The sequence below is a fragment of the Sinocyclocheilus grahami genome, unplaced genomic scaffold (assembly GCF_001515645.1).
Source record: "Sinocyclocheilus grahami isolate Dianchi unplaced genomic scaffold, SAMN03320097.WGS_v1.1 scaffold1742.1, whole genome shotgun sequence".
In the NCBI taxonomy this organism is placed as follows: Eukaryota; Metazoa; Chordata; class Actinopteri; order Cypriniformes; family Cyprinidae; genus Sinocyclocheilus; species Sinocyclocheilus grahami.
The window spans coordinates 94,369-166,457 of NW_015506921.1; the positions used below are offsets into that span (position 1 = coordinate 94,369).

General features: G+C 36.3%; 2 protein-coding genes across 2 annotated transcripts in view; both read left to right on the plus strand.

Moving 5' to 3' along the window:
• The first annotated feature begins 2,287 nt into the window (after nt 1-2,287).
• On the plus strand, nt 2,288-36,374 carry LOC107572379 (gamma-aminobutyric acid receptor subunit alpha-1-like). The gene is made up of 10 exons (XM_016258816.1): nt 2,288-2,459; nt 3,639-3,739; nt 6,336-6,442; nt 8,573-8,640; nt 11,518-11,738; nt 13,937-14,019; nt 14,396-14,539; nt 16,580-16,732; nt 28,225-28,467; nt 36,280-36,374. The coding sequence occupies exons 2-10, from the start codon at nt 3,660-3,662 to the stop codon at nt 36,372-36,374; spliced, it is 1,194 nt and encodes a 397-aa protein (XP_016114302.1). The 5' UTR covers nt 2,288-2,459; nt 3,639-3,659.
• A 14,157-nt stretch (nt 36,375-50,531) lies between these two features.
• LOC107572380 (gamma-aminobutyric acid receptor subunit gamma-2-like) overlaps nt 50,532-72,089 on the plus strand; it is a 26,799-nt gene continuing 5,241 nt past the window's right edge. The window contains exons 1-6 of the mRNA XM_016258817.1: nt 50,532-50,909; nt 61,785-61,927; nt 64,039-64,106; nt 65,657-65,877; nt 66,933-67,015; nt 69,214-69,351. Coding sequence (XP_016114303.1) covers nt 50,794-50,909; nt 61,785-61,927; nt 64,039-64,106; nt 65,657-65,877; nt 66,933-67,015; nt 69,214-69,351 — 769 coding nt within the window. The 5' untranslated portion in view covers nt 50,532-50,793. The remainder of the gene's footprint in view (nt 50,910-61,784; nt 61,928-64,038; nt 64,107-65,656; nt 65,878-66,932; nt 67,016-69,213; nt 69,352-72,089) is intronic.

The following is a 72,089-nucleotide window of genomic DNA, read 5'->3' on the forward strand; positions in this document are numbered from 1 at the left end:
AATTACTAAATGTAAATGTAACACAGTCAGTCAAAGATCTGTTACAATGATTTCAAGAATGGTGAGCTCACAGAATGAGAACATCTCAACATATCCAAACAAAGGTTATTCTGAGCAATATTAAGTACAGATAGTTGTGAAAAGTAAAAGCATTGGAAAACAAAACCGTTTTGAAGCGAGGCTATAACTACATTTTACAAACATGTCATGAGTTCGCCTGCCCATCCAGTACTGATGGTTAATGGTAAGCGACATTGGCTTGCTGTCCTCAATGGAGGCTCAAACCCGATACTCTGCTTGAGCTCTGAGTTCAACCCATTGTGGTACTACATAGAGGGAGAATAACAGAAAGAGAGGAGGAGATGGGGAGGTGGAGGGATGCCGGAAGAATTGTCGCTGGGACGGTGCAATGACTGCTGCTTTATAAAAGCTCGTAATGATTGGCAGGACTGAATGATCAGCCTCCTTCCGAACCTCATTACAGGAAATGGCATGTTATGCGTTTGTAAAAATCTTATGACCACCACTTTGCAATGCATCATTCTTTGTATTTTGTTAAAGAAATTATTACTGTCGAAAATTACTAAAATGCAGTGTAATAAACAGAGAATGAGTATTTGTCAGAAACTTTTATGTATTGTGCATATTGTGCATTCAGTGTATACATTTAATTCAGAATAGCAGGACAATCATTTCCATGTATTTTACTTGAATTGTGTCTGTGGGACATTTTTATATTATACATTTTAAAGGATTAACCTTGCAGTGAAAATGATATGCATGCAGCTATGATCAGTTTTATTTATTTATTTGAAACAGCATGTTGTGTTATATCTAATATAATGTTTAATCATGCAAAGGTTTCCTCATATGTTCGCTGCTCATAACCCTCCAGTGCACGTGTTTGCTGTAAGAAAGCTCAGCTCGTGAGCTTTTTAAAAAGCTGTCTGCAGTCTCGTGGCTGTCCGTGGTGCCGAAGCGAAACGGGCAAAGTCAAACGAAACATGCATTAGAATTAATGTCACTCTATAAATGCGAATCGTTTATTAGTTGCTGATTAGATGAAGGGTACGTTTCGCAAATAAAAACTTTCCTGATGCACATGACGCCGTCTGCACGGTCACGTGCGAAACGTGCAGTGATACGCGAGATCCGACTCCTTTGCTCAGGTAGTTCCATGATGGGAGCACGGTGAATTTAAGAAACGAAGACATTGTAGACGCACGTGCCCTTTAAAACTTTAGAGCTGAAAGTATTTGCGTTGCAGCTGTTGCTCGCATTGCATCAGGTTAAAGTGGAGCTATACTAATGACAGCGAGCGCAAGAGGCATACAAGGCTGCTCATCATGATTTCTTGTTAGATCCTGTCTCGCGCATGCATGAACATGCACACGGACACATAAACGTCAAGACGCTGTGGAGTTTGTATGAAAGCTGTGTTATGTTTCAGATCGTCTCAGCATCGCTCTCCTTCAACACCCAGCAGGCTGAGATCGATGCTCGCGACGTGGCCTCTAATAAGCTGCGCTATTTTCCTCGTTAATATCACGTTTAAAACACCCACCGGCATTTAGTTTGTGTCTTCACTACGCAAATGATCAGAAAAACTCCTCTGCAGATGCGCTGTAAGGACTGCGGATCTTCCTTAAGCGTTTGATTTAAAAATATATAGCTGTGCGATATTCCAGGCGGTGGGCGAGTCGGTGAGACCAGGGTTTGTAGAGAGTAGAGACTGCTTCAAGGTGATTTTGGGAAAGATTCGAGCCATCGGGATTTTTTTGGTGAGAGATGCATGCATTCCACTTTATTTGCGGTGTATATGCATGTGCATGCACTGCGGATTGGCGTGCATATTGTTGAATGCGTGCCTGGCATGCCTTTAACGTGGCAGCGCTCAACAACGTTGCTGTAATAATTAATAGCATGTTAACTGTGATGGAGACTATGCGAGGTGTATTATTGTTCCAACGCAATGCAAGAGACCACGACAGAGGCGAGATCCGGGTAAAAAAAAATGGAAGAGGATTTGATTTCCCAACCACTGAAAGAGATTAAGTCGACAGCAGCGCAAGTGCAATTGTGCTGCACATAAAAACGGGACGGGTTGGTCTTTCGATGTGAGATTGGTAGCTACCACCTTCCATTCTGAATCACAATCGCCACGTACTCAAGTGATCTCATTCCAGGGACATAGCGCCATTGTTCTGCTGTAGTGAAGCTTTATTCTTGTGGATTTGGGGTTGGTAGATGACTAATTTGCTGTAAACTGGGAAGAGTTTCGATGAGGAGTGTGCGAGAGCTGCGCGCGCTCGGCAGCAGCAGCAGCATCATCATCATCAGCAGCAGCAGCAGCCTCGAGCTCAAATTCAGCACAGCTCACATCTCAGAGCATCATCTCCTCGCATCCAGACAGAATAGACGTGTGCAAAAGTTTGACGATAAGGTGCAATCGATTTAACGTAAGTCTTGATGCTTGTGTCTTGGATATTGTCAAACCGGGGGCTGAGGGATCGCAACTGCATAAAGGTAGTCCCATATTCCTGGAAATCTAAAATGGATTATGGGGTACTTTTATCTCTGCATGATGTTTGTGGTGTGCATGATTGCTGTGAACTTGGCGATGGTCTGAAATGATGCGCACTGTTTGCTTAATTACTCCAATTGAATTACTACACGTTTAGGAGCAACCCCGAGGCGCACGCCCAACACTAATTCAGAGATACCTTAAAACGTGCTTTTGATGATGCACTCTCGCGACAGACCTCAAAAAGTGTGAACGTTAGGGATTGTGTAAGCCTCGGCGAGTGATCACGGTTTTTACATAGAGCTGTTAATCATTCTGTATGATGTTGATGCAGGATTAACTCGCCGATTGTGTGTGGCATGATTTGCGTTAATGCGTATACCAACCGGCGGAATGAAAGCACACGATACCTGTGTCTGTGTATTTCTACATATAAAGACCTCTGTTATGTATATGAGCACAGATTCATATTCTAAAATGGGAAAGTGCAATTAAACATTGAGCATTTGCATAGTGGGTCGTGTGGCATACGTAATGACTGTCGTATTGTGTCATGCAAAACTGTGATATTTGTTTACTCTTAATTCTGATCATGCATATAATTGCATTAGTATTAATCTACACTATATGTAAGCTATAAAGGGGTCAGGACCACATTAATGCACAGTATTCATGATTGCTCCTCTAGAGTAGATATGCTCAAGCTTTGAATTATATTTCAAAGGTTAAAAGGGGGAAATATGAACATTTTGTTCAGCACTTCTTAAACTGCCATAGGGTACTGTGCTTTCTTAGGATTTGTATTGTTGTATCACATCACTCTATTGCGACTCAACAAACCACATAATAAATATAAAATTAAAGGTATCCCACAGACAGACATTGATTGGTAACTGGGAGTAGTTGCATGTGAGCTGACACTAGCAGACCCTGTCTGTCTAAAAACATATTTCTAATTATATTACGGAGGTATATTAATGCATATACTCCCTATAATCGCGGTATGGGTTTTGGCAACCACATACCTCACTTCTTCCTGCAATTGCTCCACTTTAGTTAGAACAGAGATGGAAACCCTGGGTTTCTTTGAATGATTGTATTTTCTCTTCTTTAGTGGGGATTCATCCATTGGAGAATGATGTGGGGTGGAAGAGGAGCAGCTTGGCTTTGGATTTGGGCCTGTTTACTGGTGACCAGCGTTCTGGCTGGAAAAAGGTATGTTTACGCACCTGAGGTTGGTGCATGTTTCACTCACATCTTGGAATGATTAACACATTCTCTACTTTTGATAAAGAGCACTCTCTATGCTGTAGTTACAGTAATGTTCAGTTAATATGTAAGTGCTTTGATCTAAATGTAGCTCTTTGATCTAGACCTACAATGTTAACTTAGACCAAGATCAGAACCTCAGACTTCAAAGAGGATGTCATGCTAATGAAGCTTTCATTAAGGTTTTCACTCTGCTGCAACTTTCTTTCACTGTTATACTGCATGCTTCATGGAGTGTTATTCATCTATAGGTGAAGTTTGCTGACATACATTTTGAAGAAGGAGATAAAAAAAACTGTGCATGTCTATCATCCATGAGCAACATCACTGAATTAGTTTCTTTAGACAAAAACATACAGTAAGATATTTCTAAAACTACGGCCAAGTGTTATTTTAAATGTAAGGACAAATGGAAAGATTTCTAACCAAACATAAGTATTTATTTGGGAGGATTTGGCTTGAAAGAGGTCTCAGGTTTTCATTTTAATTTAATGTTTAAAGTGTAATATTAACTAATGAGTTCATATTTTCATGAATGCAGCTTGGATTTATATGTACTGTTAGCAGAGAATTATGCTGCTGATTTACTTCTAACTGATTAGTTACAATACTTATAATATATAAAGATGTTCAGGGAAAAAAAACATGTTTAATAATGCATATTATTAAATTATTTTGCAAAAATCATGCTTGTAAAATAAAGAATGTAAAGTGATTACAAATGCCATGCAACATTTTGCTTGCTTTAGATATATTTTATAGGTTTAGACAGGTGACTGTCACAGCGATGTTGACATACCCATAAATATTTTATAACAATACTTTAAAAATGCCATAAGCATACAGGGTCTCATTTGTAAGCTGTGCTGTGAGAGCATGCATCCACACTGTTCTGTTCAGATGACCTGTAGATGGGGTTGCTGTACAATGTTTAATGGGGATCTGTATGCTGCTCATATAAGCACGTGGATTTTGCAATGTGTTATTCATGTCTGTATGGTTCCTCTTTCAACCTACTATCACCAAATCTGCCAAAATATATATTTGAGTTAATTATTACTAAATAAAAATGCCCTGAGCTCTGATGTTTTTGTGCATTTTTCTCTGAGGTAACAGTGGAGATGTAATTTTGGGTCAGGCTGGCATGCATGCGTAATATATGAGACTACATTTTCCTCTCATGACCCCTTTTCCGTGTCGCTCATGGGGTCTGAGTGCATGTGCGTGTATGTCTGTGCGCGCAGATGGGGGAGGGTGGAAGTCTTCTCGTTTTATTTTTATTCTCGTTGACTGTTGTTGAATCCAGTGAGGTCCAAAGGTGTGTGCCTATGTTTTGCATTTATATAATAGAACAAAAATAAAAACTAATCAGAATTTGATGGCAAAAAAAAAAACATTTGAGAGCATACGGCTCGAGTCTGCAAGTTTGTACAAACCAGTATGATTTGAAAATGTTTGTTTTAATTAAAGCAAGGTAATCTGATCTTCGTAGAAAGGAGATAAAAGGGTCAGTATCGAAATTTGCTTATATTTGATTAGTGACCTAGAAATAGTACAGCGTCTTTACGTCATAAGTTTTCTTTGAAAACACAGTGAAAACCAGCAAAGTGGTCTCAGACTTCCATTGCATGTTCTGCTGGGAGACATTAAGACTGATTGAAATGACCGCATGAAATGAGCACAAAAAGCATGCACTGTTCTTCTCAGCGACGGCGAGCATATATCATCTGACAATTGTGCTTAAATTTTATTTAACTGCTTTGAATCAATAGTTGTCCATGTTGCTTTACTGGAAGATTTATAATATGCAATAATACATGCCAGATATGAAATACACGGGATACAAGGCTAACTTGCATTTCAGTGCGCGTGATGTCTCTCTCTTTCGGGGTCTGTCACGTCTCTCCCTCTCGCTTTTCTCTATTTGAAAACACCTCCATCCGTGGTCCATGCTAACTAATCGCGATGACCTCATCCTCTCCTTCAAATCTGATTCCATGCCAAACACCAAACAGTGTTTATTGAGTCTGCAGACGCACTTGAACAAAAAAGCAAGCAATTATGAATGAACGGTCAGCCGGTGATTGTTTTTAGAGGAGCACAAATTGGCCACCGTCCTCACAGGCTCTTATTCATAAAGTACCATTTTACACTATATGATTAAACTGCGTTTTGCTCCTAATCATTCGTCTGAAATATTTATGAGCAACAGAATTCATTCTCTTTGCAGCCATGGGTGCGTCTTTTAGGATTTGGCTTCGTGTTGCTAGAACTCATGCTTCTCATTTGCATCTAAAAGATTATTTTAGCTAATTAATAATGCATTGTTCCTGTGTATATCCCCCTTTGCTCCTAAGACGGAAGGAGATTTGTTGTTTATCTGCAGGCTATTGCATTGCACATTCGCTTTAAACAGGCTGGATGTTTCAGAGTTACCCCGAGGAGGGTGTTGCATTGATTTTTCACATCAGAGTGTGTTATAGCCACCCTTTGCTGTTGATTCTGGGTTTTGAATAAAACGTCTGCCGTTTTGCGTTGTCAGCTCCAGTCAAAGCGCAGATGAGCAGAAAGACAACACCACAGTTTTCACCAGGATTCTGGACAGCCTCCTCGATGGCTACGACAACCGTCTCAGGCCTGGACTCGGAGGTAGGTGCAGAAGTTTCTCTGAGGATTTCTCGCCTCATGCATTCGTGTCCCAGTTTTCGGCCCTGTGGGAGATTTCTAAACTTGCATCTTCAAACGGATGTAACAGCACTTTTTCACGTCGGGAAAATAAATCAGTAACCAATCATGTTCCAATCGAAGTAGGTTTCTAAATCACTTATTTAGCAGTTTTATGTAATATTGCAACATGGATTTCTGTGGTTATAATGATAAAAAGAAATAAAAATGTTTCTTAGATGTAAAGGTAATGTTCTGCAGAGGAAACAGTTTCCATTCACCTTTTATTTATAAATAAGTTGTTTTATAAGTTGTTTGTATTGCAACACCTCAGAATTACACTAGCACCATTACATTTACTTGCCAAATGCATTTTTCCCTCACAGTTAAATCATCATTGTAAGAGACTTTAAAGGTGGCAGATATTTCCTTTATATGATGATTTTCTAATAGTTTTGCTATTTTCACAAGTAAATGTACATTTCAAAACTCTCAGTACTAATCTTGCATCATCAGCAATGCCCTTTTCAAGCATTTCAACATATTTTCAGTTATGTTAGTATGATAGACAAAATCACAAAGTATCTTTCTCACTACACATAATAAGTGTTTTATTGATGTAAACTGATGTCTTACTGCTATATTACTGTTATGTTGCTATATAACTTTTCATTTGCATCTCTTCTCGTTCAATTTAATACATTTGGGTCGTTTAATCCAACAGATTTTTGGTACAGTATATCAATATATTTCTTTAGATATGGATTCTGTAAAACTGGTTTGCAGTTTTTGAAACAGAAAACCAAAATATAAGGAGTTTTTGTTACAGTATAAGTGATTTATGGCAGATGATAACCACAATGTTTAATGTGTGTGTGTGTGTGTGTGTGTGAGTGAGAGAGAGAGAGTGTGTGTGTGTGTGTGTGTGTGAGTGAGAGAGAGAGAGAGAGTGTGTGTGTGTGTGTGTGTGTGTGTGTGTGAGAGAGAGTGTGTGTGTGTGTGTGTGTGTGTGTGTGTGTGTGTGTGTGTTATACTATTGCAAACATACCATACAAACATACTATTACCATATGGATTTTGTGTCAGTTACATAACATAAGTAATGCAAGTGTATTTCCTAATGTTACAATGTAACATCTTTAATTTACAAACAGGGTGAGTTGAATGAGCTTGTTGCAAAGGTACTAAATGGAAAGAAGATCATACTGTTGTGTTTCGGTGATTAAACCAAATGTTCTCATTACATATAATAATCTAGTGTTTTTCAACAATGATTATGTGGACTGATAAAATGCATAACTGTAATGAAAAGCTGTGTTACAAGTGTGATCAGTTTTGAAAATGTACACCTTACATAATAGAACTAAAATAGTATTATTTGCTAAACATGTTACAGTAATTTAGTGTTATGAAACAATCATGAAAGTAGAAAGAAATTGTAATGAAAGCAAGAGATCAGATGTTGAAAGAACTTTTGAAAATGCAGTCATTGAAAGACATTAAATGCAAAAGCATGCCTCGTCAAAAATGTGATGAAGGCGATGGTGGAGAGCAGTTTTGTTCTGAACAAGCCCGCCAGGCAAAAGCACATCAAGTGAACATTGTTTTCCACATAAATGCAGATCATTTAACACCTGACATAAATTAGCTTTCAATGGAACTGAATGATTCATTGAGTTGGCAAGGAACTCCTCACACATGTGTCATATAATTTTTAATTTTCAGTGCGTCTGTTTGACCTTACACGCATTACCTTAGCGCCCACAAAGTGACAGCATGTCATAAATAGCAAGTAAAGCTGACTAACAACTTCTGTCAACATCAGTAATCGTTCCATGGCACATAGACATGCTGTTTTTCAAGGAGGCAAGAAAGTAAGGTGCATTTCTTCATAAAAGACTCCAACGTATTTATAGGTTATTGTAAGGTTTGCTTGATGTGATTAGAAATGTTTATGCTTTGTGAAAAGAAGAACTCATGTAAGTGGAGTGTGGAGAGTTTGCTGAACCTCGATTCGATCAAAGTCAGGCAGGTTGAACCTCTGGATTAAAGCGTTGTTAAAACTAATGGCCAACACTGATTGACACTCAAACTCCTAATTTCTTGCTTCAACAGAGCGTGTAACCGAAGTCAAGACTGACATTTTCGTGACGAGTATTGGGCCAGTCTCGGACCATGACATGGTAAAACTTTTTTACTTTCTATAAATGTCACAGGTTTTCTGTGTAGCCAGTGTTCAGAAGAGTCATGTACATGCTTAAATGTTTTTACCACACTGAAAAGCTTGAAATGTGATGATTTAATCTGTAAATGTGGAGCACAAAACCAGTCATAAGGGTCCATTTTTAAGCTTTCCATTGATGTATGGTTTGTTATGATAGGACAATATTTGGCTGAGATACAACTATTTGAAAATCTGGAATCTGAGGGTGCAAAAAAATCTAAATATTGAGAAAATCATCTTTAAAGTTGTCCAAATGAAGTTCTTAGCAATGCATATTACTAATCAAACATTAAGTTTAGATATATTTACGGTAGGAAATTTACAAAATATCTTCATGGAACATGATCTTTACTTAATATCCTAATGATTTTTGGCATAAAAGAGAAATGTATAATTGTGACCCATACAATGTATTGTTGGCTATTGCTACAAATATCCCCCAGCGACTCAACACTGCTTTTGTGCTGCAGGGACACAAATAAGCTGTAAATGTGAAAACCAGATCCGGTATTCAATAATAGTGGAAGTAAACTTGGAAATGACGAATTGATTATAACACCATAACCCATATTTCTTATTACTTCTTTACATAATAAAAAAAAAAAAAATTGGTTGGGACACTTCAATCACATGTAAAAAATAAATAAATAAAATAGATTAATGTCTTGGAATACATAAAATATCAAACCAAGTGATATTTATTTATTTATTTATTTATTTAGATTTAAGCACTAGACGCTTGTCAAGCAGAACATTTCACAAAATATTTTAAATCATAAATGAGAAAACCATAATATGACACTTGTTTGCTCAAGCATTAGTGAAACATGTTCATAGTTCACGTGATGAACTGCCCGATGCCTGTGTGAATTGAAGGGAAGGTGCATCTACTAAAAATTTACTTTGACATTGTAAAAATGGCAGAAAAAAGTAAAGTCAGTTCTGAGTAGAGCTCTAGAATTATCTGTTTGCAGATGCCACTTAGTGTTGTCATCTAGTGAAATGACATTCAGATATTGTATTGTAATATTATATACTGAATATATATTATATTGTAAAGATATACTGAATGACACTCAGTATATCTTTAGTGATCTATCGGAGCTACTGTATAGACTTGATTAGGAAATTTTATATTTTTTTCATAACATAATGGCATATCCTGCAGAATATCAGATACTGATCGAATCAGATTTCTCCTGCCAAACATAAGTTCCTTTATGAAGCAACTCTACATGTTATCCATGCATGCCTGTAAATCAAGTCTGCTAATTTCATAAAAAGAGTAAAATGCTGCAGATATGTTGGATTTTTTTTCTGCTTTACATTTCATTCACCCAGTTATGTGACTCTACCTAGAACATCCGGCTGTATCTGTGTCATGATGGATGATCTTGCGAAAATGAAAAAAAGCTCGCAGCTATGACGATCAGTAGTTGTTAGAATGATTCATGCCGCTAATTATGGCCACCAATGCTTCAGAAAGCTCATGGCTCCTCTTGATGACTGCGCTTTTACTGAAATTACTTCACAAAAGCCACTCTATAACTACAAGTCTCAATTAGAATCCTCAAAGCATTTGAGGATAAATGAAAAAGGGCTGGTTTTGTCATATTTGGAGCTTGACAGCACCTGGTCACTATGAACTGTAATTGTATGACAAGAGTGTAACTTTATATATAAATCAATAATTTTGACCCATACAATGTATTTTTGGCTATTGTTACAAATATACCCCAGCGACTTAACACTGCTTTTGTGCTCCAGGCTCACATATATGTATATATACAACTTGTCATACATATATATATATATATATATACTGTATTTTTTTTCTTTTCTTTATTTAAAATGACAACACACATTAATCAACATTTCTGTAAATGTGCCAGTGTTAGCCAGCTGGCTAATTTCAACCCGATCTCATGAAAGTGCGTCTAAATAGATCACCAAATAAAAACGAAAACTTGTGGTATTGAAATGCAAAAATGGACTTTGGCGTCTATATGCTACACGATGGGTTGGTTTAGGGTTGTGGGGTAGATGCGTATCATATGTACGCGAAAACTGCGTATCATATGCACGCCAACAAATTTCGTATCATATGCACAAGAAAGTTGTGTATTATATGCACGCTAAACACATGCGTATAATATGCACGCCAAAGTCCATTTTTGCGTATCAATACCACGAGTTTTCGTTTTTATTTGGCGTACCATTTATACGCATTTTCATGAGACCGAGCTCCTAATTTTCAACCACAGTCCTTTGGCAAGTTGTTTAAAAAAAACTTTAAATAACAAAAGAAATAACAACAAGAAACAGCAAAACATCAGCACAATAACTCAATAACAACAAAGAGCATTTCCACAATTAGCCATGGAAGCACACAAAGCGACAACACACAACCCTAAATTGCCAAAATGCAAGCATGCTGGAAAAACAATTAACATACATAAAGCACATCAGATGCAATTTTGAGTTAATGAAATAATAACACACACATAAATTGTATGACAACACTATAAAAGAGCATTCCAGACAATTAATGAAATGCTAATTAAATAATCCAAACATACCCAAGCCATGCATTTGGCCGTCTGACAACGAGCAAAGGACATGGAACATGTTACGTGTATCTAACACATTTTTAGTGAAACAAACTAAATTTGAAAATGCAAAGCTATCTTAATCTTGCTCCATGTTAATGTTCCTTCCCCTCAAGTTCACACAGACATCAGGAATCACGGGTAGTTCATCACATGAACTATGAACATGTTTCACTAACTATTTCTGCATGGGATGAGAAAACGATGTGTTATCGGTGGTCTTGCAGGAGTACACCATCGATGTGTTCTTCAGGCAGAGCTGGAAGGACGAGAGGCTGAAGTTCAAAGGTCCCATGGCTGTGCTCCGTCTCAACAATCTCATGGCCAGCAAAATCTGGACCCCCGACACATTTTTCCACAACGGAAAGAAGTCAGTCGCCCATAACATGACCATGCCTAACAAACTTCTGCGGATCACAGAGGAAGGAACTCTGCTTTACACCATGAGGTGAAGCTGCTGCTTATTTTCCTCTGCTTGGAAAGAACAGATGGTGCATCTGATCACCTTTTCATGTCATTTCCTTTTAATGATGGTGTTTGATCTAAAGTGATCTGGGTCTCCATCTCTCTCCGTACAGAAATATATTCAAATATATATTTATAAGAGTATTAGTGTGAGTCTATAAATGTATGTTTTGCATATTGTGTCATAAATACCATGACTAATGCACAGGTCAGGACAGCACATGTTATAAAGCGTCCTTTATTCTGCTTAATTCGTAGATTAGGGTGAAGATGGAAGTTCATATTTGAGTCAACAAAATGAAAAATGGGAGGAACGTACCGTAGGGGATGACATTTACTGATTTATCACACTGTCAAGCTGGAGTGAGATTGTGTATGTGTGCGACTCTGTACTGTAAATGTGTGGAGAACTGAGCTGTAGTAATTCCTGTCTGAAATAGGCCCTACCTAATAAGCGATATAAGCGGTTGCATAGGGCCCCTGTGGCCCAGGGGTTCAGACAGTAATACATGGTAATAATAATAGCTTTGCTTGTGTCAGTCTTGTGCGTTAATGTTTAAAAATGAAGAGTAAGTGATGAATTTTGTTTGCTGTATCGTGTCTTATTGCTTAGCGCTTTGAAGATGCTGTGTCAATGAAACAACGGTGCACTGTTATCGTGGGCACTTCAAAATAGGTTAATATTTCTGGATACCTTATTATCTGAATTGTTTGGATTTTTAGAACGCATAATAGCTTAATTTTCATTTACAACACTGCATGAAAATTCGGTCTGAACAAAATCAGCAGGGGTGAATAAAAATGCAGGTTCACTCTCGGACAGTAGGTGGCGCTTATGGAACAGCAGAAATACTGCGGAAATACTTTCTGACACCTGCTTGTGATGGAGAAGAAAGGAGGTCACAACAGTATTTAAATGTTTTCAAACAGATGTTAAGTATTGTATTCGCTTTGGTGTTTATCAAACGACACCAAATACTTAAATCCTTTTAAAACATTTCAAATGCACTTATACATTTTTGCATTTTAATCTGGACTAAAATATGCCAGCTCAGAAAAGAGATTATTTTCTATTAATAATAATAATAATATATTCACTATTGTAATTTTATAACTCATTGGCAGGTGTTTTTGCTTTATTAAAGCATGAATCTGACTAAATTTTGATACATTTCTCTGAAAGCAATGGTTCAACTTTTACATTTTTTTAAGTTTGTTTAATAAGTAAATATATTTTCATATTTATAACTTGAAAACACTTTTGAAAAACTGCTTAGGGCCCCAAAATGCTAGGGGTGGCCCTAACCAAAATATTTGATCACTGTATACTATATATATCAGTGGCGAGTGGTGACTTCTTTAACTGAGTGTACTGGTTAATTTATGCATTAATTTATCAGAGAGGACAGGCGGCATGTGTTGACGTCTTGAATAGCCATTAAGTGGCAGTCACTTTAATTAGTAATAAATAGTAATATGATGCCATACTTGTATAAAGATTTTTTTGAGTGAACTTTCGAAATTTTTGCTTGAGGAAACATGACAATATACAGCTACAGATCCTCACATTTTTGTGCTTGGGCGAGCAATTTGTGGACTGATTTTCTGATTACACGTGAAATCACCAACATGCCAACAAACCAATGAGAATGCAGATCAATAATGACGATTCATAGCAAGAGAGCGCAGACGCCAAAGCTGACGTGGATCCGCTCACCCGGGAACTGGCACAGATATGCAGAAAATTACCTTTGTTTGGCAAATAAATAATTTACAGAGAGTTACATTAACATTTTATTATGCAATCCTTATGTTACACCTCAAATGACAAGGGAATGTTGATATTTAGCCGGTCTCTAGGCTTCAGTATGCAGAGCATTCGCAACTTACTGTATATGGACTGCACACCCGTCATTTTAATGCCTATATCTGGATAATCTAGTGAATTAAATACAATAATAAACACAAATGGTAAAATGTATGGTTACATCTTTAAATTCAGAATGGGTGAGCAGCGACTGCACTTCAGTTGAATTCCATTTTAATGCATTGCTTTACACCGCTTAATAACAATTCTATACAAATAATGCATACTTATATGCATCATCATACTGTCCAAATGTATTTCTATAACTGTCAAGATTATAATGTTGTATCGTGCTGTCTCTCTCTCTGTCTCAGGCTTACAGTCAGAGCTGAATGTCCCATGCACTTGGAGGACTTCCCAATGGACGCCCATGCTTGCCCTCTCAAATTCGGCAGCTGTAAGTACTGCTTCCGTGGAAAGTTCAGATGCTACTCAGAGTCTCAGATGGGGACTTTCTCTTCATCATCTCTGACAAAACACGTCATTCACCGAGTCCACACAACTAGCCGAATGGATTTAGCTACCAACTAATCCTTGAAAAGAAAGAACAGATGCGTCTGCGCTGGAGGAAGAATGAGAGGGGGGGGGGAGACACATGAATAAAAAACAAGCTTGTGACTCAAAGCAACGAGACTCTAAATATTTCAGCGTCTGCTGCGTCTCCGCTGCGCTTGAGAATCCACTGCAGTATATGACCCCAGCAAGCTCTGACAGCTGACAAGTGACTTTTTGACTTCAGACAGTTGATTTTGTGTTTTGTTTGTTTGCATCAGATGCCTACACGAGGGCTGAAGTGGTGTATGTTTGGACGCGAGGGGCGGCGCAGTCTGTGGTCGTGGCTGACGATGGCTCCCGTCTCAACCAGTATGACTTGATGGGACAGACGGTCGACTCGGGTGTGGTGCAGTCCAGCACTGGTGTGTGTTTTGACCCTGTGATGTTTAGAAACGAAGCCTATAAGTTATGTTTTAGCAAGTTTAGCCAAAGTAGCTTGCTCCGGATTTTATAATTTCCCTTGTGGATATGCAAATGATTATTCTGCTCCCTCTTTTATTGGCCAATTGATACAGCTAACAAAAGGGTCCAAAGTGGGTTCATTGGACTACCTCCTTTTTCAATAATATGTGACCCTGGAGCACAAAACCAGTCATAAGGATACATTTTTCAAAATTGAGATTTATACATCATCTGAAAGCTGAAAATCTGGAATCTGAGGGTGCAAAAAAATCTAAATATTGAGAAAATCATCTTTAAAGTTGTTCAAATGAAGTTCTTAGCAGTGCATAGTACTAATCAAAAATTAAGTTTTAATATATTTACAGTAGGAAATTTACTAAATATCTTCATGGAACATGATCTTTACTTAATATCCTAATGATTTTTGGCATAAAAGAGAAATGTATAATTGTGACCCATACAATGTATTGTTGGCTATTGCTACAGATATCCCCCAGCGACTTAACACTGCTTTTGTGCTGCAGGGTCACATATGATTTGGTGGATTTAGTTGTCAGACGATGAATACCTTGTTACAATATTTTGACCGACTGACGGTTTGCTCTTCACTGGGGCAGGAAATGCATTGTGTTAGTGTACCATTCTCTCAGATTTGTTAGTATGTTAATATAATTTGTGATGAAAGATTTTATTATTAAAGAAAAAATGCCAGTTTGCCGAAAGCTAATTTAGACTACAACACGAATTCTACTTTGCGTCTCAGTAAGCACAATACAGAAATGTGAAAAAGAGCATCATCTGGAAAGAGCATGTTCTATTTAAAGCACCATATTTGCATATAAACCATCTGATAAACGTCTCAGGTTACTTATGTAACCATGGTTCCCTGAGTAGGGAACGAGACACTGCGTCCTCTAGGGGTCGCTATGGGGAACGCCTCGTCGTGACCCGTGTCTGAAGCATACATTGAAAAAACACCAACTCGTTGGCCGGCGACAGCCATGACGTCACTACCGGTGCGACTACAGTATAAATCGGCGCCGGGAGCTACACATCATTCACTTCTTCGTCTGAAGCTTGCGTCCGCAGCATGGCAAGAAACCTAGAGGACGCAGTGTCTCGTTCCCTACTCAGGGAACCATGGTTACATAAGTAACCCGAGACGTTCCCTTTCATGGGAACTTCGAACTGCATCCTCTAGGGGTTGCTATGGGGCGTTCCCCCATAGCGACCCCTAGAGGACGCAGTTCGAAGTTCCCATGAAAGGGAACGTCTCAGGTTACTTATGTAACCATGGTTCCCTGAGTAGGGAACGAGACACTGCGTCCTCTAGGTTTCTTGCCATGCTGCGGACGCAAGCTTCAGACCAACTCTAAAATCATGAACATCTCCTGAATAGTTCTAATATCAACTAGGAATGATTTTATAGTGTTTTGCACATGAGCAAATGCCCTAAATATCACATCTTCCAGATGAAAACACATACGCTGCAACATATGAGCTCTATATGGTTATTTGTTCCCATGTGGGAAAATCAGGTGCAAAATAGCAGCATCAGACATAAAGTGCATAAACACCATTATGTTTTCTGTACACGTGGATATGGACAATCCATGAGAAAACAAAAAATATGCAGTGCAGTGATTAAGGAATAATGATTTGGCATAATAATAAACGCATACTGCATAAGCATTATTATATGCATTAGGGTAAAGAAATAGTGAATGAAATAACTACATGATATCCATTCAGATTCATTATAATTAATCTTGCATATCAGTATTTGCTGAGAAAAGTCCCTAAATGGAGATATTGTTGTAGAAGACACAAAGTAGCTTGAGAAGTCAAGTCTGTCTGTCTGAAGTAGACTTTCTCATTCTGTGCTGCTGTTGTCGTACGTGCGGGTTAGGTTGCATGATTAATTGAATGAATTTTCATAATACTCATTAATTAATGTATATATGGCTTCCTTCAAAGATCTCTTTCTCTTTCACTTCCAGGAGAGTATGTTGTGATGAAAACACAATTCCACCTCAAGAGGAAGATCGGTTACTTTGTCATCCAGACATATTTGCCGTGTATCATGACCGTGATCCTGTCCCAGGTGTCTTTCTGGCTAAACAGGGAATCTGTCCCAGCCAGAACTGTGTTTGGTGAGTGTCCTAATTGATCTTTAAGTTAAGCGATCAATGCGCTGTTAGCATCACTCTGCAGCAGTCTCCAACATCTTCAAATCGAGCGAGCTGTTGTATTGTCTAGGTATCTGCTTTCCAAAGCAGCATCCTAACTGAAATACGATCTCATAAATGGTTGATTTGGAATAATATACCTAGGCAGCGACTGCTTGCACCACACAAACAGGGTTGATCATGAGACACACAATAGACTCAACCCACGACTGATGCCAGAGACTTTGATGTTAGCATGTTGCAAAGCATAAAAATATATGTAAATATGCATAAAAATGCCCTGCGTTTCTCTAAGCTCATCCATTATTATTGCCTACTCAGCAAAGTATGCCTGTGATGCTGCCTTAGAATTTGGTCAAAACATAGTATATCTGTAATTATGCAAAGCATGGTAACACTTTCGTTTAAGGACCAATTCTTACTATTAACTAGCTGCTTGTATTAGTAGCATATTGGCTGTTTATTAGTACTTATAAAGCACATAATAATGCATGACCATATTCTAGATCCCTTAATCCACACCATACCTAAACTTAACAACTAGTTCACCCTCTAAACTCACCATATTAACTAGTAAAGTTAATAGTGAGAATTGGTCCCTAAACTAAAGTGTGACCCAAAGGACAAACTGGAATCTCAAGCATAATTATTAAGGGTGTGAAGCAAAGTCAGTATTTGTATTTGGATCTGTATCTGTAGCAATTATTTAATAATCCATACATTTGTTATTTTTTTATTATAGAATATCTGCAAACGTAATTTGTGTGTGGGATAGACTTTTCTCCACCACTTTTTGAAAGCCATTGAGAAAAATAGCTTGAACCCATTTGCAATACACAGACAAAGCACCAATCTCTCATTCCTCGTAATTTAATGCATGCATGTTACACAAAACACGTTTGCTCCAGACTCGTTCAGTGGTCGAGTGATCTGCCAGTTTAAACAGATTCGATGGCAGCTGCTGTACTGTACAAGTGCGTGAATTAACACTGAGAATGTCCTAATATGTACACATCAGTGAATGAGGCTTCACTTACATATCTATGTGCTTCTAGCCAACATTTCAGCTCAACCCTTGTAGGAAATTAGTGTGAAATGTATCTGGTTGCCATGACAAATTCACACACTTCAGAAACCGCAGTGGGGCTTTTTGCTAATTTTCAGTTCACACTGATTGACTTTACACATTCTCTATTCACTATTTCTAAAATATCGTGCTGTCACTTGGCTCACCTGCTTTCCAGCAAGCTCAAGGAGGGACTTCATATACTGCATATTTTTTTTATATTATTCATTAAAATTCGTTATTTGTTTAGAAGTCATTATCCATGCCTTTCAGATTAAGGTATTCAGCTTCGAGCACATCCCGAAAATCCTTTGAAAGCTATCTAGGTCATGGTTTAGGGTTCTTTCTCAAATTTGACATACATCTACATTTTTCTGTTTCTTATTTGGTCTTAAAAAGTTGTCTATTTTCAGTTACAGCTTAGTTAAATCCTTAAGTTTTCTTCAATACTTTATTAAAAGGCTGCATGCATTGATTGTTAGTGCTTTTAGGAGAAGCATGCAAACTGCAAAATCATAAATCCTTCATTTGACAGTGAGCACAACAGTATTCAAAGTTTTAAACTGTGCCAGGAGGATTCTGCGTGTCTGTGTGATGTATTATGTAACACATATCAGAGAGGGAAGATTTTGTTTTTCTGTCAGCTTGTCGGGCTACCCTTGAATTAAGTCTCCTGACTGGGCACTTTGGATTCCCAGGCGTTTGCGTCTCAGACAAACATTAAAAGTTGCATCTGAGAGCTGTCTGTGCCTTAGTTCTTGCTGGGTAGCTCGACTGCAGCCTTGCAAAACTATATTCATATTCTCAATTCTGTGAACTTGTATTCTACAAATGCATTTTGACTGAAACATGACTAAGGGGCCAAGGATGTGACACAAGTGGTGTTTTTTATTGTTATATATATTGTCTTGATCTGTTAAAAAGAAAGAAAGAAAGAAAGAATGCCTTGTTGGCAACGGCTATTTAAAGTAACTTTTCCCACAAAATGCCATATTTAAGTGCTTAATAAAAATACCCTGCAATTGTTCTTTTGGTATACTAAACTGGTATATTTAAAGTCTGCTAAACTGGAACAAATAATTTTGTGCTTAATCCACTTTAATTTTGCGGAAGTAGTGCCGAGATCCAACTAAAGATATACTTAAGTATATTTGATTGTGCTAAAGTGGAACTATTGCAAGTATACTTCAGGTACACTTTAAGTATCTTGCATTTAAAGACTGATATTATACAAAGATCATGCAGTCCTTATTAATAGTGATTTTAAAACACATTTTAGGCATACTATTAAGAAATGTGCATTGTGCAATAAAGAAATACTCCAAATAAAGTTAAATTATAATTTTATATCAGTAAGTCTTAAGTGATATGCCAAATGTTAATGGATTTAAAGTATAATTAGTATGAAATAAATGTATTTTAAATAAATTATGGATTTTTTTTTTTACTAGGGGAGGCATTTATTTAAAATAATAATAATAATCCAAAAAGTTGAAAATTGCCTAACATGTATTTAATAGTGGGAACAAAGTATTTAACCTGTATTTAATATGCCTATAATTGAAATAGGCTGTAGTGTCCTCTTTTTGATCGGTTTAGTGATCGTTATTAAATATCAATATCAAGAAACAACATCTTGATTCATGACACTGAACTACATTAACTACATCTTGTATGAGCAACCTTGACAAGTGTTAGGACACAAAGCACTTAAGACCTGAATAAACACAGGGAGCATAAAACGTAAGGATGTACGATATTATTGGAACGTTATCGGAATTGGCTGATAAAGGTTTAAAGGTGACATCGGATGCCCATTTCACACAAATTGTTCTTTAGGGTATTTCTGAAATGTCTGTAACATTTTTTGGTTAAAAGTCCTCAGCGGTTGTGAAAAAATCACCCTTTTTACCTTGCCAAAACCAGCTCTGTTTTGGTGCATGTCTCTTTAAATGCTAATGAGCTACTGCTCACCCCACCCATTCATTTTACTACAGTGTTTAACAGAGCAAAGATAGCATAGCTTGTCTGTATGATTGTTAGTATATGTGCTTGTGTTAGTATGGTTATCTTGCTAACACTAATGTGGAAAGTTTTCTTGTTTTGCGGTGCGTGCTAGCGTTGGAGTAGCTAATTTACTGTCAAACAGCAAATGGAGAAAATATTACTGATAGCTTTCCCCCAGCTAAACATACTAACGCATACACTAACATTCATACAGACAAACTGTGCTATCTTTGCCCTGTGGCTCAACTGTTTATATATATATATATATATATATATATACAGTATATATGTATAAAGGTTCACCCTCTTTTCTATATGCTAGGTTTCACGTCTTACATCAATTTAGAGTGCTGATAACAGCAAAATCGTCTTTCAGACCTAAGCTATCAAACGAATGCAGTTCCATAACTTGATATATAACAAGGCATAATGCCGATAGTGTGGTTTATGTTGGTGTGAAGAAGTCAGTAATGTCACAAGACTATGATGTTAAAGGAAAATGATGACCAGTATTATGGGTCCCTAGGAGGAACTACCTGTATATCACAGCAGCAGCAGCACAAGGCTGAACATATTGTGCTGAAGATATTCCTCCAGAGACCTGGGGGTTTTTGAAGCACATTAAACCAGAGAGAAGGTTCATATTGCTGCTGGAAAGGTCTCAAGACTAGGATAACATTGTTGAGACATAGAACTAAGCTTAATATTATCAGACAAAGAGAAATGGCTAAATAACTCAAGACAGCCGGAACTGAAATTACACCAAACAAAACTGCTGAAGAGGCCCTTTTAAGAAGTAGTCTTCAACCAAATTTCACCGTGCTTTTCTGAGAGTAATATGGAAATTAGGCCTTGCCTAGAATGAGAAAGTGTTGAATAATACATAAGAAACTCATCAATGTAATTGAAATCCCATTTAAAACTAGAATGTGTTCCTATCCTCTCAAAGTTATTTTTTTTTCATTAGCATCACCAAACAGAAATGCAAAAATATTTATTTCAAACATCTCGATAATAAATCTCGAACACTCCTCTGTCTCCTATTGGTTAGTTAGACTGATAGTCTCATCACAGACTCACACCATTGGTTGAGCTTTGTTGCGTCCATTTGGTTGATATGCTCAAAGAAACAGAGAAATGTTTTGATAGCACCATATGGTCGATAACAAAAAAATAAATAAAAAATGCACACACACACATATATTAGAGGTGTAACGGTATTCAAACCCAACCGAAAAACCGCGATACATCACCCAAGGTATTCTCATGGAGAACGGCGATACTCTCGTGGATTACCCCACCCCTGCTGAGACACTTAAAAAGCGTATGCCCATAATGGTTTTGAAGTGCTTGAATCACTTTAAAAAGGAAGGTACTATTAAGTGCAACATGTGCAGAACAAATCTGTCATATAGGCTATAGGGCTGTCAAAATGGCTGAAAAACTAAATTCGAATTTTGTACTTAAATATTATCAAAATTCGAATTATATTCGTATTTAAAACGCATAATTTCAGTTAGGGTGAAGAATAGCTTTTGGCTTCTCTCCTGAGGACACAAGAGGGCGCATCATTCAAAGCTTAAGATAACATGACTATCTGCAAAAAAAAAGTGCATAATGTTTAAAATAATGTTTATAAACCAATTATTATTAAGTTGCTTAAACGACTATAAACAAAAACCGCATCATGTATGTATGCATAGTTTAATACAAAGGGCTGAAAGCCAATCACACAGTATATTTATCATTTAAAAACATGAGATGCAGTGGGATGATGTGGAGAAAACAGCCATAAAGTCTCGAGATATGTTTTTTTTCAAAGTTAAAATTGCATTATTTTTACATGGCTTTCTAAACATGCGGCTCTTTTGTGCGAGACGCGAGTGCAACGCTGATAGATGTCCCTCTAGAAAATGCGTGAAATATGCGTTCTGTGTGAACGGCTTGGTTTCAGTTTTGATGTAAACAAGATTTTCTCTGCGTTGTTCTCTTTTTCCGCTATATTTGTAATGAACATTGCAGCAGCGCCGCATCTAGTGGCTCCAACTGGATAGACTAACAAACACATTAATGCAACAACACTTACATCGTCATCGCATCTCGTGCGCCGCTGATAAGCTGCCTCCTTAACGCACACCTAAAATTCGTTTTTGCATTCGAATGTGGATTTTTATTTTAAATTCGACGAATATTCGAAATTTTAAAAAAAATTTGACAGCCCTAATAGGCTACATAAAATTATAATGAGAACACGACTGTAAAAGAATATGCCATGTTTCAGCGCATTTGATTGGAAAGAATCCCTGTTGAAAAAAACAGTATATGCTGGTTAGGTATGTTTTGAAGCATGGCTACTGGTTTAAAATGGTCCTTAGCTGGTCATGAGCTGGTTTAAGCTGGTCATATGATGGTCCTAAGCTGGTCCTGAGCAGAAGCTAGTTGCTTAGGACCCGCTCAGCAGCCATACATACCTAACCAGCATATGCTGTTTTTTTCAACAGGGATGCGTGCACAGAGTTACTGTATATCTTCATGTCTTCATGACTAAAGTTTGCTTGTGCAGCCACTCACAGCTTTTTGTGGAACTGTAAGATGCCATATTTTGTTTATATATTTGTGACCCGTGCTGGCAAAATGAGTGTGAATGCGTACGGTCTAATATTGAGCTACAGACAAAAGAAGTGAACATTTCGGTTTTGGTCGAACTCTTTTCACAAAAATTAGTTCATTAAGCCTTCTTCTAGTGATCCAAATGCTTCAAATAGTAATTAAGCATCTAAAAGGATCTTTATTTGTACTTTTCTGAGAAGAGTACCTTTTTCTCTGTTCTCTTCTGGACGACTGCTGCTGCTTCTCACCACAAGTTGTAGGATATATCGTTGCAAAGCGCAGCATTCCAGCTTTATGAATAATCATAGCGAATTCTGTATGACATGAGTCTGAACCAGTAAAATATGATTTTCAAACCCATGCTGATGCTAAACATGCGGCTCTTTTGTGCGAGACGCGAGTGCAACGCTGATAGATGTCCCTCTAGAAAATGCGTGAAATATGCGTTCTGTGTGAACGGCTTGGTTTCAGTTTTGATGTAAACAAGATTTTCTCTGCGTTGTTCTCTTTTTCCGCTATATTTGTAATGAACATTGCAGCAGCGCCGCATCTAGTGGCTCCAACTGGATAGACTAACAAACACATTAATGCAACAACACTTACATCGTCATCGCATCTCGTGCGCCGCTGATAAGCTGCCTCCTTAACGCACACCTAAAATTCGTTTTTGCATTCGAATGTGGATTTTTATTTTAAATTCGACGAATATTCGAAATTTAAAAAAAAATTTGACAGCCCTAATAGGCTACATAAAATTATAATGAGAACACGACTGTAAAAGAATATGCCATGTTTCAGCGCATTTGATTGGAAAGAATCCCTGTTGAAAAAAACAGTATATGCTGGTTAGGTATGTTTTGAAGCATGGCTACTGGTTTAAAATGGTCCTTAGCTGGTCATGAGCTGGTTTAAGCTGGTCATATGATGGTCCTAAGCTGGTCCTGAGCAGAAGCTAGTTGCTTAGGACCCGCTTAGGACCAGCTTAAACCAGCAGCCATGCTTCAAAACATACCTAACCAGCATATGCTGTTTTTTTCAACAGGGATGCGTGCACAGAGTTACTGTATATCTTCATGACTAGCACAGTCAAGTTTGCTTGTGCAGCCACTCACAGCTTTTTGTGGAACTGTAAGATGCCATATTTTGTTTATATATTTGTGACCCGTGCTGGCAAAATGAGTGTGAATGCGTACGGTCTAATATTGAGCTACAGACAAAAGAAGTGAACATTTCGGTTTTGGTCGAACTCTTTTCACAAAAATTAGTTCATTAAGCCTTCTTCTAGTGATCCAAATGCTTCAAATAGTAATTAAGCATCTAAAAGGATCTTTATTTGTACTTTTCTGAGAAGAGTACCTTTTTCTCTGTTCTCTTCTGGACGACTGCTGCTGCTTCTCACCACAAGTTGTAGGATATATCGTTGCAAAGCGCAGCATTCCAGCTTTATGAATAATCATAGCGAATTCTGTATGACATGAGTCTGAACCAGTAAAATATGATTTTCAAACCCATGCTGATGAAAACAAAACGATCGCGCTGACTGACATATGTGACCCTGGAGCACAAAACCAGTCATAAGGGCATTTTTTTAAAATTGAGATTTATACATCATCTGAAAGCTGAATAAATAAGCTTTCCATTGATGTATGGTTTGTTAGGATCGGATAATATTTGAAAATCTGGAATCAGAGGGTGCAAAAAAATCTAAATATTGAGAAAATCATCTTTAAAGTTGTTCAAATGAAGTTCTTAGCAATGCATATTACTAATCAAACATTACGTTTTGATATATTTACGGTAGGACATGTACTAAATATCTTCATGGAACATGATCTTTACTTAATATCCTAATGATTTTTGGTATAAAAGAGAAATGTATAATTGTGACCCATACAATGTATTGTTGGCTATTGCTACAAATATCCCCCAGCGACTTAACACTGCTTTTGTGCTGCAGGGTCACAGTATAGTATTCTTTATACTGTTTCATACTGTGCTTCTTCTAAGCAAACAAACACATTTAAGAAAGTCCTGATAACATGCAAATCATTTCAGACAAGACATAGTGTGGATCCAAAAAAAAAGAGAAATTAATAATTTTATCAAAATGTTATTGTTTTATTACATGCTTGCCAAAAAGAAAATGAGCTCTTCTTTTTTTCTCTATCGTAGTCTCCACAGGCTTTCTTTCCCTAACAACATTACCGAACACCTTTGAGAGTTAATATCATTATTCATTATTCCTTAATTTGTCTCCTGTCCTGCTGTGTGCGTCCAGGAAAATCTTGTTAAAAGATATGGATCATCTTAACAAATGTTCAATATTTAGACAAGATGAGTGGAAAATTTTAATAACCATGCTAACTAACCTAAAACTAAAGAGCTTTACCGTTGGGTGTATCTCTACAGGACGAGAAACAACTGTGACTATCAGCCTATCATTTCACATAGACACTTCAAGCAAAAGCTGCCCTAAATATTTTGCTATTTTAAAGATACCTTATTGATGTGTCTGTCACGTGAAAGCAAACAGCAGTTTGGTGTTTCTCGGGTATTACTTAGCTTAAGAACAAATAACAAACATTTTTAATGATGCTGTGAGAATCAGTGTTTGCCAAGAGGCTCAGTCTGGCTTCAGGAGAAAGGCTCAGGCACGTCTTGAGCAGAAGAGACAGGAGTAATAAAATATGCGCTACAGTTTCAATTTAATTACATTCAACAGGACACATAATTCATACTAACGAATGTTTGCCAGCTGTCACTGTTCACACTGAAAATGTGTTCTAAAATGTATAGAGTACTGAGTACATTGTCTACTGCAGATCTTGCTGTCGGAACTTTAATCCCTGTTAATAGAGTAATTATATTTAAGAAAAGAACTGGAGGAAAAGATGCAACGTTGCAGGTGATTCTGCTTTAGAACCTTCAGAAAACTTTAACTCTGACTTTGCTGACTCTATCGACATCAAACGGGTGTAGCTCAGGCATTTTTCATCCGATTCCAACAACATATCATTCTGAAGGTGTTTTAATGGAGAAAGATGTGATCATTGTGACTCATTTTGCCAGTACAGGTCACATATACTGTAGTTGTTTACAGTGTTGGGGGTAACGCATTACAAGTAATGCGAGTTACGTAATCAGATTACTGTATTGACCCGAATATAAGACGACCCTGATTATAAGACGACCCCTCTTTTCCCAGATGTACCTTTTGGAAAAAGGCTTTTTAAAAACCAAATCTTGTTTTTTCTCAGTAAAACACATTTTGTCTTCAATTATTTTCATATTGCATATTTTTCCTATTTTAATTTTTGTTTTGAAAGTATAGTAAAAACTGGTCAGATGTACCAACAATCACATTTAAAAAATATACACTTTTTGATATACCATTTAAGAAAAAAAAAAAATCCGAATTCTGAATTAGGACATTTAGGCTATCCGTCTAATAGTAGCCCACCACAATCTTATTAACAGTTGCCTCTCACCACAAGTTGTAGGATATATCGTTGCAAAGCGCAGCATTCCAGCTTTATGAATAATCATAGCGAATTCTGTATGACATGAGTCTGAACCAGTAAAATATGATTTTCAAACCCATGCTGATGAAAACAAAACGATCGCGCTGACTGACATATGTGACCCTGGAGCACAAAACCAGTCATAAGGGCATTTTTTTAAAATTGATCATTGTGAAGATTTATACATCATCTGAAAGCTGAATAAATAAGCTTTCCATTGATGTATGGTTTGTTAGGATCGGATAATATTTGAAAATCTGGAATCAGAGGGTGCAAAAAAATCTAAATATTGAGAAAATCATCTTTAAAGTTGTTCAAATGAAGTTCTTAGCAATGCATATTACTAATCAAACATTACGTTTTGATATATTTACGGTAGGACATGTACTAAATATCTTCATGGAACATGATCTTTACTTAATATCCTAATGATTTTTGGTATAAAAGAGAAATGTATAATTGTGACCCATACAATGTATTGTTGGCTATTGCTACAAATATCCCCCAGCGACTCAACACTGCTTTTGTGCTGCAGGGTCACAGTATAGTATTCTTTATACTGTTTCATACTGTGCTTCTTCTAAGCAAACAAACACATTTAAGAAAGTCCTGATAACATGCAAATCATTTCAGACAAGACATAGTGTGGATCCAAAAAAAAAGAGAAATTAATAATTTTATCAAAATGTTATTGTTTTATTACATGCTTGCCAAAAAGAAAATGAGCTCTTCTTTTTTTCTCTATCGTAGTCTCCACAGGCTTTCTTTCCCTAACAACATTACCGAATTCATTTTTGTTGCAATATCATTATTCATTATTCCTTAATTTGTCTCCTGTCCTGTTGTGTGCGTCCAGGAAAATCTTGTTAAAAGATATGGATCATCTTAACAAATGTTCAATATTTAGACAAGATGAGTGGAAAATTTTAATAACCATGCTAACTAACCTAAAACTAAAGAGCTTTACCGTTGGGTGTATCTCTACAGGACGAGAAACAACTGTGACTATCAGCCTATCATTTCACATAGACACTTCAAGCAAAAGCTGCCCTAAATATTTTGCTATTTTAAAGATACCTTATTGATGTGTCTGTCACGTGAAAGCAAACAGCAGTTTGGTGTTTCTCGGGTATTACTTAGCTTAAGAACAAATAACAAACATTTTTAATGATGCTGTGAGAATCAGTGTTTGCCAAGAGGCTCAGTCTGGCTTCAGGAGAAAGGCTCAGGCACGTCTTGAGCAGAAGAGACAGGAGTAATAAAATATGCGCTACAGTTTCAATTTAATTACATTCAACAGGACACATAATTCATACTAACGAATGTTTGCCAGCTGTCACTGTTCACACTGAAAATGTGTTCTAAAATGTATAGAGTACTGAGTACATTGTCTACTGCAGATCTTGCTGTCGGAACTTTAATCCCTGTTAATAGAGTAATTATATTTAAGAAAAGAACTGGAGGAAAAGATGCAACGTTGCAGGTGATTCTGCTTTAGAACCTTCAGAAAACTTTAACTCTGACTTTGCTGACTCTATCGACATCAAACGGGTGTAGCTCAGGCATTTTTCATCCGATTCCAACAACATATCATTCTGAAGGTGTTTTAATGGAGAAAGATGTGATCATTGTGACTCATTTTGCCAGTACAGGTCACATATACTGTAGTTGTTTACAGTGTTGGGGGTAACGCATTACAAGTAATGCGAGTTACGTAATCAGATTACTGTATTGACCCGAATATAAGACGACCCTGATTATAAGACGACCCCTCTTTTCCCAGATGTACCTTTTGGAAAAAGGCTTTTTAAAAACCAAATCTTGGCTTATATTCAGGTCAATACGGTACTTTTTCAAGTAACTAGTAAAGTAACGCATTACTTCTTAATTTACAAGAGAATATCTGAGTTACTTTTTCAAATAAGTAACGTAACATTCTACTGTACGGACGTAAATGTACTTTCCCTTCAGCCTGAGGCTTATTCATTTCACTTTTGGTGTGAAAAGGCTTTTATATTTGCCAGAAATAGAACTTTTTTATTTTAAAAGCAAACAAGCAAGCCCTGTCCAGATTTAAAAAGTAATGCAAAAGTAACATTAATGCATTACTTTCCATAAAAAGTAACTAAGTAACGTAATTAGTTACTTTTTTATGGAGTAACGCAATATTGTAATGCATTACTTTTAAAAGTAACTTTCTCCAGCACTGATTGTTTAATGCAGGTGCTTTCCATATGCTTTGACCATTGCAGGAGTGACCACTGTCCTTACCATGACCACCCTGAGTATCAGCGCGAGAAACTCTCTGCCCAAGGTGGCCTATGCTACAGCCATGGACTGGTTCATCGCCGTCTGCTACGCCTTTGTCTTCTCGGCTCTCATTGAGTTTGCCACCGTTAACTACTTCACCAAGAGGGGTTACGCCTGGGATGGGAAAAGTGTGGTGCCAGAAAAGGTAAAGCCACTTCAGCTTTCAATTAAAAGGAAAACTAAATGTTTTATGTCATTAAAGTATTGGTTCATAAAAACGAAAACTGTCATCATTTTCTTACTCTCATGTTATGATATTTTGAAGCTACTGTTTTCCATTCACTGAAAGTCTTTTATTATTATTATTTATAGTATTAATATAGTATATCATAATAATGAGAAAAATCTCAAAACTTAATGTTATAAAATTGAGAGAAAATTATTATTCATTATATATTTTTATGATCTAACATCTCATTGTGTTGACTTTGAAATGATAATGACTTACTATATAGTAATAATGAGTTTATCATAATAAGGATTTAGTATCTTGTAAAAACGATTTTTTTTCATAATAATTAATTTTCTTCTAATATTTACTTAATGTAAGCAACAGACTGGGTGACATTCGGTTACACTAGCAGTTGTTTTCATTAAAATATAATTTATAATCTATATTCTACATTCATTCTAATTTATTTATTTATTTGTTATTTCTGATCAACTGTATGGTATACTAAGGTAACCTCGAAATGTTAGGCTTGTAAAATCACTTCAGATTTGCTGTCTCAAGCCAACATCAACGTTTGTCTTAAACATTTTTTTTATCTAGTTATGAGCTGTGTTGGGCAAGTTACTCTAAAACAGTAATTAATTACTAGTTACTAATTACATCTCCAACAGTGTAATTCGATAACTGTACTCTCTTTATAAAGTATTGCATTACTTACTACTAATTACTTTCTAAATCCCATATCAGCCTCGATCAGCTGAGCATTACAAGGATAGACATGAAACTGCTCTTTTAATTCTTTCAAATTAATATTATAAACCTGCGTAAATTACTCTTCAACTCACCAAGTATTTAAAGGGAGAAGGTTACATTAAAAATATACATTTTAACATTAGATGATACATTTTGATGTTAAATCCACTATTGCTTTATATAAGAATTGTTCTAAAGTCTATACAGTATTTAATGAAGTTACAGCAGAAGTACCTAATTAAATTACAGTAAAATTAAGAGTAATCCCTTACTTTTTACTCAGGTTTTTATCAGGTTTAACAGCAGTGGCCTCAAACATACAGCATTTGTTTCTTATGCATCTCACGACTAATTGCAACGTAACATGTTTAAACTAGTGCTGTCAAGCGATTAATCGCATCCAAAATAAAAGTTTTTGTATGTGTGTGCACTGTGTATATTTATTACGTATATGTGAATACACACACATGCATGTATATATTTTTTTTTTTAAATTATGTTTATATATTAAATGTATTTATATCTAATATAAATTATCTGAATATAAATATATACATGTAAATATTTTCAAAATAGATACTGTATACATGCATAATAAATATACACAGTACACACACATATATTATGTAAACAAAAACTTTTATTTTGGATGCGATTAATCGCGATTAATCGTTTGAAACCACATTATAAATCATTCTTTATTTAAAATCCTATAAATCCAAAGAAGAAACGGCAAATACTGACAAAAATGTCATCTGTTCTTTACATAAAATCACTGTACGACTTCAAAATACTTGGAATATTGTGTACAATAATAGAGCGCTGCAGCCGTGGCGTCAAAACCTGAAAAGTCATTTGCCGTGGATTCCCTTGAGATTTTCCTATGGGTTTTTATAATGGGGTTTTGCAATTTATGAGCAAAATAACGTCTGTGGTAAACATCGGTCGACGATACTTGGACGGTTTGCTCTACACGGTAAATTACACACCCATACTGAAAACACAAATCGTGAAGCAGTTCGTTTTTGGAAACATATGTTTCTAATAAGTCACTAGATAAGGGTGTGAGTGTGTGCAGTTTATGTTGCAGAACAGAACGTCCAAGTATCGTCAAGTTATGTTTACCGCAGACCTTACTTTGCTCATAAACTGAAAAAAAAACATTATAAAACCCCATGGGAGAATCTTGAGGGAAATAAATATGTGACCCTGGACCACAAATCCAGTCAAAAGGATATTGAGATGTATGCATCATCTGAACGCTGAATTAATAAGCTTTCCATTGGTGTATGCTTTGTTAGGATAGAATATTTGGCTGAGATACAACTATTTGAAAATCTGGAATCTGAGGGTGCAAAAAAATCTAAATATTGAGAAAATCATCTTTAAAGTTGTTCAAATGAAGTTCTTAGCAATGCATATTACTAATCAAACATTAAGTTTTGATATATTTACGGTAGGAAGTTTACAAAATATCTTCATGGAACATGATCTTTACTTAATATCCTAATGATTTTTGGCATAAAAGAGAAATGTATAATTGTGACCCATACAATGTATTGTTGGCTATTGCTACAAATATCCCCCAGCGACTCAACACTGCTTTTGTGCTGCAGGGACACATAATACAGGGCGCCCTGCAGCCACACTAATTCCATCTCCTCTTTTTGTTTTTCTTTCTTATGTTTCTAAACAATAACAACAAAAAAGTGAAACAAAAAATTTGTCTCAAATTTGTTTCAATGATAGTCAAGCTCCCACTTTCAAGTTTGTGTCGACATGTGTAACATACTGTATCTTCCTATATGATAACGAGAGCGACTGTATGATGTACAAACCAATGCACTGGAAGGGAACTCATACTTACTATATATACAAACAGACCTGAGAAAATGCTATTCTGCAAATGCACATAGAATTATAGTTTAATACTCCCTTCCTTATGGAATAGTTAACCCAAAAACAAAGAAGAAAAATGATTCTGTCATTAAATACTCTCCCTCGTGTTGTTCCAATCCTGTATGCTCTTGAAGAACACAAAAGGAGACACTTTGCTCTTCTCGTTACGATAGCAGTTTAGCGGCCATAAAAACCAACAACGAGCACCATAAACGTAAAAGTAAAAAGTCCTGTTCCTCACATGAAACTACCACATAGTAATATAGTTGATGTATGCAGTATTTTTATGGCGCTTTTTAATTTTTTTGTCCTTTTTGGACATATGTGCTGACTATGTTGTTGTATGTGTAAACATTTTGTGTTCCAGAAAAAAAGAAAACACACACAAACAGCCGACAGGTTTAAAACAACATGAGGGTGAAGTAAAAAAAAACAGGGTGAACTATTCTTTTAAGATTCTTTTAACATAAAATATGTTTTTGCATTACATTAGCAATGCACATGGAATACGTTTGCATGGGTGACGCTTTCTATACCCCGTTAACAGCTTGATTTAACCAGTCATGTGTTCCTCTGTCTTCTCTCTTCAGCCTGTGTTCTGGAGCTTCTGTTATTTGACCTTAGGGTTCCATTAACAGCAATAAAACATGTCTCAGTGGGGGAAAAAACAATCATTTACTCATGGATATAAAAAGTGTAGAGAAAAGATTCATGTGTATATCATAAAGCATACTATTTATTTTCTTCTCATGTAAATATTATAAAATCTTGGAGATGTCAATATCAATTTTGAGCTTTGCTAAATGTAACTACAAGGTACAAACTCAGTGCTTGACAGAGAGCGAGCGAGTGCATTGTATTTCGATTTGCGCAGATTATTGAGGATATTCGGGTATATGAATATTTATTTATTTATCTTTTATCATTTTTTTTCTAGATCTACTAGACATTAGTTTCGATGTACCTTTTGATGATTAAGTGTGTGCCGGATACGTATAAATGAAAACTATTATAAAGAGGGACTAAACTAGATAGACTGTCTTGGTGTCGGAATGCAATTTTATATTTAGCATTAAATTACTCTTCAGTCTTTATTTTGGTAGATGCTTTTTGAGAGAAATTGTGGCGGGCGCTCACGGGATCTAGATATGATGGCACTAGAGTTATCACTTCTGTGCTGCATCACTTTAAAGTGAACGAGTCAGAACGGATCAAGAGTAGTGCCTTGTATATATTTGCAAGTTTAGAGTGTACTTTCTTAGAAGGTGCTCTCCTTGTTTCTTTGAATTAGATGGGCAACCTTTCAAAAACATCACTGAAGTATCAGATACACTGCCTTTTGTCTCACAGCCCATGGTGAACATATATTCCATTACAGACGTGTTTGTCACTGCTCGTTAATGAAAACTAAAAGAAGACATGTCTAGCTATTAGCCATGTATGTGAATACACTGTTCTACATATAAATATGTCTTGTAGTGCTATTACAATGCCAACATTTTTTATGTTTGTGGCATGTCAGTTGCTCCTCAAGCACCTATTGAAAAGAAACCAAACTTATAAAGAGTATCCTCTCTATTTTTGGACTGAGAGAAAAAAGAAAACAAAAGTTCTCTTAAATGAGGAACTTTTACATATGATCATACTTTACTTTGATGTAGCAATATAGATTAGTAAGGGCTTTTTTGTGATCGAAGTGATAAAAGGCACAGCATTATGATCAATTTGAGTTGCTATTGTTGGTATGTTTATAAACGCCTGAAATATAAGAAGCTCTTATAAGTTGGCGGCGCTCCTATGTTTTGTCAGTTTGGTTACTTTCCGTGTTTAAAAAGCACTTTTTTATTTCTTTTTCAAAATAATGAATACACAAAATTTTGAAACGGGCGTTTTTGGGGTATGCCAATGGATCAGGATATTTCCATCAGATTATCTAAACTACATGATGCATATAAATGTCATGTTACCCCTCTTTAATTTAGAGCTTTTAGACAGTATCTAGGAGTTTGCTGAGTTTGTGCCAGATTACTCTGGGATATGTGTGAAAACAGTATGCAAATGCACAGTCATGGATTCCTTTAGAGCCAGACTTTTGTCAATGCGATAAAATTATGAGTTCAATGTATGTATGTATGTATATATATATATATATACACACACACACACACACACACAGATTTTCCATGATGATACTTGTTCTAAAGATGCAACATTTTATTTGTACCAACCTCTTGTTATGCATTTTGCACATTATAGGCATATTTGATATTTATGTAGTCAGCTTTGTGCTATGCAAAGATAACTTTGAACCATATTAATTAGCTTCACACCCCTCCTTCACTGTCGTTTCCAATATATATTGTAAAAAGTCTGTTACGAACTGTGCACCCTATTTAGCTGTGGGACTGTTTGTCATTCTGAAAGCATGTAAAGATCTGGAATAATCCATTTTAAAGACAGGGTAATGGCAATGGCAATAAAAAAACAAGGATTGAAAAGAATATTTCAGTTAGTGTATTGTATTATTTACACAACAAACAATAGATATATTTAGATTTGTTTCGTTGCATCTAATAATATATTTTTGATGACCTGTGTTATGGATTAAGAACTTGTAATTTTATTTGTTTTATGGGAGATTATAGCATTTCATATGCATACCAGATTGTGAAAGTGGTTTAATTTTTGATTTTGCAATGTACTGAAGAAATCCAACACGCACTGTAATTAAAAAACTACATTTGTGCTTGACAAAATTTGAAGTAACAACTATGTTACATGTGCATAAATGGTCAGCAATGTGCACAAGTCCAGAGGCAAAGTCTGATTTATTCTGTACTGTACACTGGGACATCGTCTTTGTAAAGGTTTGCTTTCTTAAATGTTATGGCCCTGTAGAATTTGATTATCTTCATTAGTCATACAATAAAAGAAAAATGAAATCTATCACGTTTGGTCATTTTTGTTGCTTTAATTTGCTTGATGCATATTTTTGCCTTGTTTTCCAACCCTGATTCCCTGAGTAGGGAACGAGATGCTGCGTTCTGCCACAGCCCTTCATTAGACATTCCCTTTCATGAGTTCACGCTTGGATGCAAACATTGTCAGCATGATTTGCAGCATGGTCGGTGCATTGTGAAACTTGTGCAAGAAGTGAAATGTCCTCTGTGCTTCCGTGTCACTTCTCTGTGCTTACTTTGTCACGTTCACTTTGTTTAGTTTTTGAAGCGTCAGCTTTGGAAGTCCTGTACACTTGCATTATAGGGACTCACAGAAGTGGATTATGTTTATGTTTACCTCATAATTAAAGGGGTCATGATATGCATTTTCAGATCTTATGAAGTTAGTAGTTTTTTGTAACAAAAAAATTCTAATATTTGTAAAATAATTGTCCTTCCTTATATTTTCAATCTGTCAAAAACACTTCATTTAAGAAGGAATTAACTACTTCATCGCACTGTATCAATGCTCTTCTTTACAGCCATAAATAACAATAAAGGTGATTTGATTTGAGCATGTGTGACTTGATATGATATGAAACGTTTTGAACCTGAGTCAGAATAAAATGATAATAAAACTAACAACATAATAAAACTAACACAACTGCAACGATTGCCTCCAAAGATAAAATACTCAGCACTGCTGTATCTTTCAATACAAGATATTTCGAAAAAAAATGGCATCATGTTGAGAATAGTTAAAGGAATCTGTTGTGAAATGAGACAAACAAATATGTGACCCTGGACCACAAAACCAGTCTTAAGTTCTTAAGCAATAGCCAAAAACACATCAAAATTATAGATTTTTCTTTTATGCCAAAAATCATTAGGATATTAAGTAAAGATCATGTTCCATGAAATAATTTGTCAATTTCCTACCATAAATATATCAAAACTTCATTTTTGATTAGTAATATGTATTGCTAAGAACTTCATTTGAACAACTTTAAAGATGATTTTCTCAATATTTAGATTTTTTTGCACCCTCAGATTCCAGATTTTCAAATAGTTGTATCTCAGCCAAATATTGTCCTACGATATATTGTCCTTCAGATGATGTATAAATCTCAATTTCGAAAAATTAAGACTGGTTTTGTGGTCCAGGGTCACATATTTAAAAAAAAATCTTGTTTAATCGCTCAGGCACGTCATGAAAAAAACTTCAGCCATGCATTTCTAATAGTTGATGGATATGCAGAGTTTTTGGATGTGCACTTCGTCTGCATTCAGGGACGGAACAACGTCTGACGGTCTTACCAGCCAGCTTGATTTACATACACATAAGGAGCATGCCTACTTAAATCTATATATATATATATATATGATATTTAAACTAAATTCAAAGTCAAAATTCTCATTCTTTCTTATAGAGTTGATTGATTGTGTTTATCCCTAAATGTTACTTAATGCATTAACTATCACACATATACTAACGTATTTAAGGCTGTCGTTATTCATGCACGAGTTCAAATGACTTCAGAAGAATAGCTTTTATTGATTCATGATTAGTTCCTGCCTTCCCTAATCATTAGTTCATGTTATTTTAAGTATCAGTGCATGATTATTCATGTACAGTCATTGTAAAGCCTTACCAGATGTTTTCACTGGAAAGCAAGATTAAAAGAAAGATTAAAAGAAAGTTCGCCTAGTATAGAGTTGTCAATCCCAAACTGTCTAAAGGTCCGATATTTAAACTAAATTCAAAGTCAAAATTCTCATTCTTTCTTATAGAGTTGATTGATTGTGTTTATCCCTAAACGTTACTTAATGCATATCACACATATACTAACGTATTTAAGGCTGTCGTTATTCATGCACGAGTTCAAATGACTTCAGAAGAATAGCTTTTATTGATTCATGATTAGTTCCTGCCTTCCCTAATCATTAGTTCATGTTATTTTAAGTATCAGTGCATGATTATTCATGTACAGTCATTGTAAAGCCTTACCAGATGTTTTCACTGGAAAGCAAGATTAAAAGAAAGATTAAAAGAAAGTTCGCCTAGTATAGAGTTGTCAATCCCAAACTGTCTAAAGGTCCTTTATTCTCAGTACTTACAGTTCTCTCTCTGTTATCTTCAGGGCACAGGCGATTGTAGTGTACTCTGTGAATAAGTTAATTTCAGCAAACCTTTTTTTTATGGTGATGAAGTGTTAATTGGTTGAGACCCATAGACGAGGCCTGTGGATGTGCTGTGCTCACTCTCCAAGCCCTCACCTCAGGTGAAGCACAGCTTGTGCTTTCTCCAGAGCAGCTGAGGCATGCTTGAAGACGGTTACATAACCACGGTGCTCCTTTAGTCAAGCACTCCTGTGCCCACCTCATCTTCTCCAACCCTCCCAGACGTCCTTGCTCATGATGCGAGAGGAATCAGAGGAGAGCTGGGAGTCTGAGGGACCGTTATTACTCAGACTCCACTATTACACAAATTACAAACAGTGTAATAAAGTTAGTTAATGATAAGAACCTAATGAGAAGAAAATGCTGGTATTTAGGGTGCTTATCAGAGCAGGTAATGTTCTCTTTAAATGCTGGTCTGAGGTCAGGTTTGTGGTTTCTCATAAAATGATTACGGCTTAATAGCTTGATAGTGTTATACATTTTTTTATAATTTCAATTCCCCCCAGAGGTCTGCTTATAATTTCCCAAAGTGGGCCTGTCCCTGAATCAAACGGGCCATTTTAAGAAATGTACAGATTTTAAATCTGTATTTAAGCTCAGAACGATCTCAAAGTAAACGAGCAGCTAAAGTCTGATTTTGTGGTGACTGTGCTTTAAAATTATTTTTTTATAATCTCAATTCAAGTGATGAAGGATTTTGAAAGTCTGAGAGTAATCAGTCCCAGAGTTGTTTGAAAATGATTAACAGTTGAAAACATCAGTTAGATATAATAAAAAAAAAGTAATCAAATGTAATCAGTTACATTACATCAATAAAGTAACTGAAATAGTCACACTACTTATTACATCTTAAATATGGTAACTTGTAATCTGTAACCTATTACATTTCCAAATTAACCTTCCCAACACTGTTAATAGTGCACTGAATCACTGTATGCTCCTCTTTCCTCACTTGTGTTAAACGGGTATTACAGTTCTAATATGTATAGATATTGATTTTAAATCTGTATTTAAACTCTCAGAACGATCTCAAAGTAAAACGAGCTGCTAAAGTCTGATTTTGTGGTGACTGTGCTTTAAAATTAAAACATTTTCCAGTAAGGTTAATAGAATGTTTATCCAAAGTTATCTGTTATTTAATAACCTTCCTAAAATGCAAATGTAATAATTTTTCTGAAATGTTTTAGTTGGACATTCATCTGATATTATTATTATTATTATTATTATTATTATTATTATTATTAACCTATTACATTTCCAAATTAACCTTCCCAACACTGGTGTCTTCTAGTGTTTCCAAATCAAATGTTCCAATTTTAAAATGTTTTTAAAACATTTTCCAGTAAGGTTAATAGAATGTTTATCCAAAGTTATCTGTTATTTAATAACCTTCCTAAAATGCAAATGTAATATTTTTTCTGAAATGTTTTAGTTGGACATTCATCTAATATCATTATTATTAATATTATGCTATACTACTTGTTTAGTGAACATTCAAAAGTAACATTCCCATAACGTCTGCAAAATGAGAAAATGGAATGTTCATATAACCAAGAAAAAAATTTTTTTTTTAAAACAATAAAAAATACTTATACAGGCAACCGTCAGAAACAACATTTTGAGAACTAGTAATAGTAACATTAGCAAAACGTTCTTCAAACACATTTTTGTTAATACGTTGCAAGTTACTAAATTCCCCCTTACTTCACACTGCACTTCGCACGATTAGACATTCAATAAAAATGTGAAAAACACAATTATTTGTGTTTTATTTATCTGTAGTTGTGAGTTAAATAAAGACCAGGACGCATTTTATGACTAATCAGTACAGAAATCCAGATATTTTCAAAGTATTCACAAATGTATCATTCCCACTGTATGTTATTTACAAGTATGCTATATACGTGGCATAATTAGTGTATAAAATATCCTGTGTACGGTTTTATGCATATTTGTATATTAAATTGTACACATCTATGTATAGCCAAGCCTGTCAATATACGTTGATATTAAATTTGTAAATATAAAAGTTAGACATATTAAAGTTTTATAAGAAAGGAGGAAATGAGAAGGCTCTGAGAGGAGTGGTGGTGTCATGGAGTGGTGTAAGATGTGAAATTATCACCCTCGATCCCCAGCAGTATGTCATATATTACATTTTCAATGGAAAGTTGAAGTGCTGGAGATTGACCGAAGCATATTCTTGGTCTGGATACCCTTCATAACAAGAATAACATATTTGTTATATCTTAAGGCTGAAATTGGTTATTTGACATTTCAGTGCTTTAATGCAATGCTTTATGTTTTTATACTACTTGTTTAGTGAACATTCAAAAGTAACATTCCCATAACGTCTGCAAAATGATAAAATGGAATGTTCATATAACCAAGAAAAAAAAACATTTTTAAAACAATAAAAAATACTTATACAGGCAACCGTCAGAAATAACATTTTGAGAACTTAATAATAACGTTAGCAAAACGTTCTTCAAACACATTTTTGTTAACAGGTTGCAAGTTACTAAATTCCCCCTTACTTCACACTGCACTTCGCATGATTAATCAATGCATTCAATAAAAATTTGAAAAATACAATTATTTGTGTTTTATTTATCTGTAGTTGTGAGTTAAATAAAGACCAGGATGCATTTTATGACTAATCAGTACAGAAATCCAGATATTTTCAAAGTATTCACAAATGTATCATTCCCACTGTATGTTATTTACAAGTATGCTATATACGTGGCATAATTAGTGTATAAAATATCCTGTGTATGGTTTTATGCATATTTGTATATTAAATTGTACACATCTATGTATAGTTTGTATATATAACCCAACATGAGTCCGAGACAAATGTCTCTTTGTGGATGAACAGCAGGGCTGCACTGATCCATCAACTAGACTAAGTTTATACTGGTTTCCATGTTGGTCTAAGCAGGTCTTCTTAATAGGGCTGTTGGGCACATCCCCTTTCCTAACCTTAAAGTCAAAACCTTAGTGAGTCAGTGTGTCTCTTCACACGTTTTTAATTCAGTCACTTCACATTTTCTGCAACTAGACACTGAAGCAACAGTGAAAGAGTCAGCAGCGAATGAAAAGCAACCAATTGGAATCTTTATCACGTTAGCAAAATTGAATTTCATTCCATTTGTACCTTTGACTTTGCTTTGAAAGTGCGTGCTACAGTCGCCAGGTTTGCAGGGAGAATGCAGATGACTGACTGAGAGGAGCAGTGAGACAAACAGAAAAAAAGAAGGGGGGAGAGAGAGACAGATTTTTGGTTCCCTCACACATTTTTGAAGCAGCCTGTAATCATAAATATGGAAATTCTGCATTTACCCACTCTTTCTGAGTGCCCTTTGTATAAAAAAAGGGGGGGGGGGGGCATGAGCAATGGGCAGGGCTGACAAACAACCTTCGTACATTCACAAAAAAAGCACCAGCTGGTAATTGAATGAATTATCATTACTATCTATCAATAACTAATTAAAATGCACAAATTCATGTCATTTCGGATTTACAATGTAATCCACACATACATGCCAAAACAAGTTTTTTTGTAGTTTTGTATTCTGCTTCAAAAATGTACAGAAATATACTTTTGCGACACCTTTTGATACTGTTTATGTGATTTTTATTTAGAAATATAACGGGTCTGATCTGTTATCACATCTGCTATCTCCACATTTTCATTGACATCCATCATTTTGAGAGATAAAATGCAAGACAGAAAAACCATTTCAATTAGCTATTTTCCTATTTTTAAAAATCAAATAATAAATAATATATTATGAAATCTGAATATATTCTTATTATTCCAAGTATATGACATTTTATTTACAGCAGACGATCATGCGACTGGCAATGTGAGCAGCGCGTTCCCCGGGTTCGTAGGGTCACAAAAATATGTTTGTAGTTGCCAGTGTACAACTGTGAAATGCTTTGTTTAGACTCTGGCCGTGCAATGTTTTTACTTTTCCTACTGTTTTCATGTTAATGATTGTTTGTTCATGTGGCATTCAAAGTATTGACAGTTCTTCCGTATTGTCATGTACATCTGAGTGAAATGTACAAATGTAGGGCAGAACCTCAAACTAGGTCGATCTGAATGTGATCTTGCAGTCATTGTAAGGAATGGGTGGGGTTAAGCATAATTAAGACTATAATAATTAAAGAATTCTGGCATACGCCACCCGAGAGAAGTCTGTTGCTTTATCAGAAGGTTATGGCATTTTGATTTTAATATTGTGAAAAAATGGAACAAAACATGCATGGATGAATCGTTCACCAGGCCTCGCAAAAAGCTCGCTGGCGTATCTATGATGATCTTGCTAGTCGTTTAGATTGTTTAGTTAATTGTTCTCACCTGTTTACCTCACTATTTATTGTGCTTCCATTTCTCCTGTTTTTGCCAGATTGTTTTGTGCTGGAGGCTCCTAGCTTTTCACTTCTGTTCTTCAGCCATGTCCGGTCTTGCTTTGTTCTGTTCTGTTTCTCTCGTTTTGGTCCAGCTCGAGGTCGTTCCTGTAAGTGCCTCTTCCACTGCACACTGCCAAACATGATACTAAATATGGCCTACGTAGCTTTCCTGAAAGCTCAGTGCCTTTTAGACAACACTCAGTGACCGTCAGCATGAGATTGCACATCTTTAATACGTCAAGAATGGCGAGGACATGAGAATGCACTCATGTTTAGAGACATCCGTTCAGAGTGTTAGAGAGGCACTGTTCTCTCAAAAGGCTGTCTGGAAAAATCATGCATGTGTGTGTGATGCTTATTTAAATTTTATATTTTTAGCTTAGATTCTGCCATGGTTGAAACTTTTTTCAGTCATGCTCTGGACATTGGATAATATACAAGTAAATAAACTCTCAGAATTGCACAATGAGAACAAGACTTTGCAAATATAGTGAGAAAGTCCGGGTCTCTTTTCCCCAAATGTTCAGTTTGGCCAAATTATGGAGGCCTCTGTGCTCTTGGGAATATTGTTTTTGAGGCCTAGCCCAGATCTGTGCTTTGACAGTATTTCTGAGCTTTGTACACAGTTCTTTTTACCTCATGGTTGTTTTCTCTGATATGCATTTTCATCTGTTAGAATTTACATAAAGACATGTGCTTTTTCAAATCATGTCCAAGCAATTGAAATTGCCACAGTTGAACTCAATCTACAAATGAAAGCGTAGAAGCATCTCAAAAATGGGTAACACTTCAGACAATCTGCTAACTATAAGTAACTTTGCAACTACATGTCAACTTATTCTGCTAATCCTAAACCTAACTGTTCACTAATACTTGAATTAAAGTTAGTTGACGTGTAACTGCAAAGTGAGTAGAATGTCTAAAGTGGACTATAGAAATAGAGAGACTCATAGAAATGCACCTGATCTTAATTTCAAGAGTCATAGCAAAGGGTCTTAATACTTATGTCAGTGAGATATTTTAGTTTTTTGTTTGTTTTTCTGGTTCACAAATCAGTTTTTCCTTTGTCATTACAGAGTACATATTGTTCGATGTGAACAAATAATTTAAAGCATTTTAGCATAAAGCTGCAATATAGTAAAACGAGAAAAATGAAGGGATCTGAATACTTCCTCGATGTATCAAATTTAATTTACTTGAGTCTCGAATAATCAGTGCCTTATTTTTTTTTAACATGATCTTACATTGGAATTTGTGCCCAAGTGTTTGCGTATGAATCATCTTATTCACATCCCTATGATATTAAAGCTTTATAATTTCTTTCTTTCTCTCTCTCGCTTTCAGATAATCTTTCATAAATATTTAACATGTTTCCCTGCAGAGATGATGATATGAATGATTTACGAGCTGAGTTTTAGAGATGCTCTACTCTTCACAAGTTTGGAGTGAAGCATGGCACAAGTACAAACTCTAATATTCAGCTGCAAGGATTTATTTGTTTGTATATCATATATCATGTGCCCAGTTGCAAGAAACCCCTTAAGTTAAAAAAACATCAGTGATAATGTCCTTTCCTAACTATTACATTATGACTAAATTATAATGGCCTTTAAAAAAAATTAGGTGCAATAGATAAGCACATCATTTCATTGTTCAGTTGGTACAAGATTGTTTTATGGAATATCTACCCAAAAGCATTTGTGACTATACAATATATATATATATATATAATGTCTGTCCATTGTGTAAAATGCTGTTGCTTGATTTTTTTTCAAGCTATCAAAAAAAGATAATAATAGTCTAAAATACAATTAAACAATGTTTTTATCATTTAAATGTATTGGCAGTATCATCAATCACATTTACACTTTTAAAATTCAGAACGACTCATTTTAGTTAAGTTATCAACATGCCCCAGTCATGCAATCAGTTACACGCTTGCTCCCTCAGTGTACACTTCTGCTGAGCCAGACTTCTCCCCAACAGCCAAGCAGTATTAAAGTGTGGACTCAGAGGAAGACAGTGAGGGCTTAGAGTGCCATTAGGGCCCTAATTGTAAAAACTATACGCATGATCTGGTGGATCACCACAAAAATAGTGAGCAGCTTCAAGCTCCTCGGTAGTTTTGTGAAGACTTATGACTTTTCCTCAAGCACCACCCTCTGGCCAAAATGCACAGTCCCCTCTCTCTAACAATATATTGTGTTAAACTCTTGGCAACTTTCAGATTTTAAAAGTTTTAAACATTTTAACTTTAAACAGTTACAATGAACAAATTTCACCTAATGCTAGAGAGTCCCAAATGGTCACGTGAAAGAAAATGAACTGGTTGTACCAGTAAGCACTGCTTTAGTGTCTAACTTGCAGAGTGTTTTTCTCCTTTTCAGCTAGCACTGGGAGGTGAAGATGATGTGGACATGGCTAAAAAAAAATCTATGACTGCGTAAGTATCTCTTTTTTAACCACACATTGTTGTATTATTCATTAGAAATATATTTAGCCACATGGCATCATCACCATCCACTCCTGTAGGGCAACAATTAACAAATGTTTTCATTGTCTTTTTTTTTTTAATGAATCGTTTTACCCATAAGTAATTTAAAATAAATTAGGGCTGTGAATCGATTTAGAAAATTGATAATTACACAGTAAAAAAAACAAAAAACAGTAGGCTATAAATACTTGGAAACAAAGGTGTTTTTCTCTGAATAAGCTGAGGATTGTGTATTTTTATTTTCAATAAACAGGACAGTTCTGTGGCTTTTTACAGCATGACAGTTTGCATATGAATTAAGTGTTATCTGTATATATTGTTGCATTAAAAGTTAATTTAACCATAGTTTAAGTCAAAGCTGATTCGAAATACACAATGTTAATAAAAACACTGTTGAATAATTTGCAATTACTGTACAAATAAAAACAATGTTTCTGCATCTGCATTGTCGACATTCAAGCAGATGAATATAATATGTAGGCCAGAAATGCAAGAGTTACAGAAGCTGTAAAATAACTAGGGCTGAGGAGCTTAGTAGTATTGCATGAATTTGCATTTTTGTTGAGGAAAGCCCTTATTGTCCTGATAGCAATTTATATTGCATCAGAATTATAGAACTTAGAACTTTATTAATTCTGAAAAAAGGTATAATTCCAACTGTTAATAGTTACAAATGCATTACAAATACATTATTTTGTTCTGCAAGCCTTTATTCAACATCTGGTAAAGAGCTGGAGGAAACAAACAGCCATGCATGTTAATTTAAAAAGCTGAGGGGATGAAGGTGTTATCATTATAATTTTTTTCTTATTATTTATCCGCAGAATTCTTTCCAGAACAGATGCTCATTTCTTTCTTTAGCTGGGATACATGGGTTCAACATATTTTAGTAAGCTTCTCTTTTAGACTGTATGCCATTTCTATATTATATCTGGTTTTATTATTATTTTATTTAAACATTGTTGTGCAAACTTTCTCTTTTACCTCTCCTATGAAATTCTAAAACTCAGAAGCGAGGTAGATGATTATATGAAAACACAGAAAAGTCCAACGACTTATTAAGCAAGCAATGGTCTCACCAACAGCATAGTACATTTGGGCAAGAGTTGACAACATTTATTTGTTAAATGATTTTTGATAACCTAACAGATTAGAGGATAATGAATGCATGTGTTACTGTTCTCAGAAACGAGCCAGTAAACCAAGCATGACCACAAGCACGAAACGTCCCGCGGCTAACTTTTGTGCTGAGCACTAATACTGAGCGTTCATGGCATAAGCTGACATCAGTGGAAAGTAGAACAGGCCAGGAGCATGAATTATAATCTGTTTTCTATTTTATTCCTTCCCAGTGGCTAAAAGAGGTGGATGGACCATTCAGCAACAATGTCTCGCTTAAAAACAATAAATAATTCATTAGACACATTATGTTATATAAGGGATATTCTAATGTTTTCTGCATTGCTAGAGGATAAATTAACTTAAATTTAATAATTTTACCTATTTATTTCTTTATTTTTAGGAGGATTGCAAAACACTGGTGAGTAAATAAATTAACACATGCATTCATGCATAGATAGATAGATAGATAGATAGATAGATAGATAGATCGATAGACCGATAGATAGATAGACCGATAGATAGATAGACCGATAGATAGATAGACCGATAGATAGATAGACCGATAGATAGATAGACCGATAGATAGATAGACCGATAGATAGATAGACCGATAGATAGATAGACCGATAGATAGATAGACCGATAGATAGATAGACCGATAGATAGATAGACCGATAGATAGATAGACCGATAGATAGATAGACCGATAGATAGATAGACCGATAGATAGATAGACCGATAGATAGATAGACCGATAGATAGATAGACCGATAGATAGATAGACCGATAGATAGATAGACCGATAGATAGATAGACCGATAGATAGATAGACCGATAGATAGATAGACCGATAGATAGATAGACCGATAGATAGATAGACCGATAGATAGATAGACCGATAGATAGATAGACCGATAGATAGATAGACCGATAGATAGATAGACCGATAGATAGATAGACCGATAGATAGATAGACCGATAGATAGATAGACCGATAGATAGATAGACCGATAGATAGATAGACCGATAGATAGATAGACCGATAGATAGATAGACCGATAGATAGATAGACCGATAGATAGATAGACCGATAGATAGATAGACCGATAGATAGATAGACCGATAGATAGATAGACCGATAGATAGATAGACCGATAGATAGATAGACCGATAGATAGATAGACCGATAGATAGATAGACCGATAGATAGATAGACCGATAGATAGATAGACCGATAGATAGATAGACCGATAGATAGATAGACCGATAGATAGATAGACCGATAGATAGATAGACCGATAGATAGATAGACCGATAGATAGATAGACCGATAGATAGATAGACCGATAGATAGATAGACCGATAGATAGATAGACCGATAGATAGATAGACCGATAGATAGATAGACCGATAGATAGATAGACCGATAGATAGATAGACCGATAGATAGATAGACCGATAGATAGATAGACCGATAGATAGATAGACCGATAGATAGATAGACCGATAGATAGATAGACCGATAGATAGATAGACCGATAGATAGATAGACCGATAGATAGATAGACCGATAGATAGATAGACCGATAGATAGATAGACCGATAGATAGATAGACCGATAGATAGATAGACCGATAGATAGATAGACCGATAGATAGATAGACCGATAGATAGATAGACCGATAGATAGATAGACCGATAGATAGATAGACCGATAGATAGATAGACCGATAGATAGATAGACCGATAGATAGATAGACCGATAGATAGATAGACCGATAGATAGATAGACCGATAGATAGATAGACCGATAGATAGATAGACCGATAGATAGATAGACCGATAGATAGATAGACCGATAGATAGATAGACCGATAGATAGATAGACCGATAGATAGATAGACCGATAGATAGATAGACCGATAGATAGATAGACCGATAGATAGATAGACCGATAGATAGATAGACCGATAGATAGATAGACCGATAGATAGATAGACCGATAGATAGATAGACCGATAGATAGATAGACCGATAGATAGATAGACCGATAGATAGATAGACCGATAGATAGATAGACCGATAGATAGATAGACCGATAGATAGATAGACCGATAGATAGATAGACCGATAGATAGATAGACCGATAGATAGATAGACCGATAGATAGATAGACCGATAGATAGATAGACCGATAGATAGATAGACCGATAGATAGATAGACCGATAGATAGATAGACCGATAGATAGATAGACCGATAGATAGATAGACCGATAGATAGATAGACCGATAGATAGATAGACCGATAGATAGATAGACCGATAGATAGATAGACCGATAGATAGATAGACCGATAGATAGATAGACCGATAGATAGATAGACCGATAGATAGATAGACCGATAGATAGATAGACCGATAGATAGATAGACCGATAGATAGATAGACCGATAGATAGATAGACCGATAGATAGATAGACCGATAGATAGATAGACCGATAGATAGATAGACCGATAGATAGATAGACCGATAGATAGATAGACCGATAGATAGATAGACCGATAGATAGATAGACCGATAGATAGATAGACCGATAGATAGATAGACCGATAGATAGATAGACCGATAGATAGATAGACCGATAGATAGATAGACCGATAGATAGATAGACCGATAGATAGATAGACCGATAGATAGATAGACCGATAGATAGATAGACCGATAGATAGATAGACCGATAGATAGATAGACCGATAGATAGATAGACCGATAGATAGATAGACCGATAGATAGATAGACCGATAGATAGATAGACCGATAGATAGATAGACCGATAGATAGATAGACCGATAGATAGATAGACCGATAGATAGATAGACCGATAGATAGATAGACCGATAGATAGATAGACCGATAGATAGATAGACCGATAGATAGATAGACCGATAGATAGATAGACCGATAGATAGATAGACCGATAGATAGATAGACCGATAGATAGATAGACCGATAGATAGATAGACCGATAGATAGATAGACCGATAGATAGATAGACCGATAGATAGATAGACCGATAGATAGATAGACCGATAGATAGATAGACCGATAGATAGATAGACCGATAGATAGATAGACCGATAGATAGATAGACCGATAGATAGATAGACCGATAGATAGATAGACCGATAGATAGATAGACCGATAGATAGATAGACCGATAGATAGATAGACCGATAGATAGATAGACCGATAGATAGATAGACCGATAGATAGATAGACCGATAGATAGATAGACCGATAGATAGATAGACCGATAGATAGATAGACCGATAGATAGATAGACCGATAGATAGATAGACCGATAGATAGATAGACCGATAGATAGATAGACCGATAGATAGATAGACCGATAGATAGATAGACCGATAGATAGATAGACCGATAGATAGATAGACCGATAGATAGATAGACCGATAGATAGATAGACCGATAGATAGATAGACCGATAGATAGATAGACCGATAGATAGATAGACCGATAGATAGATAGACCGATAGATAGATAGACCGATAGATAGATAGACCGATAGATAGATAGACCGATAGATAGATAGACCGATAGATAGATAGACCGATAGATAGATAGACCGATAGATAGATAGACCGATAGATAGATAGACCGATAGATAGATAGACCGATAGATAGATAGACCGATAGATAGATAGACCGATAGATAGATAGACCGATAGATAGATAGACCGATAGATAGATAGACCGATAGATAGATAGACCGATAGATAGATAGACCGATAGATAGATAGACCGATAGATAGATAGACCGATAGATAGATAGACCGATAGATAGATAGACCGATAGATAGATAGACCGATAGATAGATAGACCGATAGATAGATAGACCGATAGATAGATAGACCGATAGATAGATAGACCGATAGATAGATAGACCGATAGATAGATAGACCGATAGATAGATAGACCGATAGATAGATAGACCGATAGATAGATAGACCGATAGATAGATAGACCGATAGATAGATAGACCGATAGATAGATAGACCGATAGATAGATAGACCGATAGATAGATAGACCGATAGATAGATAGACCGATAGATAGATAGACCGATAGATAGATAGACCGATAGATAGATAGACCGATAGATAGATAGACCGATAGATAGATAGACCGATAGATAGATAGACCGATAGATAGATAGACCGATAGATAGATAGACCGATAGATAGATAGACCGATAGATAGATAGACCGATAGATAGATAGACCGATAGATAGATAGACCGATAGATAGATAGACCGATAGATAGATAGACCGATAGATAGATAGACCGATAGATAGATAGACCGATAGATAGATAGACCGATAGATAGATAGACCGATAGATAGATAGACCGATAGATAGATAGACCGATAGATAGATAGACCGATAGATAGATAGACCGATAGATAGATAGACCGATAGATAGATAGACCGATAGATAGATAGACCGATAGATAGATAGACCGATAGATAGATAGACCGATAGATAGATAGACCGATAGATAGATAGACCGATAGATAGATAGACCGATAGATAGATAGACCGATAGATAGATAGACCGATAGATAGATAGACCGATAGATAGATAGACCGATAGATAGATAGACCGATAGATAGATAGACCGATAGATAGATAGACCGATAGATAGATAGACCGATAGATAGATAGACCGATAGATAGATAGACCGATAGATAGATAGACCGATAGATAGATAGACCGATAGATAGATAGACCGATAGATAGATAGACCGATAGATAGATAGACCGATAGATAGATAGACCGATAGATAGATAGACCGATAGATAGATAGACCGATAGATAGATAGACCGATAGATAGATAGACCGATAGATAGATAGACCGATAGATAGATAGACCGATAGATAGATAGACCGATAGATAGATAGACCGATAGATAGATAGACCGATAGATAGATAGACCGATAGATAGATAGACCGATAGATAGATAGACCGATAGATAGATAGACCGACAGACAGACAGACAGATAGACTGACTGACTGACTGACTGACTGACTGACCGACTGACAGACAGACAGACAGACAGACAGACGATAGATAGATAGACAGACAGACAGACTGACTGACAGAAAGACAGACGATAGATAGATAGACAGACAGACAGACAGACAGACTGACTGACAGACAGCCGATAGATAGATAGATAGACAGACAGACAGACGATAGATAGACAGACAGACAGACAGACGATAGATAGACAGACAGACAGACAGACGATAGATAGACAGACAGACAGACAGACGATAGATAGACAGACAGACAGACAGACGATAGATAGACAGACAGACAGACAGACAGATAGACTGACTGACTGACTGACTGATTGATTGATTGATTGTGTGTCACCCTAAATATGGTTGAAACTGGAACAGAGATTTCACAGTGGAGACAGTTAAGGAGCTGTCCATGGTCCTGGAACACAATCCCCTCCACTTGATGCTTACTAGATTTATACATAGTGCTGAAAGTGAGTTTCTAACCTTAAATAGTTGTTGTCACTAAAATCCTGTCACTCTACCTCAGATAGACTCATATGAGACATCTGTGAGCTGTATGCAGTGATTGGTCGCCTACATCACGTGGCATTACCATGCTCTTGTTTTTCCTCATGCTGTGAGAGATGACAGCTTCCTCTCTCTCTCTCTCTCTCTCTCTCTCTCTCTCCACACACACATAGTGCTATTTACACTCCAAATCACATACGACCTTTAATTTAGTCATTTATGGACATATTAAATAATTCTTATACAAATCTCCACATCCATTTACCCCTTACAAGCTAAAAAATATTAATAGCCTAGAGTATTTCAATTTCAATATTAATAAATGCCTCTAATACGTTAACATTAATAAAATAACCTGTATCTATGATTGGATAAGTCGCGTTCAACACTAAAATTCCACTAATTTTATATTAAGTTGCTCGGCAGCCGCCAACAGCCTACATTTAAGATTTGTTCATTAAATATTGTTCTATTTAAAAGTAATAATAATAATAACAGAGACTAATATAATAACAACAACAAAATTCAGACGCCATATAATGCGTGAGTGCATGCTCTATATAAGACGTTGTTTGCGTGGTAGTTATAATGTTTTCTGATTTATTAATAAAAGCATGTGAGTTTTGATTGCGCCTCTACCACGCATGTGTTGTATTGCTGCAGCGACGTGCATCAGATCCGCTTTCACACATTTAGCAGTTCTACTGGACCCGGACAGATCGCCTTCATCTCTTGCATTTATTTCCAGAAACCTGCAGTAATAGAGCAGGCAGCTCGTGCGTGCTTTGTTGTTTTGTGAGGGCTTGAATCGCATCGCAGCAGCGGCTCTGAGACGCGAAAGCCAACGCGATCTGCTATGTGTCACAGCGAAGAAATGCAGTAAAGAAAGGGGACGAGCAAGATGGTGATCGTGGCTGCTTTTCATTTTTCCTCTAAATGCTTGAATGCGATGGCCATCCCCGCGATCACGCCCAAGCTCTTTCTGTGGGCTTTTCTAATCGCCCATCTTCCTTTGAGGTAAGACTATCACACGAGAGGACGAATTTAACATTCTAATGTGTTCTGGTGCGCAAACGTTATATGGGCTGTGAGTGCATGCGCTGCTCTGTTTCCCATGCTTTCCTCCAATCTGTTTGCCTCGGTGTAATGGATGTGTGTTTTGTGACAGTATGAAGATGAAATCAGATGAATATCTGGCGACGTTGGGGCTTGCAGTTGTTTTTACATTGCTGGAGGCAAAACCCTTTAAATAAGCTCCAGAAAATCCCTATATGAGGCAGTGGTGCTGATGGTGTATAAAGCTATCGAATAATACTAGTAATAATTATATAACTTATACTAGTTATATAATGACCGTGTTCTGTCAGGATGTGTGTCATGATTCAAACAGCCATTAAATCAAATTCAGGGTAGCATTAGGATAGATGAGCCTTTTTCCTCAATGAACTATGCATGCTGTTTCTCATTGTACTTAGTCAAGGGCTAAAGTTCAAAGCTTTGCCATCTACATGAGGCCATTTCAGTCAAGACGTTTGTTTAAGAAGATTTAAGTCAGGGATTGACTCCTCCTCTCCACCTGCTGATGAAGAATCAGGAGGAATTCTGGCCTGTAACTACACCGTCGGAGCTTGGACACGGAACAAATCATACAAATATCAAAATATTGAAATAAATGATTATCAGGGGGTTTCAGCTGTCATGTTTTGTTGAGATTGGCTTTACGTTATGTTTGGTCCCCTGAGATCCCAGTGCTGTACATGCAAAAAGTTTTTTATTTTAGCATGCATCTCTGGCCTAATCAAACCCCAGTAGGCACATATTATTGAACCTTCTGTTCACAGGTTTTGTAGTTTTCTGATTTGGAACGCTAAGCATACACATTTAAGTTAAAACATTGTGCATTTCATCACCTTTTAAAGACTGGAGCATATAGTTGCATCAGTCACATGGGCTTTCTACATTCGAGGAGATTACTGACAAAAGCATCTATTGTAGTTATGGTAAAAGCCTGCTTATGTTCCTATATTTAACCAGTGTTTTGTAATATAATGCTTGCTTTCCATTATCAGGATAATGCAATAAATAGCTTTGCTATCTGCCACAGATTTGATGTCATAACAATTTTCTATCATACATTCCAAACAATTTCGCATAGAGCGTCCATCCAGAAAGCCACCTATTTACAACTGGGCCTTATTTGGGATAGTGTAGTGATAACTGATCGGGAAAGGACAGTTACTGAGGGATTCAAACAGCTGTGCACTCTTAGGAGCAGAATTTTAAATTGTTCTTAACATTGCTGAAATCACTGATTGACAATTACTTACAGAAGGATTAGCATTGATAATGCTGCTAATGCTGTCACTCAGGGTTATCTCCCTAATCTACTTGAACTTTGAAATAGAAGACTGTAGGTGTTCTACTATTTTACAACTAAATTACTTTGTTCGTCTGGTTGTTTGAATGATGTGGGGGTGTATTTTTCGGACCCATAAGGAATAGACCAAGCAAGTGTCAGATACACAGGGATCAAACGCTCATCTGATGCACGTGTCGGCTGCACCCCAAGACTATGACATTTTCATCTGGAGTCGCACCACAGGGATTAATACACTCACTTGTGGTGTGATGAAAAGATTGCTGCTGCCTTTGATAGCACTCAGCATGCTGGTTTAAGAGCAAGGTCTGTAGTAACACGGAAGATGTTCTGAACCAAAGCTCAGATGTTTCAAAGTTGACCCGAGACTCCCAAATGCGCGCGGTGTGTTGCAGACAACACGTGAGATGGTACGTTATGATATTCAGAAGTTACTCTCTCATCTTCCCAAATGTCCAGAAGACATTAAAAGCCAATTTATTGATGTGTTACTGATGCATAAATACAAATATTTGCTGTCTTTGAGGAAAAAGGCAGTAGTAAAAAAAATGTCTGTACGTGAGATAGCATTTATATATGATAGTATTTGTTAAAAATCAGTGTTGTTCCAGTTTCATAAATCAGTGGTTCTCAGTTAGTTGCAGGCCAAAAACATAATCATGCATAGTTAGGACAGCAAAATAAACAGGCCTGAAGCAAAACCAGTCAAAAAACCTGCAATAAAGTATCTTTTTTTTTTTTTCTTCAAATAATTATTTTTGAATATAAAAACTAATCACAGTTCAACTTTAATCTGATCTTATGGTAACACTTTATTTTAAGGACCAATTCACACTATTAACTAGCATGCACATTACTAGCATATTGGCTGTTTATTAGTGCTTATAAAGCACATATTAATGCATCTTTGGATTTTGTGATCTATTTTAGATCCACCCCACACCTAAACTTAACAGCTACCTTACTAACTATTAATAAGCAGCAAATTAGGAGTTTATTGAGGCAAAAGTTGTAGTTGATTTTTAGCCATAGTGTGAATTTGTCCTTAAAATAAAGTGTGACCAATCTTATTTAGTTAGGCTTAAGATGTGAATATCCAGACTGTTCAAAGGTCATCTAATTAGGGAACCGAAGGCCATTACAGGTCAGCTGATGTATTGTTAGTAGCACTTTATCTTCAGGAGAGTGTAGATGGGGACATTTGGTTTCTTCTGCCTGTCTGCAGCCTCATTTTGGACTAGTGATGGACAAGTGGGCTACATGCACCAGATGGTGTACTTCAGCAGAAGAGCTGGGCCCAATAAACAAAAATGGCATCAGCGTCCCATCAAGGGAAATATCATCTCCATTTCATTATCCGCTGTCTTATACATCTTATACATAAGCATCACAAAAGGGTTACGGTGAGCGTTTTGCTGCATTGCTGCATGGGCTGATTATTGAATTGCAATAAGCAGACATGTTATTTCATTACACTCAGTAAGGATGAAATGAAAATCTCACCACCACACAGAAGCCATTTGGGCCACGCAGACAAGTTATTTCCTCACATATAAGATTGGCCATTGCAAAATTGAAGCATTTTCATAGTGTATTGTTGTATTTCTAAAAATCTCCCCACTGTTATATTTTGCATGAAGAAAATAAAGCCTTTTTATGACCTTTGGAGGCAAAAAATTAGAAAATGCATGCACGTTGTGTTAGTTAACATTTGACTTGGCAGCTCATGGCCCATTATTCTTTTTCAATAAACACTAAACCTGGTTAAATATAGACAGCTTAATGTGTCTTTAAGAAAGGTTAGGTTAACTCTTAGGTTAAGTACTGTAACTAAATTAACATAATCAGATTACTTTTTTCAAGTAACTAGTAAAGTAACTCAATACTTTTTTACTTTTTCAAATAAGTAACGCAAGTCACTTTGTTTTCCCGTGTATAGAGAAAGTGAAGCTGACGTCACGCCGCGTTGAGTTCTGGGAAACGTCTTTGTTTGTCCGCCATACTGGGAGAATCGCGCTGCTTGGCTCAGTGTACCAAGACAAAATTGTAAAGCATTTACTATGTGCAGACATGCATATGAGCCCAAAATGGGAACAAAACGTGTTTATTTACACGTTAAGCGTTTTCACTGTCTTATATCACTGTCTTAGTACATCAAGCCAGCATTTTAAAATGCTACAAAACTGTTAACAAGCTCCCAGGGATTTGATTTTGGTTGTCATTTGATGAAATAAATATTAAAAATCCAGTGTGTTCGTGTCTGTCCGCTGGATATGACCCACAATCTCTGATTCTCCTCCGTGGCCGTGGAAAAATGAGTAGCCTATTTACAATCACAACAATTATACTTCGCCACTGAAATGTTTCCTACAAAGAAATGGATGGACTTCTGTCAGCTTGTTGAACACACACTTTTATTTGGATGTTCTACCATATGACTGTAATCAACCTACATTGTAAAAAAATTCTACAAAAAAATTATTATGCAAAGCGATAAAATGACTTCTCTTCCTTGCGAACGCTACAATGAAGAATGCGAATATTTAACTTCAAATCAAAAACAAATGATAAACAGGTATCCATATTAATTTCAGCATTTGTAGCAGAGGGCGTTCCTCCCAGAATGGCGGCAGCGGCCCGGCACTAAAGGCGTATCTTCACATTCTCTATTGACTGACATTACATTTCCTTCAGCCTGAGGCTTATTCTCTTCACGTTTGGCGTGAAAGGGCTTCTACATTTGCTTAAAAATAGACATTTTTATATTAAAAACAAACAAGTAAGCCCAGTCCAGATGGAACAATTTACGCAAAAGTAAAGTAACACATTATTTTTCATAAAAAGTAGCCAAGTAACGTAATTATTTACTTTTTTGAGAAGTAACGCAATAATGTAATGCATTACTTTAAAAAAAAAAAAAAAACTTTCCCCAACACTGATTCTGAATAAACGTTTGTGTGGTAGGCCTACTCATAAAACCCGTAAAAAATCATAAGAATGTACTTCTGTTCTGTACACTTATTAGTCATTTTACTGTCATTGGATATGTGCAGTTTCTCTTAAGTCTAGCATAACCTGGATTATTCTTACAGGGTTGATGAAGGCCTGCATTTCAAGCACACTGCAAGGAATTTTTAATCTAAAGCACATGAAAAAGCTTGCTTTCCCACCCGGCCAAGACCAAGCAGTGAGTGTAGTTGTTCTGATTTTCATTTCTTATTCTTCTAGTTAGTTATTCTTTTTCTTCCCTTAAAAGCATCTGTACCTCAGAAACAGTCACAGAGATTGGTGGGATGCACACACATCCATCTGACAGTAGGTGGCACTATAATAAGATCAATGCTGTTTTGGTTCATGTCTCGGATAAACAAACAAACAAACATGGCTGCCAGCAGCCAATCAAACTTGAGCAGCTTATAGCAGTAGCACATTCTTGCTTATAACTCTAGAAGAGTCATTTCTAAGCCTTCAAAGTCTTTCCTTGAATCCAAACCAGTGCCCCAAAATCAGCTGATTATTATTAGTAATTATTAGTATTTGATCTATGTCCTCACGAGAAAGCCATTCCCCGTTATTTGAAAAACTTCACAAAACTTGGTACACATGCACAAGAGGACATTCTGAGGAAACATGCTGAATTTCATGAATTTTCCTAACAACAATTACTAAAAGATCAGCCATTTATATCAATGGAAATGAGAGATTTAGGCTGTAATACTAATGTTGTCCATCAGTGGAATCCACAGGATAGAAAATCCTTTTAGGTCTCAGGTTAAAATCTCCGTAAATAGATATATTGATGTGTAGTGTCTTTATATATATATCCTCCTGAGACCCTGTGACCTCATATGAGGACATTATATTTTGGTGTATTTCTCTGAGACGATACATGCCACAGTTGTAAGTCTGGATGTCCTGTACAGAGCACATTCAGGGCTTTTCAGAGATACCAAATGTTTGGATGTTTCACTATGACCACTCCCTCTCCTTGGTCTTCAAATATGTCTGATATTAATTGAGTGACACTCTTATGGAATTATATGATAATATTTTGTAATTATCATTTAAATCTGTCTAATTTTTAAACTGTCTGTCATAAATCAACATCTCGGGAAAATGTTATGGGGTTTCAAATCAAAATATGACTTTCTGTTACGAAACAGGAGGTTGATTTCATATGAGGACACTGGGACTAAAAGCATGTTTATTAGCATTTTGGGAGACACAACAAATGAATAGGGAAAGAAATTATGTTTCAATATTCTATGAAATATTGTATATTATTATGAAAATCTTGTCAAATATTACTCCCATTATTACACTTCTTTTTTCCTTACATGTTGCCCCAAAAACTTATTAATATGCAAATTATATTTAGTTTATAGATACATTGTATATAATGAGAAAACCCGTTTGTGGCCATTTTACACACATTTTGCAGAAATAAAAATGGTATATCAAATCATTCTGTTATAAATAGTTGAGAATCATCTTTATACAAAGTTTGGTCCAAAAAAAAATCCTGAAAACTAAAAATGTATTGGTGATTTAAAAAATCTATTGTTTTTGCCTATGCATGTTCATTCATGTCTTTTTATTTTTTAAAAAGGACATATCATAACTTATGAACGAAATATCTTTTTTTTATTTTTTATTCTCTAAACAATGTAAAGACATGAAAAAAAACTATTTTTTTCCTAAAAATCTTTTCTCGGGTCTTAAGAGGATATATATATAGAGAGAGAGAGAGAGATCAGTTTACAAAGAAATCTGTGATGTCTAAAATGCTTATAGATCATTAAATGTTAAATCATTTTTTGTCCTAATGATATTGAAAACTATTTTATTTAAAAATAAACGTATCCACCTTATTTTTCAACGCATAAGTAAGCAGTTTTCTGTGAATGTGCGAGACCTCCGGTTCATTAGCCGCTGTAGGGAAATAACGAGAAGAATAAGAAAGTGCAGCAAACGGTAAAACTGTTACGCTACAAACCACTGTTTATAATTAAGATAATACATTCAAATAATATGGTAAGAAACACTGGTGTGCGATATCAAGCAGCAAAACTAACTGTTTTGCATCTTCTGCTATAATACATAATATAATACTTCTATAAAGATTTTTCATTCACGTCTACTTGAGTCATTTATCCGTGGCCCCTTGATAATCACCTGAGGCTATATTTATGGCTTTTATTTGCAGCATATTGAGTGAAATATATTAACTTCACTGATATCAGGGCTGTCACTATTATGACATTAATTGTGGGTAATTAATTGTTATGATATGATTGTTGTTGTGATCAATCATTGGCTTAATCTATTTCATTTGAATTAAAAGGCAGAGTTCTCTCGCAATTTCTTTTTTAAGGTGGTCCGATTAAACTCACAAGATTTCATTTTACCTGAATGAAGACTTTCTGTAGTCATCATAGTTTTGAATATAGATTGCATTATTTTATATACTGTATACAATAATGTAATTGTAATAATAATGTAATTACATACGTATACATTATTGGGTTACACTTTATTTTAAGGTGTCCTTGTTACAGTGTAATTATACATGTAAATACTGAGTAATAATAATTAACTACATGCACTTACTATAGGGTTAGGATTTGGGTTTGGCTTACTTGCATGTAATTTTGCATAATTAATTGTTATTATAATAGTAAGTACATGTAACATGTGTAACAAGGACACCTTAAAATAAAGTGTTACCCATTATTGTATATATTATATTGGTAACAATTTACAATAAGGTTCATTAGTTAACTACTTTAGTAAACATGAACTAAGAATGAACACAGCATTTATTAATCTTAGTTAATGTTCATTTCAACATTTACTAATGCATTATTAAAATCAAAGTTGTGCTTGTTGACATGAACAACTGTATTTTCATTAACTAACATTAACAAAGATTAATAAATACTGTAATAAATGTACTGTTCATTGTTTGTTCATGTTGGTTAATACATTAACTAATGGAACCTTATTGTGAAGTGTTACCATTATCTTTTATATCATTCTGTTTTAAGGATAAATCGCTTCTTTTCTGTGGCGTGTTGCCTGTTTTGTTGCATTATCTTTGCATGGTAACATATAGATCAAAATGTTTTGGAATTATACAGCGGTGACAGTCAAATAAACCTGTAGTGCTTTGTGTTCAAAATAACTCTGAAATGTCAAAGCATTTCTAGTATTCACTTACAAAATCATTTATTTGGAATGCAGTGTCCATCGCTTTTCCTCTGTAGGGTTGCAGAGATGCTGGAGTCTATCCTAGCATCTCGGACCAGAGATGGCCAGTCCATCACATGCGATGCAATGTAAATTGCACAATTATCATGATTTTTTTTGTTGTTGTTGTTGTTGCAATAATGTAATCATTGCAACAGGTCTAATTGATGTTCAATTTATCTCAATTGTTCTGGGATGCTTAAAGTATTAATTTTTGCTAACTGCTTAAAAGGAGTCCAGCAGGAAGGTTTCATGTGTTGCTGAAAAGTCTGTCATGATGCCGTGTGTTCTCCCCATATTAATGTACAATGAAATGCCTTGAAAGTGTTACAGTCTCGACTTTCTGAAATGTTTCTGAAGTTGCCAGAGCAGCACAGCTCTCAGTCACATGTTTCTCTCAAGGCTATGCTTTTCTGTCTTCTACAGACTCCATGGTTACTGCCTCACACCATCCATTGTTGTCTGATTGCTTTGCCAAGGTCCTCAGCATTCATTTGCGAATGATTGCTTCTCTCTGCCTCTGATATACTTTAAGATTTTAGTCAATTGCATAGGACAAGATAGATAGATAGATAGACAGAGAGACAGACCGACAGACAGACAGATGAAAGATAGACAGACAGATGATAGATAGACAGACAGACAGATAAATGATAGATAGATAGATAGATAGATAGATAGATAGATAGATAGACAGACAGACAGACAGACAGACAGACAGACAGACAGACTGACAGACAGATGAAAGATAGACAGACAGATGATAGATAGACAGACAGACAGATAGACAGACAGACAGACAGACGATAGACAGACAAATAAATGATAGATAGATAAATAGATAGATAGACAGACAGACAGATAAATGATAGATAGATAGATAGACAGACAGACAGACAGACAGACAGACAGACAGACAGACAGACAGATAGACAGGCAGGCAGGCAGGCAGGCAGACAGACGATAGATAGATAGATAGATAGATAGATAGATAGATAGATAGATAGATAGATAGATAGATAGATAGATAGATAGATAGATAGATAGATAGATAGATAGCAGCTGTGCACTGCTATGCAAACATAAACTCTACTATTAACCCAAGCAGGTAGTTTATGAAGCACATTAGCATGTGATTAAAATGATTTATAGCCTGTTTGCACAGAACACATGAGATAATGTTGTAGATGCAAAACAGAGGCTTGCGTTTGTCGCAGCTTCCCCTCACAATCTGATTCTGGGAGCGCTGCCAGCGAGAAAGACGGAGCGAGAGCACATTTCCACCTCTAATGCAACATTATTATTGTACGTCTGTCTGTCACCAGCCTCCACCAGCACACCTACACTCTGCAAAGACTGAACGTTATCTTTGTCCTCCTCTAGATGGCACCCTTTTTTAAGGTTCTAGTTAAATGACCTTTTAAAAAACTTTATTTGTTGCCATGGTCACATGTCCAATTATGGAAAGCACAGCAGCCATTTTCAGTTCAGCAGAGTAATAAAACATGTGCATCTTCAATCTGCTTCCATCCTGGGCTTTTATCATTTTTAATTGCTATTTTATATACCTTGCATTTCTATCTAATTGATTTCTCTGTTTTGATAAACATTGTTAACATCTCCATGTGTTCTATGCAAAAGATCCAGAGATCAGTCAAGTCTTCTTGAAATAATTACTGTAGTTAATTAGTTAACTCTTTCCCAGTTGCCAACCACCACCAACATTTTTGATCATTTTCACAAAATTTTCATGGCCTGCAGAATGCTTTGTTGTATGATTATCTGAACGTGCAATATGTCAAAAGAAAGAACAGAGCCTCTGCTTTTAAACAACAACAACAAAAAACAGTTTTATTCTAGCTTCATGCAATCTTTTTAATCAACACTAGAATGTGGGTAAGAAGCAACATACACTCTTAAAATAAAGGTGCTTCACGATGCCATAGAAGAACCTTTTTGTCTAAATGATTCCATAAAGAACCTTTAATATCTGAAGAACCTTTCTGTTTCACAAAAGCTTCTTTGGGGCGAAAGAAGGTTCTTCAGATTACAAAAAGGGATGGTTCTTTAAAGAACCTTTGACTGAATGCTTCTTTGTGGAACCAAAAATGGTTCTTCTATGGCATCGCTTGAAGAACCTTTTGAAGCACCTTTATTTTTAAGAGTGTATTGAACGAAAAGCTGAGAAAATGGTGTTTTTGTTAAAGACTATGTCTGAGCGATGGTGTCGATCACTTCATCAACACATCCAAAGCTTCACCGTCCTAAACCACTTCATGCGTCAACATTTCATTCAGTAGCGTTAGGCGGTTTTGATTTATATGCTGTTTAATGTTTGATGGTCACAATATTTTGCATATGCTTCTGATTTCTGCTGCTTCTTTGCTGTGTTTTGAGCCAACAATTCAGTACTCTTTCTGAAGATGTGTAATAGCGCCTCCTACCATACACCAGTGGAAACACAGAAAACTCCGCCAATGGTTAATATGTTACTACTTTTGGTTTATATACATTAACCTAAGCATTTTTGTATTTTCTTTCTCAATTTATGGGATATAGAGAAAAAATTCATTAGTGACTCTTTGGAAGACATGTGTGTCCCTGCAGCACAAAAGCAGTGTTAAGTCGCTGGGGGATATTTGTAGCAATAGCCAACAATACATTGTATGGGTCACAATTATACATTTCTCTTTTATGCCAAAAATCATTAGGATATTAAGTAAAGATCATGTTCCATGAAGATATTTTGTAAATTTCCTACTGTAAATATATCGAACCTTAATGTTTGATTAGTAATATGCATTGCTAAGAACTTCATTTGAACAACTTTAAAGGTGATTTTCTCAATATTTAGATTTTTTTGCACCCTCAGATTCCAGATTTCCAAATATTGTCCGATCCTAACAAACCATACATCAATGGAAAGCTTATTTATGCAGCTTTCAGATGATGCATAAATCCCAATTTCAAAAAAATTGACCCTTATGACTGGTTTTGTGGTCCATGGTCACATTTCAGCAAAATGTGTCTGCTTTCAGATAGAAATAAAGGTTTCCAGTATACTCGCTTGATGGCTTGTTAACAAGATCATAGAGTAGCAGAACCAGATCATATGGACAAAACATGATCTTAGCTTACATTCTAGAGACTACAGAAATAAAAGCGCATTTTTGTTGAAACCAGGACATGTAAAAGAGTTCAGTGTGACAGATTAGCAACATTGATTCACCTTTATTCGTGTCGTTGTGTTTTTGTTTGCCCATTAGCTCTGTCCAGCTGGAAAGTGATGATGATGAAGTGGCGAACAAAACGTGGGTTCTGACCCCCAAAGTGTACGAGAGCGACGTCACACATATTTTGAACAGCTTACTAGACGGCTACGATAACAAGCTGCGGCCAGACATCGGAGGTAGGTTCAGTTTCTTTTTTTACATTCAGATCTGAGCTACTGAAGACGGTTCTCCGCATGTGTTGTTTTGTTTAACAATTGGCTCAAATACATGTTTAATCTCCAAGAATTCTGAACCTCGTTACATTCTGATTTAATAACACACCAAACTATTTTGTCCGTTTTGCTGCCCATGCATACAACAGTGAATTGCGTTAAGCAGTAAACTTAAGACAAACCTCTGCTTTGTGAATTCTCTCAGGTGATTTTAAAACCACTCGTGGAAACGAGTGTTAGAACTTTGAAAACTACATGCAACTCCGTTAACTCATTCCTTCAATTTTCTGAGCTGTATATGTGTGTGTGTGTGTGTGTGTGTGTGTGTGTGTTTTAGCCTAGTTTTAATGTAATCTAGAATAGCCAATAAAATTCATGTTTCATTTATAAAGAATCATTGTTTGGTGTCATATAATTTTAAGGTTAAAACCTTTGCCAAAGATTTTAGATGAGGTGTGTGTGTGTGTGTGTGTGTGTGTGTATGTGTGTGTTTTAGCCTAGTTTTAATGTAATCTAGAATAGCCAATAAAATTCATGTTTCATTTATAAAGAATCATTGTTTGGTGTCATATAATTTTAAGGTTAAAACCTTTGCCAAAGATTTTAGATGAGATCTGATTACACAAACTCCTGATCTCCGGCTCTTTGCACAACATCGTTTAACACAGGGCCATGTGACCCCATGGATTTTTGAGCCAAATGGATTTTGATTTAACAGTTTGTTCCCCAAGACGTATTAATTATTTTCCTTGTTTTTGTAAATCACCCAGGTGTTGAACTAATTAATTTCCGAATCAAAACTAGAGAATGATTGCCGTGATTTGGTGTATGACGCACACTTTCAAGCTCAGTCTCACGCACTCAGGACAAATAGCAAAAAAAGAAAAGAAAAAGATTCAAAATGTTTATCTAATTAATTACACAATGTGGCAATTAATCTAATTAAATTAATCACACATCAAATATGGTTGAGAAATTACTCCCAGATGCTAATTTAAAGCAAATATTGTATAAAAAAAAAAAATTTTAAAGAAAAAGAAAAAAAATTACAAAAAGCATCAAATAAACTTTATAAAAGTAGCTTTAGAAAGAAATAAACTGTGGAACATAAAAGAAGATCATTTGAGAAATGTGACTGTACTTTTATATGTTTATTTTATTTTATTTTATTTTTCAGCCCTTGTCATTAAAATCTCGCTCCAACCAGGGAACCAAAGGTAGTTTTAGTTGTGTGAATTTGTTGTGAAAACTGTGAATGAAAACTGTGCTGTGATGCTAAATGCTGGTGACTGCTTGTTTATGACGAAGCGATGCCTAAATACTGCTAAATATCTCGCTCCATTTAGTGAGAAACAGCTGTGTGTGAGCAAGTAGCTTGCTTATTATTTATTTATTTATTTATTTAGGAATGAACTAATGGAACACTTCACCCAAAAATATTTTTTTGCAAAAAATGTACTCACCCTCAGATCATCCGTGATCAGGATGAGTGTGTTTCTTCATCAGGTTTGTAGAAATGTAGCATTGCATCAGTGTCTCAGCAATGGATGCTCTGCAGTGAATGGGTGCCGTCAGAATGAGAGTCCAAACAGCTGATAAAAACATCACAATAATCCACAGCACTCCAGTCCATCAGTGAACATCTGGAGAAGACATTCTTTCCATTGAGAATACACGAAGCCTTAAATTAAACACCAAAGACATTGTGGATGAATTTGCAGAAAGAAATGCCAGGAGAATTCAATTAAATTAATTACAACTAAAATCAGTGTTTTTTTCTGTCTTTTTGCGTTTTGGGCCGCTGTGCTAAGAGTGTGTTTGCATTAAATAATATAGTAAATATGGCAGCGTTTTAGTGCCATAATATTTTAAGCGGTGTTATATTATAAAATTCCACCTACCTCTTCTGCGGATCACAAATAGAGATAATTTATTGAATATCTGTTGAAGTCAGTATATAATTGCAGGACATTGTCATTTACTTTAACAAAAGATAAAATGTTCAAGTGAACCTTACTCTATTGTCATCACCTTAACTTAACTTAGCTAACTAAACTAATTGTTTCTCTCTACAGTCAAACCAACGGTGATCCACACTGACATGTTTGTCAACAGCATTGGTCCAGTTAATGCCATCAACATGGTAAGAGAAATGCTCTAACACATGCTTTTATGAATATCAAAGTATATCATGTTTCTTTCTTTCACCAAAAGATTTGTGTGTCCAACAGGAAATACTTTTTACTTTATATTGCATTATCATTAGCATGCTTTTATACACAAATGTTAATATCAGCATTATAAACTGACAGCTGTGAAGCTGAAATTCTTAAATATACTGTATATCAGAGTGATATTACAAAATGCAACATTATGTTTTAATCTGTCAGGTACCTTCAGTGTGCTTCAGTTTGGTTTTGCCGAGCAGTGTTTCCACAATACATTTTATTTATGATTGTCTGACATTTGATGTGTATTTTAGTATGTTCTATTTTAGTGACGCAGCATGTTAAGATAGACTGATTAGTAAACCTAAAGAGTTAAACCAAATAATTTACTAGTTACTGTAACTGTTATTTTGTGTTTATTTTGGATGTTTTTTAATGCTTAGGTTCTATAGTGATTTGTATTGATGAATCGCGTGTTGCATTTTGCATATAATCTTATTTAAGAAAATAACAACAAACCAATTACAAATGTAACAACTAAGCAAATTAGCAAAGATAATAACCGACAAAGATGAACTGAAACATATGGCTACACACACAAGAGATATCAAGCAACTAAAATACCTAACTAAAATTACACCCAGGGCTAATTTATTAAAGAACATTAAAATGTATAGCTCTATGCTTTACATTGTGTGCCAAAACATATAAATGTTATAAACAGCACTTTTAACATTACACAGAAGGAACACAGTTTGAAAGCAGCAGGACAGGGTAAAATTACAAATTATATTATTATATAATAAATAGAAACAAAACACAAAATAAGTGTCAGCCGAAACACATTCAGTCTTCGGAACATTTTAACATGTTGCTCTCATTTATGTTCTCTGTAAATGTAAAGGATTCATTATTATGATCTCATTACATTTAATGTTCTTAGAATAAATAAAAGGTATATGTGAAGTCCGATAACAAATATAATATATATTACAAAAAAAACATATTTCAATGAATGTAATTGCGCTACTTACAGCATATAATGAAATATGTATCAATAATTTTAGTTGATGATGAAACGCTGTTTGGCCTGTTGCTATGAAATTAATTGGAGATGTGGACTGTTACATTTATAAATGGCTACATTTATATCTGTATAGTATGCATCTGTAAGAAAAGGAGTTTGCATGGGCTGTGACAGTCCCTAAACGTGAAACCGTATGAAGCATATAACAAGAGTTATCCTAGAGTTGTCTCCAGTCTCCAGTGATTGTTTGAATTTGCACCAGGATTTAGCTTCAACATGCATTAAATCAGTGTTTATGTATTGATTCAGTTGCGCCGAACTTGTTTAGAATAGCCAATAGTGCACATGTTTGCGTCTGGCTTGTCCCGTTTCCTTCTGTTCTAAAATGGCCAAAAAGGCCAAACAAAGTGGAATTCGTGTAATATTCTAATTGGGACACAGGGGTATGCACTCAAGCATTGGTTTTGTCTGAATGGTCTGCCCCTTTCGATTCCTCAGGAGTACACGATTGACATCTTCTTCGCCCAGACGTGGTATGACAGGCGGCTGAAGTTCAACAGCAGCATGAAGGTTCTGCGTCTCAACAGCAACATGGTGGGAAAAATCTGGATCCCTGACACGTTTTTCCGCAACTCTAAGAAAGCAGATGCCCACTGGATCACCACACCTAATCGCATGCTTCGGATATGGAACGACGGGCGTATACTGTACACTTTAAGGTAAATGCATGCTTTAATTTTGAATGAACATAACATGCATAATCTGAGCGTACCCAGATAACAAGCAACCATTGAAACAATGCTAAGTGACTGTTGAATGCTAACTGCATTGATTTAAAGTTACAAAGTGATGTTGGTTCAATATCTCTCTCTCTCTCGCTCTCTCTCTCTCTCTCTTGTTGTTTGGATTGTTATCTCTCAGTCCCTCACATGCACAGCATCCTTTCTGTTCTAAAAAAACAACCCGATTCTCGGCTAAAGTGCTTCTTTCCATTAACAGAGTCTCGAGTGCAGATGCAGAGCTATTAACCGCGGGGTGGTTTCTGTGCACGTTGCTTAAACAGTGGCAAAACAAAATAGCTCAACATTTTAGGGACTAAACCCTGACTGTTTTTGTAAATAAACACACATTTACCTAACATTGGTTACTGCATTTGTTTTTAGTAACGTAATACACAATGCTATGAATCGAAATAAGATAGTGGTTTTAAAGAGGGGATTTTTTTTCAACAAGGAGCATGCATTATCCCTCATATCGAGCACTGTGAGCATATTGAGCACAATATAAATCACTTTTTCAAATTTTTCAACACAAAGATATAAATACATTCCGAATAAATCTTACTAAAATAAGATGCACTTTAAGTATGTAGAAAAATATATGATTTAATGATAACACTTTAGATTAGGGAACACTATTCACTGTTTATTGGCTGTTTATTCGCCTTGCTATCTGGGTAGCTTTTGCTGGGTACCATTGATGAAACACTTAACAGCTGATCACGGTTTGATGTTCATTCTGACTTGTTTAATTGATTCTTAATGCAACTCTAGTCTGATTACTTGCTTTCAGGAAGAATTCATCCAATTTGAACAAATATGATGCACGCCTGCCCCGCCTTAATAGCTTTTAAATTGTCAGTCATTTTTTTTATTGTGCTATGTATATTCTAGTACTATGTATATTCTATGCATATTCTAGCGCTGGAAATTATAAATGTGGGGTGTGCTAATGAAATGGCTGATAAAAAGAAATTTGAAATTTCTGTCTGTAGGTTGACCATTGATGCAGAGTGCCAGCTTAAACTGAATAACTTTCCGATGGATGAACATTCATGTCCCCTGGAGTTCTCAAGCTGTAAGTCTGCTCATATGCTCAACATGCAAATCCATCCATATCTCTTCCATTCTTTACTGCTTTTTCTCTCCAGTTTTCTACACCTAGTGTCTGCTTCCACGCTCAGATGCAGCTGAGAGCATGGAAACCATTTTTAGGATGCTACTGAAGACATTTCACTTCTATTTTCGTCTTGAAAAATGAAGGACAGATAATGAGGAAAGTGACAATTTGGCCCAATGTGGAGAGACATGTTTTTACATGCTCACACGAGCAAGCTGTGCCAGGAAGAAACCATGGAATTTTTCCTGTCCTTTGACTTTGGAGAGGATGTAGGGGAAATGGTTTATTATGGTAATAATGAAGCAGCAGATGCGGAATGGACAGTCTAATGGGATAGCATCATCTGTAGTTTCAGAAGAAACTGAAAAAAAGGGCAAGTTATTTATTTTTCATTGGCTCAAGTAAAAAAATGTAGATGTGAGTCATTACCCTACATTTTTTTAATTGGATGATGAAACATTTTTTTCAGTGTGTGAGGTCCATACAAAAAATAGGGTTGTCCATGTTTCAGAATTTGTTGTGGGTGTAGGAGTGTGAGATTTCCCGGCCTGAATTTTTTTTCCCAGTCCGAAATTAATGGCACAGACATGCAGTTTCATTTACTACACATAGACCTACTGAAGCTCGCAGTGTTTTCAACCTCTGCCGCCTCAATATATGAGTACATGAACACATAAACATAATCTCTAGAACTGCTCTAGAGTCACTTCATGAGCATTTTACTTATTTTGAGTCATGTCATATACAAAGAGACACCAATGTTTCAGGAGTTTAGTACACAGAATAGGACACATGCTTAATAGATAACCGTATTTGAGTTGATGTATATGCTTTTATTTATTATAATTTTTTAATTAACAATTTTTTTCCAAACCATTGTTACATGCAGTGTTTCCTGTAGTTATGCAAAGATTTGGTTTCAAAAACAGTATCAGTAAATATTTCTTATGATTTTAAATCTGCATTGAACTTCAGATCAATCTCAAAATAAAAGGTGGTACTAAAGTCTGATTTTGTGGTGGATGTGTTCAAATTTGATCATCTTAATTCAAGTGATGAAGGATTTTGAAAGTCTAACAGTGCAGTGTACACTGCATGGTGTAAATGTTTGAAAATGATAACTGTTGCAAATAAACATTCATTAGAAATTTAGAAAAGTAATCAAAAGTAATCAGTTACATTACTTTAATAAAGTAATTGAAGAATTTACACTACTATTACATTTTAAGTAGGGTAACTTGTAATCTGTAACCTATTACATTTCCAAAGTAACCTTCCCAACACTGTATATACGTATATATATTTATATAGATAAAGATGTATTCACACACCTAGCCTTCGCTACACTTTTGACGGAAGTAGTACGGAGCACTAGTGCCTCTGGGATAATGAGTTCTCAGCGCCCCGCCCCAGTGCCATTCTTCCTGGAGGTGCATAAAGGGCTTACCAGGTTGTGGATGGCACCTTCTTCTGCCGGAAACCAACCTGTTAACTCCTCCTCCCTCACCACTCTTGACGGTGGTGCAGCTAGGGTGTATACGGGGGTCCCCCCCGGTGGAGCGGTTGGTTGCGATGCAGTTGTGTCCTAATACCGCCTCCACCCGGGCAGGGCGAACCGTGCCTCCCTTCCCGGGTCTGTAGGTACTCGTCTGGTCTGTCCGGCAATGCTTATACGGCCTGCGGAGAAGCTGCCTCCGCCTTACACGCTACGGCGTTACTGCAGGTTCTTCAGGCTAAAGCACTGAGGGACCTGCACGAGGGTGGTCACGTCCGGAAGTTCTAAAAGAGCTCCAAACCGCAACTGATCTCACGCTCCGAGCGACGAAGATCACCGCGAGTTCTCTGGGTCATGCGATGTCCACACTTGTGGTCCAGGAATGTCACCTCTGATTGTGTCTGGTCGACATGAGGGACACTGACAAAGTTCGGTTCCTCAAGGTCCCTGTGTCCCATTCCGGCCTTTTCGGCGACACAGTCGAGAATATGGCCCAGCAGTTCTCGGCTGCACAGGAGCAGACTGAGGCGATCCGACATTCTGCCCCTGCGGGCAGCTGCTGCCTCCACCTGTCCGCCGGCCGCAGCGCCCCAGCCTGCTCGTCAATAGACAATTCTGTTGTTGTTGTTTTTGGACCAATTCCAATTGTTTGTTTCTGCAGATGGCTACCCCAAGGAGGAGATTGTATACAAGTGGAAACGCAGCTCAGTGGAGGTTGGAGACATCCGCTCCTGGCGTCTTTACCAGTTCTCCTTTGTTGGCCTGAGAAATACCACAGAGGTTGTCAGGACTGTGTCAGGTACAGTTTCAGGTTTACATCTTGAATACTGGCATGCTTTTTTTCCTTAAATTTCAAAAAATTGCAAAAACAAGTTTAATTGGGTTTGATACTATTTGTCATTGAAGCAACTGTGTTTTTTTTTGGCCAATAAGTGTTGCAAGCGGGTCTTTTATAATACACTATGCTATGTGTACCTGGTCGCCTGATCAAGTAGCTTTCAAATCTAGTGGCTTGATATATCTGGGCTAGGACTGGGCGATCACCGGGCAGCTGGCGCTCATGTACTCCATCAAGAACAGCCTTATCTTGGCAAGTCCTTCTGACATTTGCCACGGGCTCTGGTGAATCTGTAGTGGTTAAACATGAGATATAATACATTTGGGGTATATCTAATGCTTCACTTCACAGAGTTCAATGCATTGGCCTGGGTCCTTGTGTCTACGGCTGAATCACAGCTTTGGTGATACAGAGCCATATCTCACGACAGCAAGTGTAATCCCATTTACCAGCGTGTAGTTTAAGATTTAGCCAAAACATTGCAGGGTGGAGTAAGATCATGTACAGCAGAAAGAAGGAGTGAGAAAGAGACTATGACAAAAAATAATAGGAGAGATCAGTGAGAGAGCGGTGATTGACTTGTGGAGGCAGTCAGCAGTTTGCAGCCATCCTAATGCATCATGGCAATCGCATAAAAAAGATTGTGAAACGTGTTAGTATAGATACACACTTCCTTTTTCGGAGTAGAGCTATTCTTAGAGTGACCTGATGCTGTGGCATGCAGTCGTGCTGTTGTCTGTGTGCATCGGTCTGTGTGATTTGGCTTGAGTCATGAATGCCCTGGGATACATCAACTTCCTTCTCCGTTTACAGACACCCACGGTTTGCAGATGAGACTTTGGCGGTGCTAATCTGGAGGCAGTGGTGGTGAATGAATATGCCTCTTTTTTGAGGGCATGAGCACTGGAGTCTAAAAACATTTTTAGGCTCCCAGCCCTCTTGATTGGTCCAGATTAACAGAAGATATTAAATGCCCTTTATCACCATAGAGACTAATATTTTCTACTTTAGTTTCCTTTCGTCAGGCTACAACATAAAGACAAAAAGACAATGCTGGTATCTAAAAGTAGCAACACTATTAAGTTAACTGCATTTTTCAGTAGTTTGATCCTTCATCTGTTTTAAAAAAGAGTGTAGTGCCTAAGAAAGATCAGACACTGAATTACCCCTAATCTGCAATCAACAGATGAGGTCCCAGACTCCCAGATTGACCAGCTAAAAAAAAGTGGTTAAAACCCCTCTAAAACCAGGCTAAAGTAACTACACTGTATAAGTGTTCTGACCCATAACCCATAACTGGCAGTGATTAGAGCCTCAAGTCTTTTTGGATATGAGTCAACAAGCTTTGAGCATCTGGGGATTTTCTGCCATTTTTCACTGCATATCCTTTCAAGCTCTCTCAGGTTGGATGGGTACCACCGGTGGACAGACATTTTCAGGTCTCTCCAGAGATGTTTGATTGGGTTCAAATCTGGGCTCTGACTGGGACACTCAATATTCACAGAGGCATCCCTAAGACACTCTTGCATAGTATTGACTTGCTTAGGATCATTGTCCTGTTGGAAAGTGAACCTTCCAGTGCAATCTGAGGTCCTGAGTGCTCTGATCCAGGTTTTCATTGAGAATTTCTGTATTTTCATTTGTTCGGATTTACTTCTCTCATGACCAGTCTCCCTGTGACTACTGCTAAAATAAACACCCCCACAGTAACACCACCATCCTTCACTGTTGAGATGCCATTGCACAGGTGATGAGTCGTCCCTGGTTTTCTGACAGCAATTAAAACCCAAAACTGTTAGACCCATGGTGGAAAAGTCTTATGTAATTATAGGGCAATTTCTAATTTATCCTTTATGCCCAAAGTTTTAGAGAAAGCAGTCTCTGTCTGGAATATTTGTTTGTTTTGCATCCAATAGTGTGTTTGGGATCTCTGGGTTTAGGAAGAACCGCAGTACCAACTAGAGTCTGCTCTTATATGTGTATTAACTTTATATTGTTTTCTGTTGATTCAGGGGACTCTCCCCTCCGTTGATTCGACTGAATTAGAGTCTGTGTCGGTGGGTTTTTTCCCCCCACTAAATTAGTTTTGACATATGGAGTCCCTCAAAGCTGTTTTATTGCCCTCATTTAATTCTCTTCTATATTGATTTTTAACAAATACAGAGTATTGTTTAATTTTTATGCTGACTACACCCAAATTTATGTCTTTTAAGCAAAGCAACAACAATTATCTCAGCTCTTTAACCGCTTGTCTATAGGATATGAAAGCTAGGATGCCCTTAAACTTTTGGTTTAAATTTTAATGAGAGTAAGACAAAGGCAGTTGTGTTTTGACCTGTAGCTACGGCAGGTCTCGGTTAGCCTAATGCAGTGTAGCAAGATATATATATATATTATACACACACATATACACACACACACACACACAAAGAAAAACAAGTAGATAGAATAGAAAAAATATAAAGCTAGTGTTTTTTTTAAATAAAAAATTTGAATTAAAATAGAATAGAGAGTGCTAGAGTTAGAGGGTCAAATAAAGGTGGAACAGATGTTTTTAGTCGTTTCTTGAAGATGGCTAAGGACTTGAGTTGGGCAGGTCATTCCACCAGGAGGGAACAGTTAATATAAAAGTCAGTGAAAGTGATTTTTGTGATGGCACAATAATGCGTCATTCACTTGCAGAACGCAAGCTTCTAGAG

Excerpts from the sequence above, each read along its gene's own strand:
- LOC107572379 (XM_016258816.1), top strand. The coding sequence starts at position 3,660 with ATGATGTGGGGTGGAAGAGGAGCAGCTTGGCTTTGGATTTGGGCCTGT. Across the intron at positions 6,443-8,572 it reads TCTCAGGCCTGGACTCGGAG|AGCGTGTAACCGAAGTCAAG; the intron begins GTAGGTGCAGAA and ends TTGCTTCAACAG. Across the intron at positions 11,739-13,936 it reads ACTCTGCTTTACACCATGAG|GCTTACAGTCAGAGCTGAAT; the intron begins GTGAAGCTGCTG and ends TCTCTGTCTCAG.